The 72,089-nt window shown below is 43.8% G+C and overlaps 1 long non-coding RNA gene across 2 annotated transcripts; it reads right to left on the bottom strand.

The window, feature by feature from the left end:
* Positions 1-38,633: 38,633 nt before the first annotated feature.
* LOC140906337 (uncharacterized) lies at positions 38,634-65,498 on the bottom strand. Of its 2 annotated transcripts, none has more exons than XR_012157072.1 (3): positions 65,412-65,498; positions 48,260-48,320; positions 38,634-38,755 (listed from the first exon to the last, which is right to left on the bottom strand). It is a non-coding gene; the product is annotated as an uncharacterized lncRNA (long non-coding RNA). The 2 variants fall into 2 exon arrangements; XR_012157073.1 differs by lacking the exon at positions 65,412-65,498 and adding an exon at positions 65,227-65,304.
* Between the last annotated feature and the right edge of the window lie 6,591 nt (positions 65,499-72,089).

Genomic DNA, 72,089 nt, shown 5'->3' with positions numbered 1-72,089 from the left:
ACCAATCCAGTTGCCCTCTCCTCCACAGCAAGCCCATGGTCCTCCCTTTGGTGTCTCCTGGCAACCTGCCCTCCCTCTGTTCTTTCTTCAGCATCCAGGGGATTTGCAAACTTTGCAGTTGTGTGAACATCCTCCCTTCTATTTAAATAACATTGTGAACCTGCCCCCTAAGCTACGTCTGCACAAGTCCGGGATCTGATAAGAAGGTTTCATATAGCTCTTGTAAAGAGAGAGTAGCAAACTGCAGAAAAAGGAGACAGAACGGTGTTTTCATAATGTGCACTGCTGCTTCTGCTGTTCATTCAATAAAGGAGAGAGACATTGTCCTGACTGCTGCTCTAGCACCTACTGTGCCAAACACCAACTCCAAGGATAGACTGGATGCTGGGCAGCTTACATGGAGCATAGATATTTGAACAAGTGTTGTCCACAAGTCCCTCTTGAGCTGCCAGTACAGTGGCAACGATTGTCTTTTTGTTCTGTTTTACAGCACTCAGCTCAGTCGGGTCCTGATCCATGACAGGTGCTTCTATGTTCTTTGATAATGCAAATAATAAATAGGAATAATTCTGGGTTGGTAGGCCTAAGAAAGGTGTTTTGAAGGTGTGTTAGGATATAGATATTCAGGCCTGTCTGTAAAGGCCTGTACTTTAAGAATTTAGGTGTATTCTTATCACTTGGCTAGTTCCAGAGGTATAAAAGAAAGAATCAAAACCACTGTCTGCCAGTGTAAGGGCCTTCTCTTACTGTGACAATTTGTGGCCCTGTGCTTAGGCTCAGGCCTTTGGCTAAGCAGCAGAGGCAGCCATAAGCTAGGAAGCGAACAGTCACCTCCTCACATTCCAAACTAGTCACATTGGTGCTATTGGGCTGTTAGGCACTATCAGGACAGGATTGTATTCCTGTCACCTCCAGAGAGGGGGAGGTGCCTAGAAAATGTAAAAGGAAACTTAGTTTGATAGCATCCTGTCTGGCAAGAACTCACTTATCAATAGCTGGGATGTGAAATCCTCACTTCTGTGTTGTCTTGTCATTGTAGTTCCCACTTTGCTATTGTTTGTCTGTATAATCTCTGTCTGGTTCTGTGATTGTTATAATTAATTTTGCTGGGTGTAAACTAATTAAGGTGGTGGGATATAATTGGTTACATAATCATGTTACAATATGTTAGGATTGGTTAGTTAAATTTCAGGAAAATGATTGGTTAAGGTATAGCTAAGCAGAACTCAAGTTTTACTATATAATCTGTAGTCAATGAGGAAGTGACTGGGTGTGGGTGGGCATGTGGGTGGGGGAGATGGGAACAGGGAATGGGGGTAAGAAAATTGAAATCATGTTTTGCTAAAGGGGGAAATGGGAACAGGGAATGGGAGTAAGGAAGTTGGAATCATGTTTGGCTAAGGGTAGGAATGGGAACAGGGACACAGGTGTAAGGCTCTGTGGTGTCAGAGCTGGGAAGGAGGATACTAAGGAAGGAAACTGGAATCATGCTTGCTGGAAGTTCACCCCAATAAACATCGAATTGTTTGCACCTTTGGACTTCGGGTATTGTTGCTCTCTGTTCATGCGAGAAGGACCAGGGAAGTAAGTGGGTGAAGGAATAAGCCCTCTAACAAGGTGGCCTTCTGTTCTCTTGGGGCTTGTCTTCACTGGAGTTTTTCCCTTGAGCTAATTGATTGCCAGATCACTAGACATTGTTAACACCATTGAAAGACTAGTGTGGACACCTCCCAATCATTTGTTCCAGGCTACAACCTTTTACCCTAGGCTGATCCCTTGACTAAAGAACAAATGTTTGGGGAGTATTTACAGTAGATCTTACAGATGGAGACAACCCTTAAGTGCACTGCTGCTGATGTCAACAGGCCACTCCTCTCCATGACACTGGCTGGTGTACCAATGACTGGTCTGAGCCCACCTATGATACATACATACAACTGTGTCCTGATCCCGGTCCTCAGCTGTGACTCCTATACCATGCTGCAGAATGAGGAAAACTCCAGACTTCTGCCAGACTTTGCTGTACATCTGAATTAACTTTACATGAGGAGTAATTTACAGACTCCATTCCTTCTCCCCTGCAGAGTGCTGGTGGTTTCTTAATGTAAATTATTAACTTAACTCTCAGTTAATTTGTCCTTAAAATCTACCTATGCCCACAGCAATACTAAAAATTCAGATTAGCAGCTGAATTCTCGGTGGTGAAGCCAAATCAAATCTCAGGGGGTTTACCCATCATTAATTTGAATGCAAATGTACCAAATGATCTGTTTTAGTACAGTTTCCTGTCCTACTGGTGCTTACATTTGAACTTTGTGTGCACTGAAAATGTTTTGTCTGCTGCTAATCTACACTTCTGTGTAGTTGATATTGGCACATAATGAAGTGTATAACAGAACAATATCACCTTGTTTCTAAGCATTGATTATTTTTCCATATGTCTTGACAAAGGCAATACAAGTCATGTAAATGGATTGGCTAGTACATTTCCAGGTGCAAATACATTTTCCTTTTGGTGAAGAATCACAAAATCACAGAATATCAGGGTTGGAAGGGACTTCAGGAGGTCATCCAGTCCAAACTCCTGCTCAAAGCAGGACCAATCTCCAATTTTTGCCCCAGATCCCTAAATGGCCCCCTCAAGGATTGAACTCACAATCCTGGGTTTAGCAAGCCAATGCTCAAACCACTGAAGAGAGAAACAATGGAACCTATAAATAGAACTGGGCAAAATGTTTCAGATGAAACTTTTTTTTGGCAGATTTGCATTTGCAAATTGTTTTGGTTGAAACAAAAGAAGGAAACATTTTGGAAGTGGTGAAAGGAAATATTTGAAAAATTGAAATTGAAGTCACAGTAGATTCACAAGGCCCCAAAGCCTTGTGGATCAGGTACTCAGTTGGGATGTGGGAGACTCAAGTTCATAGTCCATACTCTGTACCCAGGTCTTTTTTCACCAATTGGCTATGCAAAGGTGGGTCTCTAATTCTTTCCGATTGAAGCTGTTCCACTTCATATAAAATACTTAAATATTCACTGGAGCAAGGACTAGAACCTAACAGACCCCCTCCCAGGGGAGTGCATTTACCTTTCTCCACCGCCTTGTACAATCATTTACACCAGTGCATAGTGAGTGTAAAATGCTTCCATCTTGCTCTGGTAGCACTTGCATTCCCTCCCAGTCTTTCCTGCTCCTTCTTATCTTTGCTGCCCTAGTAACTTTGAAACCCAGCTTAATGCTAATGCATTAGCTGAGTTACAGAGTTCTTTGATAAAGTAGAATCAATACACTACGGAATTATCTAATTCTGTTCTATTTACTAGTCCCTGCTCAATGCTGTAATGAGTTCCTGCACAAATTAAAGGAGAATTAATTGTGTGACATGTAGGACCAGGTGTTGTGGATTTTACAGATACGTTTTGCTGATGAAATCCAATAAATGTGTTTAGTTTTTCTTTGTTTTCTATAACAGTTTCCCAAGTTTCCTCACAGAGAGGCACTTGCTAATGTGATTTCATGCATAATAATCAGATCAGGGTAAGATTGCATAACAAGAAAGAACTTGTATCCTCTCTAGGTAATAGTTAAGTCCATCAGGAAATCAGTCTGCTTTCAAATAGGGTATATTTAAAAAATTATGATGCACCGATATCTTATATTCCCTAGGTTTGCAGGAAAGAAAGTGGTTAATGAAGTGTTGACCCACACCCTAAAAAAACAGTGATGCAGTTGCCAGCATATAGTATGTAACGGAGACATTGATACAATACTAGCCTAATTCCTAATGGTCTTGTTGGTAATGGTTATTTATGGGACAGTGGATCTCTCTGTTTCCACAGCGCACATAGTTTGAATCAGAAGCAGCCCTGTAGAGTCCTAAAGGGGAAAGGGGCATTGTTTTTACGTTTTCAGATCAGCCACATGAGTCCTCTTTTTCTAGGTCAGAGAGCAAATTAGAGGAGCACTGTTAATGTCACAGTGGCTAAGCTTGTGTCGGCGTTTCAATATTTTGTGGGGGAGATATCTCTCAGGATCACCTGCGCTCTGTCCCCCCCTGCCCAATTAATGAACTGACAATTCTTTCAAAGAGCCTACACACAGTGCTTCTCGCTGGATCTGGAGGGCAGGTTGCAGCTTTTGTGGGAGTTTATTATTTTTTATTTGTATTATTGTAACAACAGGGTCCCGTCAGTGCTACTCTGATTTTCTTTCAGATGGGCTCAGGCTAGAACTTCCAGAGGGCATGGTCGAGTCTCTAAAGGAGTGGCTCCCAATCCTTTCAGACTACCTTACCCCTTTCAGGAGTCTGATTTGTCTTGCCTACCCCCCAAGTTTCACCTCACGTAAAAAACTTCTCACTTACAAAATCAGACAAAAAATATAAAAGTCTCACAGCACAATATTACTGAAAAATTGCAGACTTTCTCATTTTTACCATATAATTATAAAATACATCAGCTGGAATATAAATATTATACTTACATTTCAGTGTACAGTATAAACAAGTCACTGTCTGTATGAAATGTTAGTTTGTACTGCCTTTGCTAGTGCTTTTTATGTAGCCTGTTGTAAAACTAGGCAAATATCGAGATGAGTTGATGTACCCCCTGGAAGACCTCTGCGTACCCCCAGGGGTACATGTACCCCTGGTTAAGACCCACTTAAGAGCTTCTACCTCTTTCTGGCTTGGCAAAAGAGAGCCTGAAAGTGGCTCCCAATTTCAGATCCCACTCACTGACACAGCAGCATGTTGCACTGTGATGACTTCAATATTAAACTGGTGTCCAGATCGCAAAAAACCCTGTCACCACTGCAGTTTGGTTTGACAGCAGGCTCATCAAGGAAATGAAGGATTTAATGGGCATGGAGACTAACTTGCCCTCTCAAAGCCTGATCCAAACATCCATAAGACAAGGAGAGTCTTTCAACTCAGTTCAACAGATTTTGCATCAGACCCTAAGTCCCTTTAGAGAAAGGGATGAGGCGAATTCATGGCGGGGGCGGGGGCTAAGGGGAAGCTTGCACTGGGAAATGTATCTGTTCTGCAGACAGACAGAGAATTTCAGTTTGAAGGACTCCAGCATCAATATGAAACTCAGTTTTTACTGAAAAATAAATAAATTAAAAAGCAAAAAATAAATCTTAAATAAATCTTAAATAAGATAAAAGAGCATAACTTTCCACAGGCATTTCTAGTCTGAAAGACAGAAAATAGTTTCGGTGGATGCTGAGTTGAAAGAGTTCACGAGCAAATATGCCAGTTGGCAGTTATTTGGCTTGAATGATGCCATCCCAGAGGAGAACATCAGCTCATAAAACTTTCATTCTGGAGGCTCTTGGATTCCTGTTAATTAATTGCAAAGGAGGCATTTTTTAAACTAGAGGTGTGCCAAGTAAGATATGATAGTTCCTGAAACACTTGCAGTTGCCAAGTCGCTGATATTATTGCTGTCTTCTTACAAGGACTAGTTCCAATCTGTCAGAGCAGCTGCAGAATGGTGATGATTCCTAATACAGGTGTACCACAGAAAATACTGGAGGGGAAGGGACTGTCAGAGGGAGCACAAGACAGCAACTCCACTGAACATAAAAGTTTGCAACATTATTTACTGGTGCAGTGATTCGCTTCTCTAGAATGTGGAGGAATGAAACCTAGTACCCCGAGAAAGCTACATCTGGACAAGAATGCAGCTGCTGGTCTGTTCACTGACACTGTGAACGCATCCCTCCATTTCGCTGCTCTGAGTTAAAGCATCGTCTCCCAATGGTCACATTCTGATTTTCAAAGCTGTGAATGGTATTGGCTCTAGCTACTGGAGGTGCTCGTCTCTCCTTCCATGATGATGACCTCATACAACAACTTTGTTTTCTGTGTTGTTTTGTCTATATAGACTGTAAGCTTTTGGGGTCAGGGTGAGCCAAACACAATGGACCCTGACCTCAGTGGGGCCTATAGGTGCTTCTCTAATACTAAATAATAATGGGAGAAACAGGGCTGTTGCCAAATGGGAGACGACTCAGAACCATAGACTGAGCCAGACGCTACTCCAAACTACAGAACCCCTTGCCAAATGTAATGAGAATGACCGGCATCCTCTTCGCATTCAAAACTAAATGTGGAATTAGCACATCTGATTTTGGTTTTCAGCAGTAACCCTGTCAAACACATTAGCAGCCTCACACGTTATATTTATTTACAAAAAAAAAAAAAAAAAAAAAAAAGAAAATCCCACCGATAACTTTAGGTTTGCTCCTGTCGGCAGAGCTGCAAGAGACAGAGATTTTGGGAAGATATTGAAGATGCACAGATACCACAGTGATGGACAACCTTATAAAAACCTAGCTCAATGGACAGTAATTGATGTAGTAGCCAATGTGGAATTATATAGTATGGTACAGTGAATTTATTGGAACACAGCGTCATTTTCAATATGCATTCCCAACAAGAAAAAATGGAACAAACGATGATCTAAATAAGATGTATTTTGTCAAGATTAAGGGGAAAAAAGCAAAGTGGAATCTCATTGTTTATAGCTGTGAGCCCCACAGAGCCATAGATGGAGGTCATCACTTTGAATTTTTAAATCAAAGTTGTTCCTTAAAGAAAGCAGAGGAATAATAGGTGGCAGAAATCTTATTCAGCTATTAATGGTGCCATTCTGTTTGCAAGATGTAGGAAAAAGAAGATAATGATTATCACAAAGTATGAGAAAAATGGGGAAAAAATAAACTAGAATTTCAAAGCCCTGAAAGCACTGGGGAGGCAGTTTTTCATACACCTTTTTCCACGTCTGACTAATACATCATAGCAGAGAGACCTCAGTAGAGCCACAGTTTAAAGACATTGATGAGAGCTAACAGAAGTACAGTTTTCTTTCAAAAGTGACCACACATTTTGATTTAGTGTTCAGGCTGATACAATTCAAAAGTACAAAAATTACAGCCCTTATTCAGGGAAGTGCTTACACAAGTGCTTGACTTCAATGGGATTTAAACCCAGGTTTAAAATTAAGCATGTACTAAAATTAAGCACATTCCTCACTAGAGATGCTGCCTGAATTGGGGCCTAAATTAAAGTAAGTGGGCCACATTCATTCCAGGCTCAGCACCATTGAAGCCCAAAAGGCTCTAACTTACAGTTTTACTGTTATCAGCTAAATTTTATTGAACTCATGTTTTGAATGTTCTTATTTTCAAGGGCTGTTCCTACTCCTATGGAAGCTAGACTCCAATTCATATCCATAGAAGGACAAAGCCCAGTATGAATCCCGGTATATATGAAATTGGAGTCACAATCTGATTGCAATGGGTGGACCTTGGCAAGACTAGGATGCTGGGTTGTGTCTGAAAAAGCAACAAAGAACTTTGTTTCATTAGAAAGTTATGCTGAGTTAGAACATGAGCTTGAGAAATCGTCTTTACCAACACGATATTGCCCATGATGTTGCAGTAAGTGTGGACAGGGACAAGTCATGCCAGCTCATATACTCTACTGGGACTAGGTTTTACTTGTGACCAGCTGACATGATATTGAACATGACTTCTCCCTGTACACACTGACTGCACAGTCATAGTCAGAGTCCTGTTAGTGAACACGACATCTCAAGGTCATGTTTTGACTCAAGGTTATTTTATAGTGAGGAAAAGCCTTCAATGTTCAGACACTTTTCCAACTTTTCCAGGACCATATATGAGGAGACGGGAAACAAGACCCCCCCAGCAGCAGCCTGAGAGCTCTTCACAAAAAGACATGTATGAGAAGGCAGATGAAGAGTCTTGAAGAGCAACCCTTGACTGCATATAGCCAGTACTCTAAGGAAGCTTCCAGAAGCTAGGACTGGACAACAGGGGATGCATCGATCACTTGATAAATTGCCCTGTTCTTTTTATTCCCTCTGATGTATCTGGCACTAACCACTGTCAGAAAACAGGTTACTGAGCTAGATGGACCATTCGTCTGCTCCAGTACGGCCATTCGATGTTCTTAAAGCTTTTCTGAATCCCTTAAAGATAGAAATAATTGTTTATTCTTTGTATTCCAATAGTGCTTAGAGGCTGTAACTGAGCAGTAGGCCTTCCCCAAAGTGCTTACAATCTAGACTGACAATGGGTGCAAGGAAGGGATACAATATGCAAGCAGAATGAGTAGTGGCAAATGCCATGAGAATGACACCTGCTTCACTGACCATTTCAGAACATTAGCAAGGGTCCAACCTCATGGTTATTTCTAGGAATGGGTAAGAATTCAGGTAGAGTCAATCATAGAATCATAGAATCATAGAATATCAGGGTTGGAAGGGACCCCAGAAGGTCATCTAGTCCAACCCCCTGCTCAAAGCAGGACCAATTCCCAGTTAAATCATCCCAGCCAGGGCTTTGTCAAGCCTGACCTTAAAAACCTCTAAGGAAGGAGATTCTACCACCTCCCTAGGTAACGCATTCCAGTGTTTCACCACCCTCTTAGTGAAAAAGTTTTTCCTAATATCCAATCTAAACCTCCCCCACTGCAACTTGAGACCATTACTCCTCGTTCCTCGAGTCCTGGATTTTTTTTCCGGCACCGTTTTGTACACCACTACATTTATACAAAAAGAAAAGGAGTATTTGTGGCACCTTAGAGACTAACCAATTTATTTGAGCATGAGCTTTCGTGAGCTACAGCTCACTTCATCGGATGCATACCGTGGAAACTGCAGCAGACTTTATATATACACAGAGAATATGAAACAATACCTCCTCCCACCCCACTGTCCTGCTGGTAATAGCTTATCTAAAGTGATCATCAGGTTGGGCCATTTCCAGCACAAATCCAGGTTTTCTCACCCTCCACCCCCCCACACAAATTCACTCTCCTGCTGGTGATAGCCCATCCAAAGTGACAACTCTTTACACAATGTGCATGATAATCAAGTTGGGCCATTTCCTGCACAAATCCAGGTTCTCTCACCCCCTCACCCCCCTCCCAAAAACCACACACACAAACTCACTATCCAGCTGGTAATAGCTCATCCAAAGTGACCATTCTCCCTACAATGTGCATGATAATCAAGGTGGGCCATTTCCAGCACAAATCCAGGTTTTCTCACATCCCCCCCACCCCCATACACACACAAAGTCACTCTCCTGCTGGTAATAGCTCATCCAAACTGACCACTCTCCAAGTTTAAATCCAAGTTAAACCAGAACATTGGGGGGGGGGTAGGAAAAAACAAGAGGAAATAGGCTACCTTGCATAATGACTTAGCCACTCCCAGTCTCTATTTAAGCCTAAATTAATAGTATCCAATTTGCAAATGAATTCCAATTCAGCAGTTTCTCGCTGGAGTCTGGATTTGAAGTTTTTTTGTTTTAAGATAGCGACCTTCATGTCTGTGATTGCGTGACCAGAGAGATTGAAGTGTTCTCCGACTGGTTTATGAATGTTATAATTCTTGACATCTGATTTGTGTCCATTTATTCTTTTACGTAGAGACTGTCCAGTTTGACCAATGTACATGGCAGAGGGGCATTGCTGGCACATGATGGCATATATCACATTGGTGGATGTGCAGGTGAACGAGCCTCTGATAGTGTGGCTGATGTTATTAGGCCCTGTGATGGTGTCCCCTGAATAGATATGTGGGCACAATTGGCAACGGGCTTTGTTGCAAGGATAAGTTCCTGGGTTAGTGGTTCTGTTGTGTGGTATGTGGTTGTTGGTCTATCACCAGCAGGAGAGTGAATTTGTGTGGGGGGGTGGAGGGTGAGAAAACCTGGATTTGTGCTGGAAATGGCCCAACCTGATGATCACTTTAGATAAGCTATTACCAGCAGGACAGTGGGGTGGGAGGAGGTATTGTTTCATATTCTCTGTGTATATATAAAGTCTGCTGCAGTTTCCACGGTATGCATCCGATGAAGTGAGCCGTAGCTCACGAAAGCTCATACTCAAATAAATTGGTTAGTCTCTAAGGTGCCACAAGTCCTCCTTTTCTTTTTGCGAATACAGACTAACACGGCTGTTACTCTGAAACCTACATTTATACAAAATCTCAAATATAAACACCACTGATGTGTCATCAGGCTCAGTGACAAAATGAAGCAAAACTGTGTAGAATAGCTTCTATTGTTGGGTAACGGGGTGGAAAGTAGCTGGAGAGTTCAAATGCTCATCAGAAAAGCGAGGGGGGTAGGTAGTTGATTGATATTTTAATTGAGTTCTCTGAACCAGAAGGAAAAATAAGAGGAATGTATGTGCTATTTTCTCTAGTCACTGGGCTCTATCATCTAGTCCAGGGGTCGGCAACCTTCAGCACGCGGCCCATCAGGGTAATCTGCTGGGGGGCCCAAAACATTTTGTTTACATTGTCTGTCCGCAGACATGGCCCCCTCCAGCTCCCAGTGGCCGCGGTTCGCCAATCCCAGGCACTGGGAGCTGCGGGGGGCCACGCTTGCGGATGGTCAACATAAACAAAATGTCTCGCGGCCCGCCAGTGGATTACCCTGATGGGCTGTGTGCTGAAGGTTGACGACTCCTGGTTTAGTCCATGCATAACCCACATAAGGTGTAAGGAAAGTAAAATAGCCAAGTTACACTCAGTGTCATTTTAGGGTTCATTTCTATGGTACATTCAATACATGTGGGATTTTCCAAATACACAAGATTAGTCTAAGAAGAGATGGGCAAATGCCTTCAGGATCCTATTCACTGAGACTACTTTTTAATGGTGGAATCATAGAATCGTAGGACTGAAAGGGACCTTGAGAGGTTTTCTAATCCAATCCCCTGTACTCAAGGAAGGACTAAGTGTTATCTAGACCATCCCTGGCAGGTGTTTCTCTAAGCTGCTCTTTAAAATCTCCAATGATGGAGATTCCACGACCTCCCTAGGTGATTTTTTCCAGTGCTTAATGACCCTGATAGTTAGGATATTTTTCCTAATGTCCAACCTAATCCACCCTTGCTGAAATTTAAGCCCATTGCTTCTTGTCCTATCCTCAGAGTGTTACCCGGGGTTCTTTCAACCCAAAGCTCTTGGTAACTTTTACTCTGTGCGAGGGGAGACATGACCGTCCCACTGATAGATGGCTGGCACAAACAGGACAACACAAGAGTGCTTTCACTTAAAGCTAAACTTTACTTAGTCTCAAGCACTTACACACGTCCGCAAGAGGTTCATAAAACACCCCCAACCCTTGATAATTACCAAAGCTGAGTGTGGCTCTTGAGTGACACAGCAGTAGCCCGTCTGCCGCTGGGAAACACAAGATGCATCCAGAGGGAGAGTCCAGTCCTGAAGAGTCCCACTACCTCAATTTTTTCCCCCTTATTTATACATTAGTAATACGACATGTCCTTTAAAGAAAACTTGTTAAGCAAACAGTTCCAATGGGCAAGCAAGAGGCTCCTTCTGATTATCGATTAACCAGGTGTGGGTTTTTCCAGAGTTTGCAGCCTTGAGGCCCCAATAGACATTCCTGGAGCACATCCTGCTCTTCTAAGATGCATGTATCAGCAACTTCAACACAATTCTTATCAGGAAGGATGTGGGGTCAAGCTGCCCTTTCTGTGGCACCCAAAACACCTCCTCCCCTCCTGCCGTGCTTAAGCTAAGCCTGCTGACTTGGTTAATTTACAGTCTGCTGACTCGGCTGCTTTTAGCAATAAGCTATAGTGGTTTCAGGCACTTTACTGGTTTGCCAAAGTCTCCCTGTACAAGAGGTTAACGAGAACAATTTTTCTCCCTCTTCCTTGTAACAACCTTTTATGTATTTGAAAACTGTTATCATGTTCCCCCCTCAGTCTTCTATTCTCCAGACTAAACAAACCCAATTTTTTCAATTTTCCCTCCTAGGTTATGTTTTCTAGATCTTTAGTCACTTTTGTTGCTCTTCTCTGGACTTTCTCCAATTTGTCCACATCTTGCCTGAAATGTGGTACCCAGAACTAGACACAATACTCCGGCTGAGGCCTAATCAGTGCAGAGTAGAACAGAATAATTACTTCTCGTGTCTTGCTTACAACACTCCTGCTAATACATCCCAGAATGATATTTGCTTTTTTTGCAACAAGTGTTACACTGTTGATTCATATTTAGCTTGATAATAACAGAATCACTAAATATGCTATTTTATGAACCCATTACAAACTCAGAAGTGAAACTGAATTGGACACAAGCAAGCTCCTATCTTCTATTTCTGCTTTGGATGGAAACCTTGAGATCCCAAATCAGTAGACTGGGAACCATCTCTGAGTCTCCCAGACTTTTTCTGAATTTACCAAGCAATCCCAGCTACTTCTCCTTTCTGCTTCAATAGCTGGTTATCCCCTGGAGTTTCCCCAGCCTTCTTTAGTGATCTCCAGCTCTCCCCCATGTTCCGTTGTCTTATGTGTTATTTCTATCTATTCTATGTTTGGGTTTTATACTGTCTCCCATCTTTATAGTATCTGGACACCTTTCACATAAAATCATTAGAGCATCCCAGAGCAGGGGAGGGAAAACTTTTTGGCCCGAGGGCCACATCTCGCTATGGACATTGTATGGAGGGCTGGCTGGAGCAGGGAATTGGGGCACACAGGGGGGTTGAGGGCTCCGGCTGGGGGTGCAGCCTCTGGGGTAGGGCTGGGGATGAAGGGTTTGGGGTGCAGGAGGGTGCTCCGGGCTGGGATCAAAGGGTTTGGAGGGTGATCAGGTCTGGGGCAGGAGGCTGGAGTGAGAGTGGGGGGCTCAGGGGTGCAGGATCCGGGCAGCGCTTACCTGGAGCAGCTCCTGGAAACAGCGGCCTGTCCCCCTCCGGAGCCGGGGCCACACCGCTCTGTGCGCTGCCCTGTCTGCAGGCACCATCCCCGCAGCTCCTACTGGATGTGATTCCCTGCCAATGGGAGCTTCAGAGCTGGTGCTTGGGGAGGGAGCAGTGTGCAGATCCCCCTGGCTGCTCCTGCTTCCGGGAGCCGCACGGAGCTGCTGCATGCATGGAGTGGAGCAAGGCAAGCCCTCAACCCTGCTCCCTGGCTGGAGCACCGGAGCGAGGAAAGCTCCCAGCCATGCTCCCTGGCGGGAGCTTGTGAGCCAGATTAAAAGGTGAGATGAGCTGGATGCAGCCTATGGGTCATAGTTTGCCCACCCTTGCCCTAGAGGATATAATCGATTCTCTGGCACTTCTCTCTTTTTGAAGTTAAAATGCTGCCAGGCATGTGGTGAGGGTGTTTGTTTTTGGTGGGTGTTGATAGGGAGTTGGGGATACAAGAGGGTGTTCATATTGTGAATGTCACTTATGGTGGAAAGTCTTTCTTAAAGAGGAAGGTTTTACAATGTTTCCTCAAGATACTCAAACTGTGGGCTTGCCTGATCTCCCCTGGATGATTGTTCCATAGCTGGATTCCCTCAACAGAGAATGCTTTTGCAAAAAGAAAAGGAGTACTTGTGGCACCTTAGAGACTAACAAATTTATTCGAGTATAAGTGTTCGTGAGCTACAGTTCACTTCATTGGATGCGTTAGATGAAGTGAGCTGTAGCTCATGAAAGCTTATGCTCAAATAAATTTTTAGTCTCTCAGGTGTCACAAGTCCTCCTTTTCTTTTTGCAAATACAGACTAACACAGCTGCTACTCTGAAACCAGAGAATGCTTTGTCATCAACTCAAACATGGTTTGTCCTGGGCTGTGTAAACTGTATTTTTTGTCAAGGAGCGCAACTACCATGGAGGTTCATATATTGAACTTTAGTCTTTGATGTAGCTGGGGTTTGAACCATTAATTGCTTTGAAAATTAGGACCAAGAACTTAAACTTGCATCAGAAGATGACTGGGAGCCAGTGGAGGGACTTGAGCGTGGGCCTGGTGTACCCGCAGCAGTCTGAGCCCGGGAGAAGGCAGGCAGCTGTATTGTGTACCAGCTGGAGCCTGTCCGTTGTCTTCACATTCAGCTTCAGATGCAGTGAGTTCCAGCAACCCAGCCTGGACGTGACAAATGCATGGATTACTGGGGCCAGTAATTTCTCTGCCTCTTTCAGTCCCTTTTACCTTATCTGATGGACTTTGCTTCATTCAGAACGGTCATTGTTGGTGTTCACCCCAAAATCAGATGTGGTCTTTGTAATGTTAAAAAGTCCAAGGTTCATGGCTGCCTTGCAGGGTGGGAATCATGTAGCACATGTAGCCTGGACCACAATAAACAATGGCTTGTGGTACTGCAGCGCTTTAAGAGATTGCATGAAGTACCTTACATATGCCACTAATATAGCAGTGTTCCCTCATCTCAGTTCTGAGCCTACTTGTAACATTCCTGTCAGTGAAGTTACACGAGGGATGGTTTGGACCCCAATGTCTCCTCTTGGGGAGATGTTTATATTTTAGAGCGATAATAACGGCTGCCTCCTAAATCCCACTTATATTCACTCTCTTTCGACAGGAGTGAAACTGGCTTAGGCTTTTATTTTCATTCCTGTTCAACTTTAGCATTTCCCCTTAGATTACTCCTGCCATCGCGGTCTCTCTTGCTGTGGTTTTGACAGCATGCCACTGCTGGCACAATGGGGACCACACTGGGCTGAGTTTCCTCAAAGCAATGTCCTGCTGGGTAACAGGTCCTTCTGCAGTGGGGAGTTGGCAGAGTACAGCTGGAGGGAGACAATATGTTCCTCTCTGTCTTCTTCGATTCTTTCCATCTCAGGGCTCTGAAGGGCACCCCTCTTCACCACACATGTCAAAACCTCTGTTTCTGAAATCTGAAGCAGATAAGCTGTGGCAAGGTTCAAATTCACAGGCCCTGAGAGCAATAGCATGCATTAACTTGGATCCTAAGGACCTGCATTAAAAACACTCTTGATCGTTCCCTTTTAGGATTTTTGCTTCAGATTAGATTAGAAAGAAACATAGGTATTTCAGACTGCCTCTTTTCTGTGTTTATACAGCAGCCTGCTGAAACAGGTCTCTATCCTGATTGGGGCCTTTGGGATCTGCAATAATATATTTACTACTACTAGTAACAATAATAATAAATAATAATAATTAATCGACACTAGCATCTTTTTGTATATAGGTTACATGTGTGTTGGTTGTAATATGTGAGAATCTCACATCAGTCACATGTCCACTTGGGTAAATTAGTAATGCCATTCGAATCAGTGGAGTTATACTCATGTCAAAATGACGTAAATAGGATGAGTATCAGGGCCATGCTATTTATCTAGTATTTGAATAGTTATAATAGGGTATTGTCATTGTGAGGGACAATATGATTTATGTGAATAGAGTCCTTGATTTTTATACATGGAATCACACAATATTTAAAAGAGAGAGGGTCATTTATCAGCTAAGGATACACAAAGGTTTCAAGAGTAGAAGTGACTCCGTTTCTTAGTGGGGGAGAAGAAGAGCGTTCCAGATAGATACCATGTGGGTGGGCATGGTATAGGAATCTGAACAGAATAGACCAGGCAGCATGATACTGGGGAATTTGAGGGGAACTGCAGGGAAGAGGTAGGAGCGGGGAAGTGGGTGGGTGGGGAATAAACGGAGGTGAAGGGAGGACAGTTTTGAATTAGACTCCAAAATGGTTCTGAAAACAGTGACAGTGATGGCGATGCGGGTGGTGTGCTCCTTTTCCTGTGTGGTCAGAGTCCTGGTGGTCTCAAGACTCTGGGCTGCTGGACGTTTAAAGAGGGGGGCCAGATTGAAGACCCTGTTCTGCTCTCTTTGTGCTGATTGCATGACTCAAAAGACCTGAAACATTGCTCATATCACCTGCTAGGGATATCCTTGAGAGACCCCAGCAGGCACAGAGCTGTCAGAGCCTACAATTTCTATGCTTCCCTCCCTTCAGCCCCAGGCACAGGGTGAGTATTGAGGGTAGGGGAAGTGGCTAGAGCATATCATGTTCCAACAATTCCTAGCTAGCGTATGATTCCTAGGGGATGATATACTAGCCAGCTGGTGCACTTTATAGCAGACCTCAGGATACTCCGTCCTTGCCAGGGGCTGGAGAGAAAATCATGGAGCCATGACTGGCTCTCTGAATACCTCTGTCTTTGCTGCATCCAGCAGAAACTTAATACAGTGGAGAATCTGGCCCCCAAGGTTTAACTTTACCATAAAGTAGAGCAATACAAGGTCAGAGTCATAGACTGTAAGGCCAGGGGGACCACCATGATCATCTAGTCTGACCTCCTGCACAGTGCAGACCACAGAATCTTTCCCACTCACTCTTGTAATAGTCCCCTAACCTCTGGCTGAGCTACTGAAGTCCTCAAATCATGATTTAAAGACTTCAAGTGACAAAGAATCCACCATTTACACTAGTTTAAACCTGCAGATGATTGAATAATTTATCTAGGGAGCAAAGAAAAGATCTGAGGTGAGGATTGTAACAGCAGAGGCAGAGGCCAGTGGAAGAAGAAGATACTTCATTCAGAAATCAAATTTTAGTTGTGGATGGTTGCAACAGCGGACATACTGATGTAGCCAGAGCCAACACAGGCAGATAGATATGTAAGAAAAAGAGCAGAAAGTGAGTGGACAAAAATGTAGAGCTGTGTATCATCCACCCCAGGTAAGATAGCAATGAGACATTCCAGGTGAGGAACACACATTAACACACCTTGTTATCTGTATGGAAAGAGAGGGATCTATGACTGGAGATATGGCCAACCATTCTGAGAAGGGTAATCTCAGAGTGAACGTTGGTCAAGTGGGAGAAGCAGTCAGAGGGGTGAGAGAAGGGGGACGGGAAAAGCTAAGATGACTTTCACCAGCTCAGGATCTGGCACTAAATACTGAGAGAGGACTTTAGTGAGCTGGCATCAGCACGCATAGCATGGAATCTCGTATGGACACTGGACTAATGAAGGACAATACTGTAAGGGGATAATTTGAATTATCATTATTTATGCCTTAATGTGCACAGTGCTTCACAGAGCACTTAAAAAGTTTAAAATGGACTGAGAGAGTATTTGAGTGGTACCTGGAGACCTTGTTTGGCCCATGGAGAGCAAGAGGCTGTGCCCAGTATCAGACCCCACAGGGAAGAGGAGCAAAGGCAAGAATAGAAGAAGGAGACAAAAGGATGAGTTAGAAATAGAGGATACAGAGGCTCATGTGCAGTAAGATGAGGGAGGAAATGAGGGCTGAGATGCATGGAAGAGCAGCATTGTGCAGAGACTTTATAGTGAGGACATAGTGCTTGAACATAATGTGGAGGGAAAGAGGAACCAACCAGGAAAGGGATTGGAGGAGGACGTGACATGATCTGAGCGGTGGGATATATCAGAAGCTGATTTGAGCAGTGTGTTAATATACTAGGCACAGTCCTATCCATTGCAGTGCCACATCATGGATTAAGCTCTTCAAGGCAGAAGCCCAATCTTCCTATACACTTCTATGGCCCTGTGCACTGCCATAGTATAGATAATCACAGTGTCACCCCTCTGCTGAGCTGCAGTCGTTTTTTAGGGCCTTGCAGCTCAGTTTCCTATTTGTATCAGGAATCGGTGATGTGGAATCAGATATTTCCTTTTTGTAATCTGCTTCTTTACAAAGTGTACTCAGTCCCTGTCCCAGAGACAACTCCTATTTGCAGAAACCTCTGCCCTGCCTTCAGAAGTCTCTGTCTCTCTCCAGGGTCACACACAAGTCTCACCGCTTAACAGACTCTGTACCCCACTTTCCCCCTTAGACCCTGCACCCTGGGAAATCCTTAATCAAAGGCTGGTCACTAAGACCACCTGGCCTGGCCCAGTGAGCCTGAGTATCTATCCTGCTTTAGAGCAGCTGCTCTGCTACACAAAGGAACTGAGGGCTTTACCTGCCAGAGAAAGGTGAGGACTGTAACCCACACAATACCCTTAATGACTCTGTGGGATCCCTCACTGCCTGGCTTCTTCAGCTCTTGCTACGGGGAGTTTCATCCCAAGAGCATATACATCAATGACCCCCTAATACGCAAGTCATAATAAAATTAGCACCCCTGTTTTCCTTTAGATGTACTCTGAAATTATGCCTAAACCGCTTACTGAGGTTAATGGGATCTTCATGCATGCATCCAACCTCATGTTTAAGAGAGTTGACTCTTAAAAGGGCCACAAGAAATTAATATTAAGCCCTGAATGGTTTTTTTTTTGTATTATTTTGGCTGCTCCCCATTAGAGCATGCCTGCGTGCAGATGACAGTGTATAAATATAAATTGTTCTGCTCTGACACCTTCCAACACTCCAACTGCCAGTAATCCATCCAAAATATAGGGGTGTGCATGCACTTCCCCTCCTACACACACACGCGCGAAGGAGCACTTCACTTTAGGTCAGCCTATCTGAAAGTGCTTTTTAGCTCCCGATGGAACACTTTCCTTGAGAGCAAGCAAGCTTATACAATGAGACCAAACCATTCTGCTATTAAAAATGGGACATGCTTTTTAATTAGATATCCATGGAGACTGCTTTTTTTTTAACATGAAATTTATTTGTTCAGTGCCCTTGAATGCTAATGCAAAGGGTGCTTTACGAGTGTGTATATTAATTGTAACTGAAGGGAAGAAGAAGAAGATGGCCCTTTGCTTCCTCCACAGATGGCTGCTTTTCACTAGCCACCTAGATCTACTCTATTGTTGCTTTAGATACCATGTTATCCATGTCCCACTCTGAACTGCTACTATCCAGTTCTGACTATTCAAACACCTCACAAAAGAATGAAATCATGTGAAAGCACAGAAACCACGAAAGGAATTATTCCTATATCCCTCTGCTTCCTTTCAGCATCTTTCTTTCCCTTCAGCTGGCTTTTGTCTCCAGTTTCTAAGGCCAGTTGAAAAGTAGACATTTTGTGCTGCAAACGTGTTGTTTATTTTCTCTCCTCAGAACATGGAGAGCTTGATGTATTGCTTTATATAAACGCTACAGATTAAAGCTGCTCTTAATATTTATGGAGTTTTTAAACACGATGCTAATACAGCGCTGCTGTCCTTAAAGATATAACAAAACACAACCCTCTAGGGAAAAGCTATGAAATAAATTTTTTTGAGATAACACATTTCTTCACTTTGCATAAATTTAACACCATGCTCTCTGTACAATATGTGATCTTTCCGCTATCTCCCCAAAGACACAAATAGCTCTGGTGAGATGTCATGAAAGACAAGCAACAAAAGCTAAGGAAGACACCACATTAAGGATCCTGAATTGTATTTAGGGGTTGTTTGGGGGGGAGGAGTGGCCTACTTAAAGTTACAGAGCCTTCCAATGTTGTGATGCAAAGTTGGGTCTGCAAAAACTATTAGAATATGTATTAACCATATTCAGACATGAAATCTTAGCAGTCAACATGCAACGAGCAATATTCCTGACGGCTTTGAGGTGCCTGTAAAGCAAATGAATAGGACTGTGCAGTCACCTCCGTTCAGAAAGAGGGTTGTAGTGTACATCATTCTGTAATACCAGGCTTTGAGCTAATTACTTGTACTGACGGGCTCACTGGGAATGAGATATTACAATGCAAGTAGTATGTCTTGATGCAACAGGTGGCTGCACAATGACGCCTGGAGCAGTTGCTGTGCCAGAAATAGCCTCTTGGAAATTATGCCGCTTTGGGAACTTCACACCTTTCTTTCCTTTTCTAAACTCTTTGTAATGTTATAAACCACCATCCACGGCTGGGAATTTGTTAATATATTGCATCCAAATAAAAATGCAAGCCTCATGATAGGGGAAATGCTGGATAAAAGAATACATTTACATCGATCAAATATATTCTGTAGGTTATCTTACTAAATGGCAGCATCTTAACATGCATCTCTTCCCCTCTCTCCCTGCAATTTCCCTCTATCTTCCCTTGCTGACTTGGCAATCTGACAGCCCCTCAGGCTCTGCTGCTGGAGACCTGGCAGTTGAATTTAAGGTCATCTTGAACAAAGTAAACAGGGGTCTAAAGAACTGTAGTCTCATGTAACTACAGTATTACAATTAAGTTGGACCCCAGTCCTGCTACACTGAAGTTCCTGGGCTCTCTGTAGGTGCTATATATTGAAGGATCAGGATCTTGGATAAGATATGTGTAAATGAATCAGGCTTGACATATTGTTAGACTATTGCAGTGGAAGATGCATCATTTGACAGGCAACAAAGCCATGGAGTGGACCTGATTTTGGTGTCTCTAGCTCCTTGACCTTCATGCGGTTAAATTCAAGCAAACATTGTTATTATTAACATTACTGTTGATTTGCTAGACTTGTACTAATCCAGGAGTAGAAGTCTGTAAATTATGGCATTTATTTTCACTAGATTTGCTAAAAGATTTAGTATTCATCTTGTGACCTCAACGCTGAGAGGTTTTAGTGATCTCCTTACCGGTAATATCAAATGAAACTATGTGCCAACCAAACACAACCTAGATGCCCAATTTCAGTTGGTTTAACTAATTAATTGCTTAAAATGAAGCTTAGTACAGTGAATATGCCCATTCTTTGGATGGGAACCTCCACTAACATTCATATAAAAGAAAACCTGCTGGTCTACAAAGGAAATGCATGCAGTAATTATCCACTGTGTGGCGATTGTCAGTGTTCAGTATAAAAGGCTTTCCCAAGGTCCTAAAATCTTCCTTGCCCCAGACATCCATGTTAACTGGGGTGAAGAACTTAATTTCCAAATTCCCTGAGCAGCCACAGACCTCGTCCTTCTGCAGGAGAAAAATAGCCCTCTGCAGGAGAACAATAGCATATTGTATCCTCTTGGCTGGAAATGAGAAGAGAGTTTCTAATCAGTAGAGGAACGAGATTTTACAACAGCCTTCCAATAGAAGCAGTGGGGAACAAACAACCTACATAGTTTTAATATGGCTTGCGATAACAGGGGTGTCATAAATATAAAGGGAAGGGTAACCACCTTTCTGTATACAGTGCTACAAAATCGCTCCTGGCCAGAGGCAAAACCTTTTCATCTGTAAAGGGTTAAGAAGCTAAGGTAACCTACCTGGCACCTGAGCCAAAATGACCAATGAGAGGACAAGATACTTTAAAATCTGGAGGGGGGGAAACAAAGGGTCTGTCTGTCTGCGTGATGCTTTTGCCAGGAACAGATCAGGAATGCAGCCTTACAAGTCCTGTTAAATTACTAAGTAATCTTACTAGAAATGCATTAGATTTCCTTTTGTTTAATGGCTGGTAAAATAAGCTGTGCTGGATGGAATGTATATTCCTGGTTTTGTGTCTTTTTGTAACTTAAGGTTTTGCCTAGAGGGATTCTCTATGTTTTGAATCTGATTACCCTGTAAGGTATTTACCATCCTGATTTTACAGAGGTGATTCTTTTACCTATTCTTTCATTAAAATTCTTCTTTTAAGAACCTGATTGATTTTTCATTGTTCTTAAGATCCAAGGGTTTGGGTCTGTGTTCACCTGTACAGATTGGTGAAGATTCTTATCAAGCCTTCCCCAGGAAAGGAGGTGTAGGACTTGGGGGGATATTTTGGGGGAAGACGTCTCCAAGTGGTCTCTTTCCCTATTCTTTGTTTAAAACGCTTGGTGGTGGCAGCATACGGTTCAAGGCCAAGGCAAAGTTTGTACCTTGGGGAAGTTTTTAACCTAAGCTGGTAAGAATAAGCTTAGGGGTCTTTCATGCAGGTCCCCACATCTGTACCCTAGAATTCAGAGTGGGGAGGGAACCTTGACAAGGCGACTTCAAGTCTTATAGTCCATGTGTATTACACAACTGTTTGCTATAATACTCAAACAATAGAGAGAAGACTGAAGGTATCTCTATGGAGGGATATATTCAACTAAAACTGTCATAGCTGTGGTTTGGCTAAAATTCACAAAAATACAATAAAAAGTCTCAGCTAAAAAACCTCAAAGGGTTTGGGCCATGTACAGTTACTATATGTTACTGAGGAAAATAACTTAGTTAATTTTTAAAAAGGATTAGCAAAAAAGCCCATTGAACTCAACAGAAAAACTCCCACTGGCTTAAACTGGTGTTGGATCAGGTCCTAAGTGAATAAAATACATGCAGTGCCTAAATTAATGCAGTTAGACTAGGATAAAAATGTTATTGGCTACAAATCTTCATTGTTCAGGCAAGAAACTTTTCACTAGCTGGGGTCAAGAAAAAATTCCCTCTTGTAGGTTAGTATTCCACAGTTATGTGCATTAGGGGAATCTGAGTCCATGAGGCCGGATGCGTTGCATCCGAGAGTGCTAAAGGAGTTGGCGGATGTGATTCAAGAGCTATTGGCCATTATCTTTGAAAACTCATGGCGATCAGGGGAAGTCCCGGACGACTGGAAAAAGGCTAATGTAGTGCCCATCTTTAAAAAAGGGAAGAAGGAGGATCCTGGGAACTACAGGCCAGTCAGTCTCACCTCAATTCCTGGAAAAATCATGGAGCAGGTCCTCAAGGAATCAATTCTGAAGCACTTAGAGGAGAGGAAAGTGATCAGGAACAAGTCAGCATGGATTCACCAAGGGCAAGTCATGCCTGACTAATCTAATTGCCTTCTATGACGAGATAACTGGTTCTGTAGATGAAGGGAAAGCAGTGGACATGTTGTTCCTTGACTTTAGCAAAGCTTTTGACACTGTCTCCCACAGTATTCTTGCCAGCAAGTTAAAAAAGTATGGGCTGGACAAATGGACTATAAAGTGGATAGAAAGCTGGCTAGATTGTGGGGCTCAACGGGTAGTGATCAATGGCTCCATGTCTAGTTGGCAGCCGGTATCAAGTGGAGTGCCCCAAGGGTCGGTCTTGGGGCCGGTTTTGTTCAATATCTTCATTAATGATCTGGAGGATGGTGTGGATTGCACCTCAGCAAGTTTGCAGGTGACACTAAACTGGGAGGAGAGGTAGATACGCTGGAGGGTAGGGATAGGCTACAGGGGGACCTAGACAAATTGGAGGATTGGGCCAAAAGAAATCTGATGAGGTTCAACAAGGACAAATGCAGAGTCCTGCACTTAGGACGGAAGAATCCAATGCACCGCTACAGACTAGGGACCGAATGGCTCGGCAGCAGTTCTGCAGAAAAGGACCTAGGGGTTACAGTGGACGAGAAGCTGGATATGAGTCAACAGTGTGCCCTTGTTGCCAAGAAGGCCAATGGTATTTTGGGATGTATAAGTAAAGGCATTGCCAACAGATCAAGGGACGTGATCGTTCCCCTCTATTCGACATTGGTGAGGCCTCATCTGTATTACTGTGTCCAGTTTTGGGCCCCACACTACAAGAAGGATGTGGAAAAATTGGAAAGAGTCCAGCAGAGGGCAACAAAAATGATTAGGGGACTGGAACACATGAGTTATGAGGAGAGGCTGAGGGAACTGGGGATGTTTAGTCTATGGAAGAGAAGAATGAGGGGGGATTTGATAGCTGCTTTCAACTACCTGAAAGGGGGTTCCAAAGAGGATGGCTCTAGACTGTTCTCAGTGGTAGCAGATGACAGAACAAGGAGTAATGGTCTCAAGTTGTAGTGGGGGAGATTTAGGTTGGATATTAGGAAAAACTTTTTCACTAGGAGGGTGGTGAAACACTGGACTGCGTTACCTAGGGAGGTGGTGGAATCTCCTTCCTTAGAAGTTTTTAAGGTCAGGCTTGACAAAGCCCTGGCTGGGATGATTTAATTGGGGATGGGTCCTGCTTTGAGCAGGGGGTTGGACTAGATGACCTCCTGAGGTCCCTTCCAACCCTGATATTCTATGGTTCTATGATTCTTTGAAAAATCCAGCACTGACCACTTCCGCAGATAGGATGCTAGAGTGTGTTATGAATCTACATTTTAATACTTATAATGTTAAATACATTAGCATTAGAGTGCAAGTTCTGATGGACTTTCTAAGCTATGACACCACTTAATTCACCCCATTAAAATGTCTCCATTCTTAGAAAAATATACAGTAGCCTGTCTTAATATTTATAGTATGATCCACTAGATGACCGATTACATGAGATTCACAACAGACGCTGTCTCTAGAAATCCTCAGTAAGAGAACTGTGCTGGAGAGGGCTATTGCTCTCCTACAGAGGGACAATATCTGTGGCTGCTCAGGGAATCTGGAAAGTAAATTCTTCACCCCAGTTAACATGGATGTCTGAGGGAAGGAAGATTTTAGGACCCTGGGAAAGCCTTGTTATACCGAACACTGACGATCACATACAATGGATAATTGCTGCATGCGTTTCCTTTGTAGACCAGCAGGTTTTCTTTTATATTAGCCTAGCCAATTTTACTATATACTAATATGAGAACATGTATCTCAATGACTCTAACAAGATTTGTGCACTGTGCTTTTCAGAGAATAAACCACTTAACTTAAGTGTAACTTAAGATGTAGATACACCAAAATGGCTCCAATAGATGGCTCTTCTGCTCACAGTAGCCATTCAGGAAACTCTGGTTTCGCTCAGGGTCCCAAGACACTTGTCGCAGAAGGTGAACAGCGTCTAGGAGAGCTATAGAGCCAGTTCGCTCATCCCTGGGGTAGAGCGGCTAGTGTTTGACAACACACAAAATGGCAATTCCTCCATCTGATTATGAAGCTGTGTTAATGGAGATCCAAACAGAGCCCAGATGATTAGCCAGATAACGGTTCTAAGGTTGAGCCACAAAAAGCAAGCACATATGGATGTGTGGCACCCACAGGGCTCTGACAAGGGCATGTGTGGAAGGACCTTACCTTTTGACAAGCAAAAATCCCCCTTGTGCAGTGCAAGTGTAACCCACACACCTCCTGGTTGTGGTGTTCTGTCCCATCTAGTGGCACCGAGACCACTTAGAGAGAAGGTTAAATGAATTTGCTCTACAGCCTTAGCTAACAGCCAATTGGCTTTTAGCTTATGTAGTAGAGCAGTGGTTCCCAAACTTGTTCTGCCGCTTGTGCAGGGAAAGCCCCTGGCAGGCCGGGCCGGTTTGTTTACCTTCCGCGTCCACACGTTCAGCCGATCACGGCTCCCACTGGCCGCAGTTCGCTGCTCCAGGCCAATGGGAGCTGCTGGAAGCGGTGGCCAGTACGTCCCTCGGCCCACGCCGCTTCCCGCAGCCCCCATTGGCTGGGCACAGTGAACTGCGGCCAGTGGGAGCCGCGATCGGCCGAACCTGCGGATGCGGCAGATAAACAAACCAGCCCGGCCCGCCAGGGGCTTTCCCTGCACAAGCGGCGGAACAAGTTTGGGAACCACTGTGTCAGAGGCTCATGCACTGAGGTCCCAGGTTTGATCCCAATGACCAGTGTCTGTCCGCGTTACAAGTGGGGGCTCATCTGGGATTTTAACTGGAAAGTCTCTGAAGCTCAGGTCGCGCTTCCTCAGCTAGGGGAAATATATAACCCACACACCTTCTGGGTGTGGTGTTCTGTCCCATCTAGTGGCATCGAGACCACTTAGAGAGAGAGAGATAAAATGAGTCTGCTAACAGCCAGTTGGCTTTTAGCTTATGTGGTAGTGGCTCATGCACTAGCTCCAGAGGTCCCAGGTTTGATCCTGCCTGTCGACGACCGGGCCTTGTCGGTGTTACACAAGCTTTGGAAATTCTGCTGTTAGAAAATCTGACACAAGTCAATTTTCATTCACCAACACAATGATTCCGTCTGTGTCATGTGGTTGGAGGGACAAAAGGTCAGAGTTTAAATGCAGCTTTTTTTTTGGCTTCACTTTGCCTCACTCTGAACATCACTGCGGTGATTGGCTGTGCAGAGTCTGAGAAAGGAAAGGAGAGGAGGCAGCAGAGGGTCTGTCTTTTTGTGGGAGGCTGGGGAGGTTAATGGTAAACATCTTTCTTGCCTGGCTCTTTGGAAAGAGTGGTGGAACGAGTACCTTGGAGAGAGAGTTGGGGTCATTGGCCTGGCACGGGGGGAGGGGTAGATATTACCATATTTGAGGTAGAAGCGAAACTCAAACAGCTTAATGGGACTAAATCGGGGGGCCCAGATAATCTTCATCCAAGAATATTAAAAGAATTGGCACATGAAATTGCAAGCCCATTAGCAAGAATTTTTAATGAATCTGTAAACTCAGGGGTTGTACCGTATAACTGGAGAATTGCTAACATAGTTCCTATTTTTAAGAAAGGGAAAAAAAGTGATCCGGGTAACTATAGGCCTGTTAGTTTGACATCTGTAGTATGCAAGGTCTTGGAAAAAATTTTGAAGGAGAAGGTAGTTAAGGACATTGAAGTCAATGGTAAATGGGACAAAATACAACATGGTTTTACAAAAGGTAGATCGTGCCAAACCAACCTGATCTCCTTCTTTGAGAAAGTAACAGATTTTTTAGACAAAGGAAAAGCAGTGGATCTAATTTACCTAGATTTTAGTAAGGCATTTGATACTGTGCTACATGGGGAATTATTAGTTAAATTGGATAAGATGGGGATCAATAGGAAAATTGAAAGGTGGATAAGGAATTGGTTAAAGGGGAGACTACAGCGGGTCCTACTGAAAGGTGAACTGTCAGGCTGGAAGGAGGTTACCAGTGGAGTTCCTCAAGGATCGGTTTTGGAACCAATCTTATTTAATCTTTTTATTACTGACCTTGGCACAAAAAGTGGGAGTGTGCTAATAAAGTTTGTGGATGATACAAAGCTGGGAGGTATTGCCAATTTAGAAAAGGACAGGGATACCCTACAGGAGGATCTGGATGACCTTGTAAACTGGAGTAATAGTAATAGGATGAAATTTAATAGTGAGAAGTGTAAGGTCATGCATTTAGGGATTAATAACAAGAATTTTAGTTATAAGCTAGGGACGCATCAATTAGAAGTAATGGAGGAGGAAAAGAACCTTGGAGTATTGGTTGATCATAGGATGACTATGAGCCGCCAATGTGATATGGCTGTGAAAAAAGCTAATGCAGTCTTGGGATGCATCAGGAGAGGTATTTCCAGTAGGGATAAGGAGGTTTTAGTACCGTTATACAAGGCTCTGGTGAGACCTCACCTGAAATACTGTGTGCAGTTCTGGTCTCCCATGTTTAAGAAGGATGAATTCAAACTGGAACAGGTACAGAGAAGGGCTACTAGGATGATCTGAGGAATGGAAAACTTGTCTTATGAAAGGAGACTCAGGGAGCTTGGCTTGTTTAGCCTAACTAAAAGAAGGTTGAGCGGAGATATGATTGTTCTCTATAAATATATCAGAGGGATAAATACCGGAGAGGGAGAGGAATTATTTAAGTGCAGTACCAATGTGGACACAAGAACAAATGGATATAAACTGGCCACTAGGAAATTTAGACTAGAAATTAGACGAAGGTTTTTAACCATCAGAGGAGTGAAGTTTTGGAATAGCCTTCCAAGGGAAGCAGTGGGGGCAAAAGATCTATCTGGCTTTAAGATTAAACTCGATAAGTTTATGGAGGAGATGGTATGATGGGATAACATGGTTTTGGTAATTAAATATTCATGGTAAATAGGCCCAATGGCCTGTGATTGGCTATTAAATGGGGTGAGATCCGAGTTACCCAGGAAAGAATTTTCTGTAGTATCTGGCTGATGAATCTTGCCCATATGCTCAGGGTTTAGCTGATCGCCATATTTGGGGTCGGGAAGGAATTTTCCTCCAGGGCAGATTGGAAGAGGCCCTGGAGGTTTTTCGCCTTCCTCTGTAGCATGGGGCATGGGTCACTTGCTGGAGGATTCTCTGCTCCTTGAAGTCTTTAAACTACGATTTGAGGACTTCAATAGCACAGATATAGGTGTGAGGTTTTTTTTGCAGGAGTTGTGGGTGAAATTCTGTGGCCTGTGTTGTGCAGGAGGTCAGACTAGATGATCATAATGGTCCCTTCTGACCTAAGTATCTATGAATCAAATTATAAGAGATGCAGAGGAGTGGCTGAAGGCCAGGCTAGGCATAAGCAGACTAAGCAATTGCTTAGGGCCCTGAGAAGCTCAAGGGCGCCACCCTATTCACTTTTTTAATATGTGTTTTGTGGGGGGGGGGATATCCCTTCTTAGGATTGCCAGTGGATTAGCACCACCTCTGGAGGAGGAAGAGGTACAGCTTGCAATGTCCTAAGGCTTTCAGTAGAGCCCACAATATTGACTGGAGAGCTCCTGCAGTCCTCTGGAGTTGATTTTACACAGCCCCTTGGCCTTAGGAAACAGCAACTGCTATTTACCAACAAGCTGAATTATAATAAAATATTTACATGGCAATCATACAGCACAGTTCATTGCACACAATGAAGGGCAGAACTGAGTATGGGGACAAGTCTGCGTACCAGAAATTAAGTACCAGCTTGTCCCAGGGCTGACTAATGAGAGCCTGTGTTCTGATTTGTTTACCAAGGCAAGATGGATAAAGTAGCTTTTTACTGGATCAACAAATACTGTAAAAGACATAAAAGGTCAAAATGGATAAATATCAAGCCACACAAATCCCATCTTTAGCTAAAGGGAACTTGCTGTTTTTATGACAACTCATCTTACAACAGGATGCTACAAACCCCTCAGAGAGACACTATAGAAATCATATGCTGAAGCACTGTCCACCTTGCTCTTAATAACGTTACAAGTATTCTCTTGTATCATAGCAGTGGTGTTTAACTGTTCTTCATAAATATTTCTGGAGCTGGCTGAATTACACTTCTATCGATTTCTCCATTAAATTTAATCTGATCAATTTTTATAGCATCAGTTGAGGAATGAAATCATTTCAGTTTGATGCAGCACTTGCATTTCCTCTGTGGATTTTTGAGGTGTTTCTTAAAAATATATTTTCATTTCATGGGAGAGACATTGATTTGACAACTTGCTTTACGGAATTAGAGTCACTTTCATGTAAGGCACCAGCACTGGGGAATCTGTGTACTGCCTTCATGCTATTTGAATTTTCTGTTCACATTGCAGTCCACAGAGCAATTTGTCATTACCTCTGCTAATGATTATGTGAGCCTGCACCCAGGTGAGTAGCTGGTAAGCAAATGCTGAATTCTGGCAAGCCAACAAAGAACATGGTTTTAACATTTGTCAAAAAAGAGTGACTCAAGTTTCTAAATACTGCATGCTCGGGCAACATATTATTGTGGATTTCAGTGTTTTCTTTCTACAGAAAACCACACATGCCTAGAATCTGCTGCACAATCTTAAACTTATGCTATGATCTGAGCCACTGTTAAAGTCAGCATAAGGGGTTGAATATCCCCACCTTTTGAACAGGATATTGACGTTCAATCTCCCCTGGAAAAATGAAAAGGTTTTGTGCGAAACATTATGGTAGAAAAGCCGAAAATGTGGGAATGAGATAAGAAAAAAAGGAAAATGTGCTGAGCCATGTTACACTCTTACTTCCACACAGTGTATTAAACTAGTAACTAAAGCGTTAATGAAGTCCATGTGAGCTGCTGTGATCCTATTTGCTGCACCTGCAGAGGAACTATAAAAAGTGAGACATTGTTGCAATACATGTTCTAGTCAGATGTGTGATTCAATTAGTTGGGCTGCCCATAGCCATTTGAGAGACTGTTAATAGCTTCCAAGGTGCATGGGTGCTATCTACACTGAAACGAAACCATGCCTTGGGGACTATTTAGAACACATTTTCCGAAATGTTACCAAACTGTTGAACAGTCAGGTTTTATCATCAGTGACAAATCCCATTCATTAAACCTCAACTATGCTGAGACTCAAAATCATGTTTTAATGGATCGAGCAATGCAGTGATGTCCTACAGTGTACACTCGCTTTTCCATCTCCCTCTCTTTGGAATCTCTCTTGTGTTTAATAAGGAAATCCAAATGATTCTTCCGGTTTCTTATACAGTGATGATTTTTACCTGATCTCCAACTCCTGGAGCTCCTCCAGTCTGAGGTTCTAGGGGGTAATACCAAAGGGACTACAACTAAGATGGCTCCCAAAGCCCCCTGACCTCATTCCCAGCACAGCTGGAGTCGGGGGGTGTTGGGTGGACTGGCGGCAGAAGAAACTAGAAACCCCTAGGGAGGCTTCCACATGGGGTGAACTTGGCAAGCAGTTGACTGGACCATTCATAGAATCATAGAATATCAGGGTTGGAAGGGATCTCAGGAGGTCATCTAGTCCAACCCCCTGCTCAAAGCAGGACCCATCCCCAATTAAATCATCCCAGCCAGGGCTTTGTCAAGCCTGACCTTAAAAACTTCTAAGGAAGGAGATTCCACCACCTCCCTAGGTAACGCAGTCCAGTGTTCACCACCCTCCTAGTGAAAAAGTTTTTCCTAATATCCAACCTAAATCTCCCCCACTGCAACTTGAGACCATTACTCCTTGTTCTGTCATCTGTTGCCACTGAGAACAGTCTAGAGCCATCCTCTTGGAACCCCCTTTCAGGTAGTTGAAAGCAGCTATCAAATCCCCCCTCATTCTTCTCTTCCATAGACTAAACATCCCCAGTTCCCTCAGCCTCTCCTCATAACTCATGTATTCCAGTCCCCTAATCATTTTTGTTGCCCTCCGCAGGACTCTTTTCAATTTTTCCACATCCTTCTTGTAGTGTGGGGCCCAAAACTGGACACAGTACTCCAGATGAGGCCTCACCAGTGTCGAATAGAGAGGAACGATCACGTCCCTTGATCTGCTGGCAGTGCCTTTACTTATACATCCCAAAATACCATTGGCCTTCTTGGCAACAAGGGCTCACTGTTGACTCATATCCAGCTTCTCGTCCACTGTAACCTCTAGGTCCTTTTCTGCAGAACTGCTGCCGAGCCATTCGGTCCCTAGTCTGTAGCGGTGCATTGGATTCTTCCGTCCTAAGTGCAGGACTCTGCACTTGTCCTTGTTGAACCTCATCAGATTTCTTTTGGCCCAATCCTCCAATTTGTCTAGGTCCCCCTGTAGCCTATCCCTACCCTCCAGCGTATCTACCTCTCCTCCCAGTTTAGTGTCACCTGCAAACTTGCTGAGGTGCAATCCACATCATCCTCCAGATCATTAATGAAGATATTGAACAAAACCGGCCCCAGGACCGACCCTTGGGGCACTCCACTTGATACCAACTGCCAACTAGACATAGAGCCATTGATCACTACCTGTTGGGCCCCACAATCTAGCAGCTTTCTATCCACCTTATAGTCCATTCGTCCAGCCCATACTTTTTTAACTTGCTGGCAAGAATACTGTGGGAGACAGTGTTAAAAGCTTTGCTAAAGTCAAGGAACAACATGTCCACTGCTTTCCCTTCATCCACAGAGCCAGTTATCTCATCATAGAAGGCAATTAGATTAGTCAGGCATGACTTGCCCTTGATGAATCCATGCTGACTGTTCCTGATCACTTTCCTCTCCTCTAAGTGCTTCAGAATTGATTCCTTGAGGACCTGCTCCATGATTTTTCCAGGGATTGAGGTGAGGCTGACTGGCCTATAGTTCCCAGGATCCTCCTTCTTCCCTTTTTAAAGACGGGCAACGACAAGCCAGGGCTACACAGCCCTCTTCTCTCCCCCACTTTCCCACCTCCAGCAAGTTAACTGGGGAAGGGGCGGCCTGACTTTATCAAAGGGAAAAGAGAGAGTTTAGGTTGGGAAGCTGGAAGAGTGACAGCCTGGCTCAGGGGAATCCCTGCTGAATTCCCCTTCCCCGGAAGGGAGTTTGGACTGCTGGGACTCTGACTACAGGGATCAGGGTGACAGCTTCTGCACCGCAGTGCCCATCATCCACAGAAAGAGAGGCAGAACCAGCTACCAAGAGGCAGCTGAGACCCCAGGAGGATTCCAGGTCAGGGGAACCAGTGAGCTGGGTTGGAGTCAGGAGAGGACCCTGCCCCACCCTGAGGAGAAGAACAAGTAAGGTGACTTTTGTTTAAGCCAGCCCATGTCACCGCAACATTTCATCTCAGGACATGCAATCTCAGTGGTACCACCTGTCTTGAGAAGATATTGGGGTGGGAAGAGTTTGTGAGCATTGGGAGGTGGGGAGAATGGTTGATATACCAGTGTTTATTACTTATTAGTTAACCTTAACTGCTTCCTTAAATTCTCCAGATCCTGTTTTCTTGTTCCCACTGAAGTCACCTCCTTTGTAATGCTGTTATTATTGGTGTGCCATTCCTTTGCTGGGGCTTGTTTTATTTATCATAGGTCCCCTGTGTACTTGGCTTTTACACTCCTTGCCAGCTAGTAGTATTAACATTGATCTCTCAAGGGACAGTGCCCATTTATCTGGCAGAATAAGCAGAGGAACAAGGCATCAAACAAAAGAACCCATGCGAGGAGAGGGGAGAAGCTTCTACAAATATTGATGATCCCAAGCACATGGGAGAGAAAAGGGAGGATGTTTAAGCCATGCCTGCAGGGAGGGGCTATGTTAAAATTTCCTAACTCAACACAAAAACATAAGGATGACCATACTGGGACAGGCCAATGGTCCACCTAGCCCAGTCTCCTGTCTTCTGACAGTGGCCAGAAGCTTCAAAAGGAATGAATAGAACAGGGCCATTATCAGGTGATCCATCCCCTGTGATCCACTCCCAGCTTCTGGCAATCAGAGGTTTAAGGCTACTCCAAGCATGAGGCAGTGTTCCTGACCATTTTGGCTAATAACCACTGATGCATAGATTTTAGGCCAGAAGGAACCATTGTGGTCAACTAGTCTGACCTCCCGCATAGCAAAGGGCACAGAATTACAGCCAATGATTCCTGAACCGAGCCTGTAACTTCTGATAGAACTCGAGCACACTGTTTAGAAAGACGCCCAGTCTTAAGGAAAAGACTTCAAGTGAATTTGTATTAGGCAAAGCAATAGACCATAATAAACTATGTAGTCAAAATTCATGAGTCAGACCCCCCACCACAATCTTGATATTGTGTCTTTTTATCTGCCTTTTGTTTTTTGGAACTCCCCCTGCCCATCCTTGGGAGAGGGAAGGATGTCACAATTTGTGTTGCCCATTCTGCCAGATTTATTGGGTAAGGTGGCCGTTGCTACAGGACCTCTCACCCCCACATCTGCCTGTCCTTTGCCCAGCAATTACTCCTATCTCCTAATCTGCCCTCCCCATCACTTTCGCCCCCTGCTGCCACCCCATCACTTCTGCTCTCATCCCCCTCTTCCCCTTCCCAGGCCAGGGGATGGTCAGTTCCAAGGGCTCTTCACCCCCCTCTGCCTCTTACCAGGCTAGAGGGGCAGTTCCAGGAGCTCTTCACCCCGCTGTTCCCCTCCCAGGCTGGCCAGGTACTGCAGGGAGGAGTGGAGGCAGTGGCTCATGAGGAAAAGGGGTGGAACGGCACTGAGCTGCTGGGCACTTTAGCTCCGCCTCTCCCCCACAAGAACCGTGAGCAGAGGGGAGAGACTCTGCTGGCTTCCAGCACGTCTGACCTTCGCGAAGGACCTGGAGCGTCTCACGTCATCCTCAGAGGAGCTCAAGTACCTGTGAAGTCCCGTCACTCATGCTGAAATCACTGGAGTTGGCAATACTGAATATGTAAATGTTATACAGAATACCCAAGTGCCTTTTGGATTGAAGGGGCCAAATTAATTGTCAGCATCAGCAGCACCACTCTATTGCTATCAACGGAGTTATACCTACACATGGGAGTGATGGATGTGATGTTTTTACAAGCAATGCTATTAGTGAAGACATTTCATTTCCATTAATCCCTGGGCAGGCATTAGTGAACCATCTCAGAGAAAGTAAGAACTGATCCAAAACTCAGACTGAATACTTGAGGCTTAACTTTTTTTTTTTTAAATCACATTTCGTACCTTTGCACTTCCTGGTTCTGTTGAGGAGTAGAAATGGATACAATGAAATACTGCCTCGCAAAGAGGACTGTCCTTCTTCAATTTGCAGCCTGATCATGTGCAGGAAATATATGCAATCTTGCAGGATTTTCCAATTCTGAACAGGGTCAGACCCAATTTTCATTCTCCTGGGTTTCAGATAGGTGCTTTTGAAACTTTTCCCTAGATCACTAAGGGATTTAGGAACCTAAACAGAGGCTAAATCCCAGTTTTAAAAGTGACTTGGGCACATTGAAGGAGCCTATTATCCAATCAAAGAGACTCCTAAGCGCCACAGTCACTACTGAAAGCAGGACTTAGGAGCCTAAATCAGTTATATGTTTTTGAAAATATTACCCTCTTAACTTTTGGGTGCTGTAAGCAGGTGGAATTCTACCCCGCTCTGAACAGAGGATATCCACATCAAAGACATCTTCTGCCTTGGCTAGGTCTGCATTGTTAACACAAACAACAAAACATAAGCATCAGCTGAAGCTTTTCCCCCCAGCTTGGTTGTTCTTAGCGTTTCTGTGCAGGCCCCACTTTGCTTTGATTCAGAGACATTCTCACTGTGACACCCCATTCCACCCTCAATCTTCTAGATGAGAGATAATTGGATCCAGCTGGTCTAGCCTTGTAGGGTGTGTCTACACTGCAATTAAAAACCTGCAGCTGGCCCAGGCCAGCTGACTCGGGCTTGCACAAAGGGGTGGTTTAATTGCAGTGTAGACATTCAGGCTTGGGCTGGAGCCTGGGCTTTAGGACTTTGTGAGGTAGGAGGATCCCAGAGCTCAGGCTGCAGAGCAAGCCAGAACACCTCTGCTGCAGTTAAACAGCTCCTTAGCTCAAGCCCAGTGAGCCCAAGTCAGCCGACATAGGCCAGCCCTGGGTTTTTAATTGCAGAGTAGCCCTACCCACGGTGACTCAACACATCCCTCAGCACCTCTATGAAGGGTTGAAGCAGCTGACATCAGGATGACTGAGCTGAAGAGCCCTGCATCCCAACACATGCTCTTAGAATATGCCACTCGGTTACATCCAAAGTGGACCGTCATGTGTTTGGAAGTCCGTACATTGCTAGTTCTGGGACTTATTTCCTGACAACAAAGCCATTAGTTTTACCTTGGTGCTCTTATTTTAAGAATGTCTTTTATAAGAATGATGGGTCCGTAACTTTAGTGTAAACCAGGAGGAACTTCAGCGATGACAGTAGGGATACATCTGTATAACAACACTAATTGATATCAGAACCAGGCCTATATATGTAGTTTGCGTTCAAATGATGAAGTAGGCAACTCAGACACTGATGTATTGGAGTAAGAGATCGATATGTATGTATCTGCTCCACTTGAGTAGCCTTTATGGCTTTTTATTGGCAGGGGATGCCTTCAAAAGAAATATCTTTTGGCTAGGCTTTCATTACCACAAGCTATCTTATAGTTAAAATATTCAGCGGTCAAATAGATCATCCCTCAAGTAAGTAATTAGAACAGTAGTACCAGAGAGAAGTATTTGGAGGTTAGAGGGGATAAGAAATTGAACAGGAGCCAATAATGCAGTGCTGTCACAAAAAGGCAAAAGCTTTTTTGGGTTGTATTCATGAGAGTGCATTATATTAAACAAGTGCAGTAAATATTTCACCATATACGGCGTTGGTAAGGTCTCGGTTGCAGTATTACATTATGTGGTTGACTGCATTTAGTTAGGGGCATGGCTGGACAAATTCATCCCTAGTGTAGCTTCACTGATTTATTATTATTTTTATTGCACTGGTATCTAGGAACCCCTGTCATGGGCCAGGACCCCATTATGTTGGGAACTGTACAAACACAGATCAAAAATGCAGTCCCTGCTCCAAGGATCTAAGGAATCTAAGGAATGTCCACACTACCTTGGTGCCTCATAGCTTTGGACCAGGGACTGTATGCTCAGTCTAGGTTTGTTAGAGGCTAGCAGCCGAAGGGTGTGCCCACTCTTTGAGCTGCGGGGTGGTGGGGGGAGAGGGGTGGTTCCCAACTCAAGGAGACATACTCATGCTAGCTCTTATTGAGCTAGTGTGCTAAATATAAAGTGTAGCCGCCGCAGATGGCCAGGCTAGCTACCACAGGTATGTGCCTATGGTTTCTGATGGACACACACTCAGGGCAACTAGACCCTCTCACAACTCACACCACCATAGCTACACCCTATATTTAGTACACTAGCTAAGCTGGGAATCACACCCGCAGCACCAAGAGCAGACATTCCCTAAGCATAAGACAAGAGACAATTGGTGGATACAGACAGGAGAGCACAAGGAAACAAGATAATACTCATCAGCATGATGGGCCGGGGTCTCAGCCCACCAACTGCTTAATTTTTATCAAACTTTTTGTAGGTATCCTGGCATAGGAGTGTTTTAAGGAGGGATCTGAAGGACGACAATGAGGTGGCTCTGTGGATGTTGATAGGGAGGGACAGCATAAGAGAAAGCATGAAGGTGCTAGTTTGAAAGTGTAACAAGTGGGCAGTGGATGCTGGCAGCATTGTCAGAGCGGAGGCAGGAGTGGCCATCTCGGTAATCACTGAGGGTATGGCCGGGCCACAAAAGTGATGACAAGTAGCTTATGCTTGATGTGACAGAGAAGAGGGTGCCAGTGAGGGTGATTTGTAGAGTGGGGTGATGTGGTCAAAACAAGGGGCTAGGAATATGATCTTAGCAATAGTGTTTTGAATGGATATAAGTGATATAATTTGAATAGAATTCATCTGAATGGAATAAAAACCAGGATGAATTTGGGCCAATGCCATAGTCTTTACCTTTAGAACAGCCCATTGGGGAGGGTATGGGTGCTTCCTTTGCCTCTGATGCCTTTCTCCTGCAGCAGAAGTCACTGTAGAATCAATCTGAAGAGGGCTGTGTTCCTCCATGTACAGGGACAGGGATACCATTCATTCTACCCCTTTCTGGGGTTAGCAGTAGTTGAAATGAAAGAAGCAAAATTGAGCAGTCCCACAGCCCTCAAACAGTCTGGGTTAATCCTGCACCCCTTGCAAGGCAAACAAGTCAATAGGCTCTGTGCCTGGGATGGGTTTCTAACCACGTCAGACTAAGTGGGCCCAGGCCGAGCTTCCTGGGCTCTAAGGAAAAGAAAAACAAAGTAAAGGAGGGCCCAAGTGGCAGAGGATCTTCAGAAGCTTTCCTAGCCAGCAGCCCCTGCTCTGCGGGTTCAAGGAGCTCTAAGATCTAGCTCTGCTTCCCTCTGAGTGCCACCCTCAGTGTGCTTGGATCCCTCCTTTCAAGGAGCTACCATTCTCCAGCTGCAATAGGCCTCACAGGTGTGCTGGAGTTGAGCTGACGGTGCCCAGATGAATCCCCTCGTGACTGCATTGGGAATCTGTCCCACTCCAGCCAAGTTTTTTGAAGAAGAAAAACTGTCTTGATGTTAAGGCCTTAGATAGGGACCCTGGAGATCTGGATTCACTTCCTCTATCGCAGATTTCTTGTGTGACCTTGGGCAAGTCACTTAATCTCTAGGTGCCTCAATGCCTCACATGTACAGGAATATTAACACTTCCTTTCTCCCACCCTTTGTTTAGACTGTAATCTAGTCATGCCAACAATGGCTTCTCTCTACTATGCATTTGTACCATGCCTAGCACAATGGGCCCAGATCTCATTTGGGACCTCTAGGTACTCCTGTAATATTAATAATCATATTTTTAAATACAGAGAAATTTGAGACAGTTCAGCAGGGAGCAACAGAAGATATCAGAAGTTTAGAAAAGAGGAAATAACCATCATCACGGCAGACCTGCACCTACCGCTATCATGGATCCCCACAACTGATTATGCGTGAAAGGACCATTACAACTGTAACCAGGCTGATCCTGGCCTCCATTTGCACCTGGGTGCTCCCAAACCGATTTACTCCTTCTTCATATAAAATCAGTGGAAGGGCAGGAGCCCCAGCAAACTCTTCCTGCTGTTGCTCTGAGTGGTAAGGCTGGCACTTGTTTGGGAAAGCATTTTTTTTTCATAAAGAATTTTATGTATCTATTTTTTAATGTTGTACACAGTGCTTGGGACAAGGGACGTTTGATGGCCTTTACCCCTGATCCTGGAGACCGTTTGTGGGCAGAGGTTCCCCACAGAGAGTATGTCTGCACTGCAATCCAAGCAAGGTGTGATTGCAGCTCGGGTAGAGGTGCCTGCACTAGCATGGATAAAAACTGTGGCATAGATATTGCAGTGCATGGTCTAGGAGCAGCATGGGGCAGTTACCGTGTTGTTCTTTTGGCTGGAACATTGATAACATGCACGCCAAAAATGCCAGTGAGGGAAAATTGAGAGAATTAGACGTGTTTAAAGATAAAAGTTTGTGCTTTTTGACCTCCCCTTTCTCTTGTCCGTGTCAACGTACGTTGTTTAGTTCAGAGAAAACAAATTGCTGCTCATCTACATTTAAACACAAGAAAGCACCCTATCTTTGGCATATCACCGAGTTTTGAGCACTTGATTCCTATTAGAGATTACATACAGGTTTATTGACAGGTTTGAGCAAAGCATTCCCTTTGCAAAACACACAGCATCTAGTCAAATCAGGACTTTGGTTGCTAGCCTGTACCCTGAAGCAGAGTACAACACTGAAATAGTATTGGGAAATGAAATACCAATCCATAAAAAAATTCAATCCAGCCATGATGTAAAGATACATTAAAAGTCCCTTGTTATAGCACCCACACTTCAGGCTAAAAAAAGAAGAAGCAAACAGTACTGGAAAAGGGCAAGGGTTTTTTTTCCAGATGAAAATGACATTACAGCTAGGAAATAGAGGACAGAGTTATGCCATGGTAACTGGCATTTTTTATAACAAACAAATCAATATGTCTGCAATTGTGTTTCTAAAAACTGAGTGCAGGAAGACACTATAGTAGCAACAGGGAGGACAAATGAAATTATCTTTATAGCATAACTTCTTTTTATTAATATGATGAAAGCACAATTGTGTTGAGAAATGAAATTCCAGTGAAGATTCTAAATTAATCTTCTCACTTGTGTCTGAATGACAATAGACAAGGATGTATATTCGAGTCAGGAGAGAACAACCTTTCAACAAAAGGGACCTGGAAAAAAATAATATAATATCTGTTATAAAAGATTAATGAGTATTTTTACACATTTCAGTTGTAAATACATCCCAATGTTGTTTCAAAGGAAATCTTCGTAAAACATATTACCACACGGGGGGCAGAGCGGCTGTGGTTACGGTTTGTATGTTGTAAACCCCAATTTGAGACCTAGGGATTACTTTGTTACTTTGTTTACTTTGGAAATCTAATCACCTGATCAGATGATTAATCAGACATCACTGTTCCCTCTCCGAGTTCATTTTTGTTTATCGATCATAACGTGGGTTGTTTTCTTCTTCCTCTGTAGTTTGATGCTCCCTAGTTTTCACTTAAAATGATCAGATTAGACTTGAAATGTTTACTGTGCACAAGCTAATTCCAGTCACCCGAAACTTCATGTAGCACATATTCTGGCTAAATCTGATTCAAATGGACAATTGACTTTTGATTTATGCTTACTTCGAGGGACAATGTAATGGCCCCCAATGTATAATTAGACTAAGCATAATGAACTCCATATGCAGAAGGAAGAGAAACCTCCTGGCCAGTCTGCCACTTAACATTACACAAACTAACAGAGTATGGAAGAAACTGTCACAGAAGCAGGAGCTGAAATCAAAAGGCAGAGAGTTAAAGAGCCCACTCTATATATGACCTTGAGACATCTCCTGTGAATGTCAGGGAGTCTGCCTATATTGTCAGACTAATACACATTGCGGGGCTTCCTCTCACTCAAGAAAACTGCTTTTGAAATATTGCTCTTCAATTGCAAGACTCCATAGGATCTATAACATTTTTAGGTAAATAGGCAAGAATTGCCGGATATATTCACAGAAGATGTCCAGCTGTTGGTGCTGCACAGATTCGAGACCTCTTTGGATGGTCTGTGGCTTCTGCCCTCTCCACTCATCAAGGATTCCAAAGACCTCTAGGTCATAATAAAACTGATAACACCTTCTCTATCCTCATCTGTCTTGATCTTTTAGCTGCTTTATATCCTGTCAATCACACATGTTCTAAGCACGTTAGGGTTTGTCGACATGGACATTTGATGCATGGCAACCTGGGGTGTAAATCTATCCCATGTTAGCCTACCACACAGTATGCCCTGGTCTACACTACAAAATTACTTCGGTATAACTGCATTGCTCAGGGATGTGAATAATCCACACTCCTGAGTGATACAGTTATACTGACCCAGTGTAGACAGCACTACATCAGGAGAGAGCATGCAACCGATCTGCAACTGCTAGCAACAAATATCTCCAACAACCGGAGATGGGACACTAGATGGGGAGGGCTCTGAGTTATTACAGAGAATTCTTTCCCAGGTGTCTGACTGGTGGGCCTTGCTCACCGTACCACCTAACTGATCACCATATTTGGGGTCAGGAAGGAATTTCCCCCTGGCTCTTATTGACAGAGACCCTGGGGAGGGGGTGTTTGTCTTCCTCTGCAGCATGGGTCACTGGCAGGTTTAAACTAGTGTAAATGGTGGATTCTCTGTAACTTGACGTTTTTAACTCACGATTTGAGGCCTCCAATAACTCGGCCAGAGGTTAGGGGTCTATTACAGGAGTGGGTGGGTGAGGTTTTGTGGCCTGCAAGGTTCAGGAGGTCAGACTAGATGTCCATGATGGTCCTGTCTGACCTTAAAGTCTATGAAAGCAGGACTAGGAACAGGGCTGGAGTGAGAACAAGGCTGGAACAGGCTAAGGCTTGGGGAGTCTGTTGTCACAGTCAGGCAGCAGGGAGTTCCAAGCCCTGGAGTGACATTAAGCAGACTGAGCTGCTGCTCCCTCTGTGGGGCTTATTTAACTGCCCTGGGAGTCACCAGACCAGTTTCTGGCTTGCAGATTGGCTAGAGCCCGGTCAGGACTTACTCATCACTTACTCACCTCTCAAGGGCACCCCCCAGTGTCTTTGGACCTAGATTGTCAGGGTGCGATTGATGGAATTCATGAAGGAGGTCGAATGAATGAAAAGTTACTGGCTGTTTCTCATGAACAGTCAGCTAGGCCATACCCCTTCCCAGTCCACGAGTTATATTAATTGTCCTCAGAATAGCTTAGAGTCCAGGATCTCCCTAACCATGTATTCTTCCTGCCCCGGACCCAAGATGGAGGAGTGGAGGTGGTTGTGTGCATCCACAATGGGATGGAGGCCTTGTCAGAGTGACTGACGGGCATGGTGTAGAGCAGAGCAGGCATGGTGTGCATCCAACATGAGTGAAAAGATATAAACAAATTCACCAAAGTCATTGAAAATCGGGTCTCCCTGCTCCATGAGTTGCAATACCCAGTCCAGTGCTTCACCTGTCAATAAGCTGATGATGACCCCTACCTTGGTCTGGTTGTTCAGGTACATTGCTGGGCACAACAGGAATGACAAGCAACATTGATTGAGAAACTCCCGACACTTCTGACAGTTCCCATCAAATCTCTCTGGTAGGGGGATTTTTGGGCCTAGATATTGGGCTGTCATGGATGATTGTGGAAGGTTGCCCGGGACCACTGGGATCTGTGAGAATGGGAAGGCATTTTCCCATTGTAGCTAGGCCACTTGTTTCTGGAGACCTCAAACTAGTTCCGCCATGTTAGTGTGGGGGTGTCTGGAGATTTCATTTCAAATGTAGAGGGCACTTGCGAGCTTATGAAATTCATCTTGACCACTGAACCTGACCAGTGGTCAGTCTACTCCAACTGTTAGAAACTGTGATGGGGATGGTAAGAGCCGTGGCAGTCGGGCCTAGTAGTACCCACTCCTTCTGTGATTTCCTACAGCAAATTGCCAATGGATACCAGCGGCCGGGAAAGACATCTCAGATGTATGTATATCACAAATTTTATACAGCTATACAATTGTAAAATTAATGGTCTCAAAGCCTTCTAGCTGTGTGCACAACTGGTATACGTTAATGGGTGATCTTCCTGGTTCTGTTGCCCTCTTTCCCTGTCCTATTATATGATTGTTACACTCACTTGTTGCATCCTCCTTAAATTAGACTGTAATCACATTGGGTCAGGGACTGCCCTTTTGCTCTACATTTGTCGACAGTGCCAAAACAAGCCCCCCGCTCACTGATGCTGACTGGAGTAGCTAGCACTACTGTAAGACAAATATAGAATGATGGAAAATGTTCTGTAAGTGATGCTTCTGCTTTTCCCAGTCTGACACTATTTGGCAAAGCCATGTAGACCTGGATCCTGAAAGATGTTGAGATTCACATAAGAGGTGCTGATCATATCAGCCACATTCAACTTCAGCAGAAGTTCAGGGCACTTTACAGAAATTGCTTAGCACCACACAATTAGGTCCAAAATCTTTGTGTAAGGATGAGAACCGAGAGGAAACTGAACATTTCCATCCATTTCAGTGCATTAGCTGACCATGCTGTTTTGCTGACATGAGATCAATTTTGTTTTTTATTTATATGTGTAAGCAAAGTCAGGATGCGCTCCACCCTGACATCTGGTGGTAAGGTGGTGGCAAGTTGTGGAAAAGAACTTCAGGGGCCTAAGAATGAGGCCATAGCTGCCCAAATGGTCACTTTGGCTGCTGTGGGATCCCCAGTGTCTCTGTTATTGGGGCAGGAAGAATAAATTGTTATTACCCTGATTATGGGAATCAAGGACAGTGGAACTGTACTTGGCCTTTTGTTATGATGGAGGGACTCACCATCAACTAAGTAGCACTCGCTAGGCAAGGGACACGGGTTCCAAAACTCTGTGAATTGAGGGAGGCTGGGGATAGGTATTAATACTTGGTGGCATGGGCCCCTGGTGAGGGCCTTACATGCTAATTGCACTGCCTCCTCTCTCCACTGTGGAACATCAGAGCTAATTTTGATTCTATTAGGAGTCTAGTTACAGGCTGCGGAGCTGAATTCACTTTGGTCTAAGGGTGCACCAGCACTGAGGCTCCTCTACTACAAGCTGAAATCACAAAAGAGCTGAACTGACTAAGAGCTGAAATCACTGAGCGTTGTGTTAAGTCGTGGGGGAGCCTGAAGCTATATGGTGGAGCAGTTTGCGGGATGGTGAGCAGAGCGGAGTGGCTGGTGGAGCAGAGCAGTTTGTCGGATGCCTAGAGCAGCTCATGGGGCGGCTGGCAGAGCGGAGCCCCATGGAGAGGTGGGGCCATCAGCTTTGGACCATGTAAGGTGCCCCTAAACCCCCCTTCCCCCCCATCTCCACCCAGGTTGGGAGGTAAAACTCTGCAGATAAACTTTTGAACTCTGGGGCTGCCCTGACCAAGGACAAAGACTTTTGAATTGTTGGACTTTTGGGACTTTTGGTAATTTTGGGTTGCTGGACTCAAGAACCAAAGGGAAAGGACATGCCCCAATTTGTTTGGGGTGGGTTTTGCTCATGGGTTGTGTTATGAATCTTGGTGGTGGTGTTTCCCCAACATAATGCCACATTGTTTCTCTCTGTTATTAAAAGGCTTTTTGCTACACTCAGACTCTGTGCTTGCGAGAGGGGAAGTATTGCCTCTTGGAGGCACCCAGCGGGGGTGGGATATATTTGTCCCAGGTCACTGGGGGCTCGAGCCGGTTTGCATTGTGTTATTAGAATGGAACCCCTAGATACTGAACTCGGCCCTTGTTGCTGCCAACTCGGACAGGCAGAAGGGTTATATATGACAGACACCAAGTCCCTTTTCTCTAACTAAGTAGTGCCAGTTTGTCAGCCTGTATGAAAGCAATGTGCCCCTTTACCAGAGCCTGGAAGTCTATTTTCTAGCATGCAATAGCTAGAAATCTCACTAGAGGCTTTAAAATGGATCAGTGTGCAAAGGAAGGAGTGTATGTAAATTTTAATTTAGGACAGCATATTGTTTTATATACTGTAATTGCACCACTTCAGAGTAATTTTGGTGTTTTATGTAGTGTTTAAAGTTATACAGCAGAAACTTCTACAGGCGAAAGAACTCATAAAAATGACAGTAATACCAAGCACTATAGACAACTGCAATTTTTTAAACTTAAAATTTAGTTCTGTGAGATCACGTTCACAAGTTTAAGGAAAATTTAATCAAGACAATGGGAAAAATGAAAATGAGAGAAATTAGAGAAACAATGAAAAGAGAAAACTATGTTCCTTAACTGCAATGTAAAATTTTACTAATGGTTTCCCCTTCAAACTGGGAAATGTAATAACCAGCAGATTATTCAGTAGGTATAAAGATAGCTATGTGCAGCTGACATCTCATACATGCTCAATTTAGTATGTACTAGATAGAAAATACCAGACAGATTTTAGAAAAGTGGACAATCATAACTCACTGGCCAATATGTGAGAAATGCTCCTCTTTCTGCCCAATCCACGGAGTATGAATTTGTTACAGCCCCCCAAAAGAATTGATTGAATCCCTGGTATTAGTCAGGATGACAACCATCACATGAATCCTGGGAAAACCCCCTTTCTGTGATGACTACCATCTTGACTAACACCAAGGAGGTGCTAGAGCTAAGACAGAGCTCTATAGCTTGAGCTAAAGAATTAAGCTCTCAAGCTGTGAACCCACTATAACTCACAGAAAAGGGTTACAGTGGATAAGCTAATATGATTCAACAGTGTAATACTATTGTAAAAAAATGAACATCCTTCTGGGATGTATTAGCAGGAGTATTGTAAGCAAGACACCAGAACTAATTCTTCCACTCTGCTCACCACCAATAAGGCTTCAGCTGGAGTATTGTGCACCACACTTTGATAAATATGTGGACAAATTGGGAAAAGTCCAGAGGAGAGCAACAAAAATTATTAAAGGTCTAGAAAACATGTCTTCCAAATTAAAAAAAAGAAGCTTTGTTTAGTTTGGAGAAGAGACGACTGAGAGGGGACTTGATAACAGACTGAAAGTACATAAAAGATTATTACAAAAAAGGAGGGTGATAAATTCTTCTCCTTAACAACTGAGGACAGGACAAGAAGTAATGGGCTAAAATTGCAGCAAGAGAGATTAGGTTAGACATTAGGAAAAAACTCCCTAATTGTAAGGGTAGTTAAGCCCTGGAACAAATTTTCTAGGGAGGTTGTGGGATCTGTGTCACTGGAAGTTTTTAAGAACAGGTTAGACAGACACCAGTCAGGGATGGTCTAGACCAGAGGTTCCAAAACTTTTCTTATTGCATACCTCCTTCCAGGTCTACCAGCTATCTGCATACCCCTAACATTCTCATCACTGATACTATGTTCTGAGCTCAGTTAGACAGCACAGTTGCTGGGCAACTGAGCTTGCACTGTATGGTGATTGAAGGTGAGGGCTCTGTACATCAGTGTCTCTGTGTTCTCATTGGTACATCTTGAAGTAAATTAACTACCATATTTTACATAACAAATTCCCACACAGTTTTAAAGCTTTGTCTGAGTAGCCTTGTGATGGGACGTCCTCTCCACACTAGTCCCTAAAGGATTAATAGAACCCTAGGGAGGCTGCACAACAGGCAGCCAACTGGAGAGGACCCTAGGGAGGCTGTGTGGGAGATAGCCAATTGGAGAGGGCTACGAGGAGCAACCAATCAGGGCTGGGCAGGCCCATATAAGAAGAGCCACAGGGCAAAGCAGGTCAGTCACTGTCTGGAGTTCAGGGATGGAGGACTAGGACTAGGCCTGCCTGCCTTGCAAACAGAGAGCAGCTAGCACCTCGAACAGAGCAGTTCTGGGCAGAATCAGGGGAGCAAGAGTGAGCTCCTGGCTGACTGCTGGCATGCTGGGGCCCTGAGACAAAGGTGGAGAAGGTGCTGGGGCTGCAGGGAAGTGGCCCAGGAATGTAGACTGTGGGGTTGGAGGGGATGCAGCATGCAACTGCCTTCTACAAGGTCCCTGGATTGGGACCCGGAATAGTGGGCGGGCCTGGGTCCCTCCCCACCCTCACTTGGAAGTGGCTGGACAGTGGACTATGGTTTCCTTGGAAGGGAGGAGAACAGAGTGTGACACAGCGGGAGGGTTGGGTCCTGAAGAGGATGCTGTGTTCTTTGGGACAACATGCTTCCTGGAGCAGGTGTGATGGTGGCAAGATGTTACCAGACAAGGGTGAACTGGCGAACTAAGCTAATTCCCAGGACAGCCAGAAGGAGGTGCCACAGTGGTGATTTGAACCCTGTCACAAGCCTATTATGAAAGTGCAATAAAATAAATCCATCATTACACAATTTCTCTCACATTTCCCCCTTCCCCACGAGATGTCTCATGTATCCTCAGGGTTACGCATACAACATTTTGCGAATGCATAGTCTAGATAATACTTAGTCCTGATTCAGTGTAGGGGACTGGATTGGTCTGTTACAGTTCACAGTATCATAGAAATGTAGGACAGTGGAAGTGCGCTCTGAATTGATCTGACTGTGTGCAGAGTGGCAGGCTCTGAAGCATGGAGAACAGGAGTGTTAAAGGCTGGAAGGTGGCAGATCATTGAGTAGAAAAGGAGGACAAGACCTTCAAGTAGAGTCACTTTCCTGTCTTTCAAAGTAGTGTAGGCTTCCAGGCTTTCTGGCAGTTCTAAAAAAAAGGGCCAGTAACATATAGCAGCCCCACTTAAGAGAATGAGCACTTTGCTGTAACTCAAGAGAAAGGAGAGAGAGTAGGACTTAGGTGTTTTAGTGGCATTTTGCTTTTGCTTATGTTCCTATGTTTTGCCATCTTACCCTCCATCTCCAGGGTTTATTTTATGGTTGCTTATGATGTTACAAGCCATTTATTTATGTGCTATTCCCCTAGCTTCAATAGTATTACGGTCACCTTTGTTTACACACAGTGCTCCCTGGGTCAACTTCATCCCTGGTGAAACTTCACTGAAAGTCAATGGCTTCACATCAGAAAATAATTTGTTCCACAGTGTTTTAACCAAAACTGTGTGTTATACTGTGTAAACATGTGACTCACCGGCTGGTGCACCCCTGATGGCTGGGCATAGCATAGCAGGCTTTCCTCTAGCACTCCCTGCTGACAGCCCATCCAGTTCTGCAGTGGTCTGCTGCTTCTTGCAATTCGACCCTTTGGCCAGGTCACATACAAAGTCCCACACTGAGGGAGTCAAGACCTAATTGAGAACCTCGGCTCCCTCCTAGACCTCTTTCTACCAAGACTTGTCTTGGGCTTTTTGCTTCAGTCTTTTCCCAGGCTCCCAGTGTCTCAAAGCCACTCCTACTAAGCCTCCTCCACTGGCACATTGCAGAGCTTCTGAGTGCTTTCTGCCACTCAGCTGGTTCTGCAGGAGACTTTTCTCTGCTCCCCTTATAGGGCAGTCCCTTACTCAGCAACAGTCTTCCTGCTTCCCGAAGGCCCCTCCACCAGCGTGCACAATCCTGGGAGGTCTCAATTGCTGCCACTCCCTCCCAACCGCCTTGGGCTCCCCGTTGCAGACATACTTTTCTTCTGGGAAATGCCATCTGCCATAGAGCAACCCAGCTTCAGGTAGCCTTCTCTCACTGCATGAGAGCCAGAGACCTGCTGTCATTCTTGGTCAGAACTTAAATGCAGTGGGGTCTGTCCTTTGAACTCCCTCCCTCCAGGTTTGACACTTGTTGTGACAATTGGTCTATAACTTTTGCCTGCTTAGGAATTTACCATGGAAAATAGGTCAAGTTATTTTCAGTAAAGAATGTTATTAAACAGGTGCAAAAGAACCAGACAGAGAAACTGGATTAGTTTAAACCCAAAAGACCCACACTGATATAATTCAGGGAGTGCTGAAATAATGCTTGCTAAAAACGGATGGCATGGAGCAGGAAGTTAATGAACCAAAGGGGATGTGTTGGATATTAGGCTTCATTGATGGACAAAATGATGAGGGGATGGCCTATCCCAGCCACCATTCCCTTTGTGGGTCCTTAAAGAAAGTGACTTTAGAGGAGGGGGGAATACAAAAAGAGCATACAGAAGAGGAAGAACAGATGGAGGCTACTAGAGCAAGCTTCATCATTCTGGCTGCCGCTTCCACCCTCTCCTGGGACACCGATCCTTGTTCATTCTAATCCGGAGGGATGTCCTGACCAGGCCAGGCTAGAGAAAGGGACCCAGATGACATCATCACCTCTACCAGCTTTAGCTGAACCCCAAACATCATCTGAGATAAAATGGGATCAGGCTTTAACAAAAACAGCAGCAGCAGCAGTTCCAGCCCATCTCAACTAACTTTTTATTTTTCCTCAGAAGGACAGTTATTAACCTCTTTGATACCATTAAGAGACTGTCAAACCAGGGAATCTTTCTTTTAAAAAACAGTCTTGAGCTAAAGGGAAAGGAAACAAGGGGTGCTGTTAAAATGAAAGCCTTGCTTAATACATTTCAAATGTTAGAGCTGTTTTTCCTTCTTTTCTTTATTGTCAATTAAAAAGGTTAAAATTATATTTAATGGCGAGTTAGCCATGGTACTAAGCAGGCTGAGTTCTCCGTATACCAAACCCTGACCCTTGCTTTACATAGTTTAATGTTGGGCAGTGATTGGGTTATGTTAAAACCTTTATTCCATCTAAATTAATACACCACCTACCACATGTGTAGCAGGTTAGGGCTCCTCCATGCTCAGTGTGGGCTAGTTACACTCCATCACACTGTAAGAGAGAACAGGAGAGAAAGATTATAAGGCTTTTAGTAAATATACCATAGGTTTTGTCCTTTACAATGAACTGTTTTAGGACTTTTGTTTGTTGCTATGGTATCTTTTGGTGACTTTATTTATATCTTCTCTAGGTAGGGTTCACAGTCAGCAGATTTTCTCAGTTTTTTCCCCCCAACTGTTGTATTTAAGATGTTTCCTAAATTGAGATTAGCCTGAGACAAAGTTCAGATCCAGATTTAAACTTCTCCAAAGTCTGGGAGAATTCAGAGCTGAGGGTTGGGTTTGTTTTTTTTTCAGCACCTTATGGGAATTCAGATCTAGATCCAAATTTAATCAAAGTTCAGGATGTGTTTGAATCAGGCCCATCTGTTCTTAAGTTTGGATATATTTCTCATTACTGAATCTTTAAAAATATGCAAAGAGTGAAGCATCAGCCCTTCTGACTTACCGACAAGAATCAGTAAAGGAGTGTTTCCTTTAGGTATCTTGCCCGCATATTACATAAACATGTGAAGTGCTGAATTTAAATTGCCGTGATTAACTGCATCTCTTCATAACTTCAGCATTTGATTTAAAATTAAAATACATTAAAAGTATATTAAGGTGGCATAGTAAAACACTCAGGAAAAGACATAAATGTGCACATGAAGCCCCAATGTATGTCCATTATAATAGCATTTTTAATCACAGGATCACATGCTATTTTGCAAATAGCACAAAGTATTGTTTGCCCAGAGCATCACATAAGGAAGAGAGGGTATCCCTTTATGGAAAAGGCTGCAGGGCCCACACAGGTGGACTCAGATCTGCAGGAAGCACAGCTATTCATGTGGAAGATCAATGCCTCTGACCAGCCCTGATCCTTGGCAGTGAACCATGACTCCTAGCAGCAAAACCATTCTGCAACTATATTCCCAGGGACCCTCCCTGACTAAGTCTGCTCCCTTGGGACTGTGAATGAGAGTTTAAAATTTAATTTGTGAAGCACAAAGCTATTTTCTGACAAAACTCCACAGGATAGGGTGGAGGGACAACATGCATCATGATTATTCCCCTCTATTCTGCACTGGTGAGGCCACATCTGGAGTACTGTGTCCAGCTTTGGGCCCCCCACTACAGAAAGGATGTGGACTAATTGGAGAGAGTCCAGCAGAGGGTAACAACAATGATTAGGGGGCTGGGGCACATGACTTATGAGGAGAGGCTGAGGGAACTGGGCTTATTTAGTCTGCAGAAGAGAAGAGTGAGGGGGGATTTGATAGCAGCCTTCAACTACCTGAAGGGAGGTTCCAAAGAGGATAGAGCTAGGCTGTTCTCAGTGGTGGCAGATGACAGCACAAGGAGTAATGGTCTCAAGTTGCAGTGGGGGAGGTGTTGGTTGGATATTAGGGAAATACTATTTCACTAGGAGGGTAGTGAAGCACTGGAATGCGTTACCTAGGGAGGTGGTGGAATCGCCATCCTTAGAGGTTTTTAAGGCCCGGCTTGACAAAGCCCTGGCTGGGATGATTTAGTTGGGGTTGGTTCTGCTTTGAGCAGGGGATTGGACTAGATGACCTCCTGAGGTCTCTTCCATCCCTGATCTTCTATGATTCTATGATGCATCTCCACCAGCCCATCCACTCTACAAACTGGTCCAGAGAGAACTTCACTAGCAGAATATGGAGCTCAGCTGAAGCCCATTTATGTCAGTGGAAGGCCTCATCCATGTCCATGGCCTTTGGGACAGGTCCATGGTGAGGGTGATAAGAGTCTCCATCAGGTTCCTAGGTACTTCAGCAGGCTGCACTGCGTGACTGTCCTCAAAATCTGAAGCTCACCATAATCCACTCCAGATCTTCCTCATTGACTAACTATTGCCAGATTTCCCTCTATCTTTTTGCAACCTGTTCTCTGGGTCCTTGGTCTCCAGTCACTAACACAGCCACCTTCAGGTTCACATTATAAATCTCCTTTCTCCTCTGCGCAGACCATGACCAGTTCCAGGTCTGTGGTACTATTATTGCATATATGAGACTCTTTAGTCTGATATCCTTGCTGCCCCATGTTGGTTTTCATTTCTGATCCTTGTCCAGCAAATTCTATACCACAACAATGAATTTAAAGTGTGTAACAAAGATGTTCTAACTGCTAATTTTTGACCTTTTCATGGCAATAAGAAAACAAGACAAGTTCTGGTATTCTGAGATGTTCACAGGAGCCATGATAAAATCTCTGCTAGCTGGCTCAACTGCTCCCTTGATCTTGCTTATTTGCTGTAATACTATTCCCTTGTCTTCAGCGTTGTTGGTTGCCTTCCCAAGAATTTAATACTGAAACTGCAATCAATCCGGACTTGCCATGTTCTGAATTCTACATCTGTAGCTGGCACCACATGCCTTTTAATATGTTGGTTCCTCATCCTGGGCCCACTGATAATTTGACTATTTTCTTTATGAATATTATCTTGCTTTTTGTTAAACAGATGTGAAAATCACACTGACTGTGGAGCAATTGGATTACACAACAGTTTGATTATTACCCAATGAAAATTGACGGCAACATAAATATTTTGTAATTATGTATGCAGCATAATGCCATCTGGGTTCTGCTCTTCTTTCCAATTTTTAAAACAAACAGAAAAAGCAATAACACTTAACTCAGTAACAAAATATTATGCATGTCAACAAAAACTTTAATAAAGTACATTTGTATTGTCCTCTGGGCATGTTAAGGTATACAGTCCAATCCTGCAACCATTTAGTCCAATGTGTACTCCTTATTCACACAAATAATTCATTTACTGTATTAGAGGGCTTTCCCTTCACTCTCCCACTTCCCTGGTTCTTGTTACGCAGACAGCAAGCAGCAAAAGACCAGAAGTCCAAAGTGCAGGCAATGCGATATTTATTGGGGTTAATTTCCCACAAGCATGATTCCAATTTTCCAACCCACTTCCTGTTTGACCCCAGTTTATATAGTCATATTCTTAGCTATACCTTAACCAATCATTTGACATGGTCTCCCACAGTATTCTTGCCAACAAGTTAAAGAAGTATGGGCTGGATGAATGGACTGTAAGGTGTATAGAAAGCTGGATAGATTGTCGGGCTCAACGGGTAGTGATCACTGGCTCCATGTCTAGTTGGCAGCTGATATCAAGCAGAGTGCCCCAAGGGTTGGTCCTGGGGCCGGTTTTGTTTAATATCTTCATAAATGATCTGGAGGATTGCGTGGATTGCACCCTCAGCAAGTTTGCAGATGACACTAAACTGGGAGGAGAGGTAGATACACTGGAGGATAGGGATAAGCTACAGGGGGACCTAGACAAATTAGAGGATTGGGCCAAAAGAAATCTGATGAGGTTCAACAAGGACAAGTGCAGAGTCCTGCAATTAGGATGGAAGAATCCCATACACCGCTACAGACTAGGGACTGAGTGGCTAGGGAGCAGTTCTGCAGGAAAGGACCTAGGGGTTACAGTGGACCAGAAGCTGGATATGAGTCAACAGTGTGCCCTTGTTGCCAAGAAGGCCAATGGCATTTTGGGATGTACAAGTAGGGGCACTGCCAGCAGATGGAGGGACGTGATCATTCCCCTCCATTCGACATTGGTGAGGCCTCATCTAGAGTACTGTGTCCAGTTTTGGGCCCCACACTACAAGAAGGATGTGGAAAAATTGGAAAGCGTCCAGCAGAGGGCAACAAAAATGATTAGGGGACTGGAACACATGACTTATGAGGAGGGGTTGAGGGAACTGGGATTGTTTAATCTGCGGAAGAGAAGTACGAGGGGTTTTTGATAGCTGCTTTCAACTACCTGAAAGGGGGTTTGAAAGAGGATGGATCTAGACTGTTCTCAGTGGTAGCAGATGACAGAATGAGCAGTAATGGTCTCAAGTTGCAGTGGGGGAGGTTTAGGTTGGATATTAGGAAAAACTTTTTCACGAGGAGGGTGGTGAAGCACTGGAATGCATTACCTAGGGAGGTGGTGGAATCTCCTTCCTTTGAAGTTTTTAAGGTCAGGCTTGAGAAAGCCCTGGCTGGGATGATTTAGTTGGGGATTGGTCCTGCTTTGAGCAGGGGGTTGGACTAGATGACCTCCTGAGGTCCCTTCCAACCCTGATATTCTATGATTCTATGATTTTACTTAAATTTAAACTAACCAGTCCTAACATATTGTAACATAGTTCTCTAACCAATTATATCCCACTACCCTAATTAACTTACATCTAGCAAAATACCTTTGCAAACGATTTCACCAGAATGGCTAAGTAATCTTTTAGCAATGTTGTGTTACAAATCAAATAGCTATCTTGCTTTACAAAGACCTCTCCTGGAGTTGTTCAGATGGCAGAGAATGTTCTGATTGGTACATAGAATCTGAGATGTTTGTTGCGGGACTCAGGAGCAATATAAAATTTCAGAACTATGGCTCTAAAACTGCAAAGGAATCTTCCTGCATTCCATTCATATTTGCATAGATTAACTTGAAACACTTCTTCCCCCAAAAACCTGGTAGAGTTGAATGCTGAAAGTTTCCTTCTACTTCCCCCTCCAGGTTTCTTCCTTTAATATGGATTTTGTTTCCTTTGGATTTTAGATATGCTACAAAGCCAACTAGTTGCATGCTGACTTCAAGCTTCTTTCTGCTTCTTCACACCCTGTTTTATCTCTTGCCATACCAGACTCTTTCTAACTTTTTTTACTGGTTTAGCAACTATTACTTTCCATCAATGAACTTGCTAGTTACTTGACACTCTTCAGTAGTGTTTTGTCGTTGCATTTTATAGCACTCTCCTGTATCCTCTTCCCTTCCAACCCCACCTCTCTCCACCCCTCCAATCTCTTTAAGGAGAGATTGGTTAGGTTTGTTCATTATTGTCTTAAACACACTGCATTTATTGTTTACGTCCAATCAAGATAATCACAAACTGCAAAGTAAATTAAGCAGTACAGAGTATGTTAAATATAGATGAAAGAAGTAGTAAAGGTACAACCAGATCTTGCTTGAGATTATTATATAGCATGGCCAAACAAATCTTGACAACAAATGAAATTTGTTTTTCTATATTGCTCCTTATTGTCATCACTTCAGAAAAACAATCCTGTCTCACAAAGTTTTCAGAATAACAGAAACTAAAGTTGTCATAAATATAAAGGGAAGGGTAACCACCTTTCTGTCCACAGTGCTATAAAATCCCTCCTGGCCAGAGGCAAAACCCTTTTACCTGTAAAGGGTTAAGAAGCTAAGATAACCTCGCTGGCACCTGACCAAAATGACCAATGAGGAGACAAGATACTTTCAAAGCTGGATTGGGCGGGCGGGGGGATAAAGGGTCTGTCTGTCTGTGGGATGCTTTTGCTGGGAACAGATCAGGAATGCAGCTCAGAACTCCTGTAAAAAGTTAGTAAGTAATCTAGCTAGAAATGTGTTAGATTTCTTTTGTTTAATAGCTGGTAAAATATCTGTGCTGAATGGAATGTATATTTCTGTTTTTGTGTCTCTTTGTAACTTAAGGTTTTGCCTAGAGGGAGTCTCTATGTTTTGAATCTGATTACCCTGTAAGGTATTTACCATCCTGATTTTACAGAGGTGATTCTTTTACCTTTTCTTTAATTAAAAGTCTTCTTTTAAGAACCTGACTGATTTTTCATTGTTCTTAAGATCCAAGGGTTTGGGTCTGTGTTCACCTGTATAAATTGGTGAGAATTTTTATCAAGCCTTCCCCAGGAAAGGGGGTGTAGGGCTTGGGGGCAAGACATCTCCAAGTGGGCTCTTTCCCTGTTCTTTGTTTAACACGCTTGGTGGTGGCAGCATAGGGTTCAAGGACAAAGCAAAGTTTGTAGCTTGGGGAAGTTTTTAACCGAAGCTGGTAAGAATAAGCTTAGGGGGTCTTTCATGCAGGTCCCCACATCTGTACCCTAGAGTTCAGAGTGGGGAAGGAACCTTGACAAAAGTAAAGTCAATGTCAGTTGTTTTTGAACAACACTGAGAATGTAATGGCCACTAAGGGCATTTTCATGTTAATTTTGAAGAGTTATTTAATTTTAATAGTTCAGAATTGAATTAATCTGAGTTGGCTAAGCAAAATGAAGTGGCAGGGACATCATTTACTGATTACAAACTGTTAAAGTCCACTGACCAGTTTAAGATCATTACTGTGTATCACATTTATTAATCCAGTGGAAAACAAAAAGGCTAAATACTCACTTAACAATTGTTTAATGGAATAAGAGCATTTGTACATCAACTGTATGTTTAGTGTAGAGAATGATTTCTGGGGCAATGATAAGAAATAACAAATGTTTATGGTAAATCTGTCATTTTTGTAAAAAACGTTTATTTCTGAAAATAAATACTGAATCATCACTGCTAAGATTGGGTGAGATCTGATCCTTTCTGAAGAATCTTCTCAAAACCTAAAGAGAATAATCTGAAGTTTAAAATTAAAAAAAAAATCTGAGGAGTTGAGTGATGCTGATCAAGAGGCTAATGATAATCTAAACTTCACAAGTCTCCAGTTAATGAGCCTCTTCTAACTTTGCTAAGGTTGGTAATTATCCTGAGAAATTACCCAGTGCTTGAAAGGGCAGTCAGTTTTACCATCTACAGGCAACTATTATAAGTTTAGGCAGCCTTCCATAAGCAATGTGTCAGGGGGCCACGTGGGGTCAAGTGCCCACCCTGTCCCCCCAGATTTCTGCTTGTCCTGCCGGGAGTGGGAGAGGGGCTCTGTCCTTTTCCTGCCACGCCTGCCTCTTGGCACACTCAGCCCCTGTCACTGGCAGCTGGGCCCAGGCAGGGAGCAGAAGGGTCAGGACCAGCTGCTTCTCCCCCTGGCCACTCAGAGTCACTGCTCTGTGCAGCGCGGCAGCTGCTTGCATGAGCCTGGCTGGGGCAGTGGCCCACCCAACCCCCTCTGCTCCCTTCCCAGGCCCGGCTGCCGGGGACAGGGGCGGAGCAAGTCGTAAACGTGCCAGGGGGGAGGGAAAACTCCAGCTCGCTCGGCCCCAGTCCCCGGCAGCCAGGCCTGAGCAGGGAGTAGAGGGGGTGGGGTGGGCTGCCACCCCAGCCAAGGTGTCTCTCAGGCAGCAGTGATGCAGAGAGGTCGGCTTTAGCCGGTATGAGAAGCGCTTCCTCCCGCTCCCCACCCAGGCCTGGCTGCCAGGGACAGCAGCCAAACATGCCATGGCAGAGGCACAATGGGAGAAGGACAGAGGCCCCTCCCCACAGAACTCGGGTGGGGAGAATGCGGCGGCCCCGTGCTGGGCGCAGGGTGGGGAGTAGGATGGCCAGGTGCCTGGTTTTCAACTGGAAAGTCCCAACGTCTGGTTCCTGCCAGTGGGGGAAGTGGGCAGGCGCAGGGTCATCAGCTGCTCCAGTCCCTACTCAGTCCCTACTCCAGTCCCTACTCCTACCTTCCTCAGGTGGCTGCAGCTTCCAGCCCTGGTTCCACAGACAAGTCCCTCCTGACTGGGGCTGGGGGTGGGTGGGAAGGGAAAAGCAGCGAGTGTCCAGTTTTTAAATATTACCAAGTTGGCAACCCCAGCGGGGAGGCGGCCAAGCAGGGGAGAAACATGGGGCAGTCACGTTTGTGCCCCCCGGTATCAGGAGGCAGGAATCCTCTATGCAGCCTTCATTATAAGATTGTGTGCATATGCAGAAAATGCAGCTTCTTACTTTTCTTTTTTCTGCACATTAGGATTGTTCCTAGCTATGTACCCCTGACTGGCTGATTTTTTGTTCTGCTTTGCTTTAGTTGGTTTGAGTTTCTTAATTATTCCCCTATGAAATTCTGGGTCTGCTTGAAGTCATAATGTATCTCACTGAAGTTGAGATGTTAAAGCACGTGATTAGCCATATGACAACTTCCCACTCTTTCTCTTTCTATAAAAGTTCTGGGGACAGAGCCTGACAAAGTATATACAAAAATAAAATTGCTTCTCAATATTTTGTCCTTGATTTGTTCTCCCCATATGAAATGACAGCAAGCAGCAGAATAACTAATATTAGAGAGGAAGCTAGAAGGGGAGCATTTACTTATAGGAATTAAAATGATACAGCATAGAGCCTTTGCAATCTGTACTTTAAAGAACCAGATGCCCCATTATAGTAATCCCCTTTATTTAAAGGATCTCACGTACATTTTTTTTTCTATCATACTCTTGTTAATAACGTCTATACTGCTGTCCAACTGGAAAGGCCAAACTTTTATGACAAAGACTGTTAGAAATCTTAGTTTAGAAACTTAATATCTGGTGTGATTTTATTTAAGGAATAAATGCTTATATGAGTGCTATCACTACATTGTCAAACTTGACTAAAATTGCCCAAAATATATTATAATTTATTTGAAAAAAAATAATGAATTTACTAATAAAATCATCAAATATTTGCCTATTTTCCAATTTATAGAGCTGGGTGAAGATACAAATTTCACAATATTTTTCCAAATAACTTATTTGTTATTGTCCCATCCTGTTCCCCCTCTCCCCCACCGGCACTCACCCCCACCCCCACACTCACTCTATGGGGACCCTCTTGGCAGGTCGCCACTGTCTGTCAGAAAAGTGGCATTACAGGCTTCTCAGTTTCTTACAGTTTCTTTTCCTCTGCAGTCCCGACCACAAGGAAAACCCTCTGTGGGGCTCACTGGTATAAGGCAAGGGAGAATATAGGTTAGGATTAAGAGGGGACTCCAGAGGCAGGAAAATGTGCATTGTGGGACTGACCCCAGCTCCAAGAAGAATCTGGGGTATGATTAATGCAGGCTGAGAGTGTATTAACTTTTCCAGGGCTCCTCTCTATGGCTGGGCACCCCACTGTGAGAGATTCAGGAATCTGAGGCAGTGCCATTCTAATAATAGGCTGCCCAGGAGCAGGGGAGGAGGAATAAGGAACCCCAGAAGCAAGGCTAATTGTGCAGAGGGTGTGTGCCCTTACTCATACAGAATTTCCAAGGTCCATGGATTTGGAGAGGACATGTAACTGTTTTCATTCCTCGGGGGAGCCCAGAACCCCAGACCCATGACAGAACAAGGGCAGATATACTCCATGATAGGATCTTTTAGGACTTCCGTCCCCTGGGTATTTTTGCAAAAAGGGTAGTTATAAGGGAAATTTTCTCTCTCTAGTGAATTAGTGTTGTTCTGCGATCAAAGAACATGGTGACACATTGGAATCACTTTGGTATTTTAGGGACAGATTCTATTCTGTTACATCAATGTAAATCTGGAGTAATTCCATCATTTTCAGTGGATTTAATCCAGATTTGAATCAGTGTTACAGAAAAGAATTTGGGACTTAAAAATAATTACCAAGGAATTTCCAGGCATATTACTTTTTGAATATTATTTCCCATGTGTTTCTCAGTCATTTTGTGCTTCACAGCCTTGTGTTATTGAAAAATAAAAACTGAAGGGCATTTTCTCCCTTCCACTGCATGTTTAAACCTTTTCTTAAAAAATTTTTCATAAAAAATTTCAAAAAAAAATTTCATAGCCTGTTTCTATTTACATTTAGTTCTGATCCTTTTCAATACTGTCCCTGTTCACTGTCTATGCAAAAGGAAATCCAGATCCTGTATTATAAACAGGGCTTGTACAAAGCCTTTGCACTGAATATTTCAATGTTTTTCTTTTCTGTTCCTTTTAATCCTCTTGTTCTTCAAAGCATCCAAGTCCAGATTTTTTTCTCCTTTATATTTTGTGGTGGCCGCCAACTTGGTCCCTTTAGTGGAACAATCCATTTAATTTTAAGTAAATTTACTTTAGACCAGTGGGCTTGCTGTTCCTGTCAGCATACTGAGCCTGATATTACTTCACTGACTGTAGAAGGAGTGCTGAGAACTTAATGGGCATGTATGGACTGTAGCACAATTTACAGCACTGGCAGTTCCTAGCATTTGTGCTGGAGCACAAGTTATCAATCATTTCCAGGAGCACTTGCCAACAAGGTGAAACGGCCAGATGTCTTATTTTAGTAACTGTCTCATTCTTTTTGAACAAAAGAATAGTCTTCCTCCAGGACACATGCTTCTCTTCCAAAAGGTGTCAGCTCCAATTACAGAGACCTATATAAGAAAATGTATTGGCTCCCACTAGACTCCATTAGTTCAAATGTCCCATCTCCACTAGATCCAAACAATATGATTTTCTTGGGGGGGTGGACCTTTGATTAAGGATAGCTTGAACTTCCTAACTGATCTTATTACAGCCTTATGAACGAATAGAGCAATTTTGATTCAGACACATAGTCTAGTGGATGAAAAAGCCATCCTCTCTGCCCCATAAACCTCGTAATCTGTACCAAATTTTATTCTGACATGCATTCAAAAGCAGCAGCTATTGTCAGCAATGGATGCAGTTTGCACAGCTGAAAGAGGAGTCTAGCCTTTAGCCTAACTTGAATCTGTTCACATTTACTTTTGACTTGAGAAGTGATGCAAAAAACATCGGCTATATCTGTAGATGAGACTGTATGGTGAACTAAATAAATGTTCCCGTCTATATTTACTGGCTGACCTGTTGCCATCACATGAATGTGGGAAACGGTAGCAAGGAAGGGAGAAAAGTGGGCTTGAAAAAATCAAGATATTCCACATGAAAATTTTGTCTTAAGTTTCCAATTTAGGCCCAGCTCTAGTCATATGATGCTGCATCGCTAGTTTCCCCACATATTCCGACCAAGATATGGTGTGTGGGGGAATTAATATCACAATATTAGGCTACTACTATTATGATATAACCGTAGTGCTGAGGGGCCCCACGTAGACTGGGATTCCAGTGTGCTAGATGCTGTACATATACCTAGTAAGAGACAGACCTGACCCCAAAGAGCTTACATTAATAAGCAAAATAGAAAAAGGAAATTATACTTCTATTCTGCAACCCTATCTGCAGAAGGGGGATAAGGAACAGAGAAGATTAAATGATTTGGTCAGGTTCACATGGGAATTCTGTGGTAGGACCAAGAATGTAATCCAGATCTGCACAAGACTTATTCCTCTTGTTCACACCCTTCTTTTATAAAACATTTGAGTTCTCTTTGTGTTCCTGACTTACAACAGAATGATCACTGTGTGGATAACTGTGTCCTCTTTGCTGTTGTGGATAATTTGAAAGGAACATCCATGTTTGGCATTTGGTTTGTAACTGTGTTTCCAGTTTATTGGAGAGGGTGTGTGGGGAGGAAAATTGCACATCTCCTCATCTCAATACATTAATGGTTCTAGATTTTTTGCTGGAAAATCTCACATGGTTCCAGAATTAATGATGCTCAAAGTGAGCACAAACAGTCTGGATCAGAGTGATGTAATTTTAAGGTGAGATGTCTTGTGATTCACCAGAGCTGTAATAAACTGTTCAGCAACACTGAAAAGTTGGGAACCTCCCTTTCCCAACTGTACATTAACATTAGTTCCTAGTTGTCAAGGTTCCTTCCCCACTCTGAACTCTAGGGTACAGATGTGGGGACTTGCATGTAGTTTATTCTTACCAGCTTCAGTTAAAAACTTCCCCAAGGTACAAACTTTGCCTTGTCCTTGAACCCTATGCTGCCACCACCAAGCATGTGAAACAAAGAACAGGGAAAGAGCCCACTTAGAGACGTGTTCCCCCCAAAATACCCCCCAAGCCTTACACCCCCTTTCCTGGGGAAGGCTTGATAAAAATCCTCACCAGTTTGCATAGGTGAACACAGACCCAAACCCTTGGATCTTAAGAACAATGAAAAAGCAATCAGGAGCTTAAAAGAAGACTTTTAATTAAAGAAAAAGTAAAAGAATTACCTCTGTAAAATCAGGATGGTAAATACTTTACAGGGTAATCAGATTCAAAACATAGGGAATCCCTCTAGACAAAACCTTAAGTTACAAAGAGACACAAAAACAGGAATATACATTCCATTCAGCACAGCTATTTTACCAGCCATTAAACAAAAGAAAATCTAACACATTTCTAGCTAGATTTACTTATTAACAAGTTCTAATACTCCTTTCCTGATCTGTTCCCAGCAAAAGCATCACACAGACAGACAGACCCTTTGTCCCCCCCCCCCCCCCTTTGAAAGTATCTTGTCTCCTTATTGGTCATTTTGGTCAGGTGCCAGCAAGGTTCTCTTAGCATCTTAACCCTTTACAGGTGAAACGGTTTTGCCTCTGGTTAGAAGGGATTTTATAGTTCTGTATACAGAAAGGTGGTTACCTTTCCCTTTATATTTATGACACTAGTCTTGGTGGTTGTGGAGCTATAATGACTTAGAATGGGCCCTAGCATGAGACAAAAATAAGATTCTCTTAGCAAACAGGACTGGAGGCTTACAGCACACCAACCATCGTGGGCCAGGACACTCTGCATCTGAAACATTACACATGGGAACAATGCTCTAAATAGGGCTTGTCTACATGGGAAAGTTATTCAAGAATAAGTAGGGTGTGAATTTAAAATCTATCTATTCCCAAATAACTCCCTGTGCAGTACCCGACTTGTACCATATATTGCTTTGATTGCCTTGGTACTGCACAATATTTTGATGAAAAAAATGGAATGCTATAAAATTAACTGTTGTTTGCAGTGTCATAGCCATGTTGGTCCCAGGGTATGAGAGAGATAAGGTAGGTGAGATAATATCTCTTATGGTGGAAGAGACAGGCTTCAGGACAAAGAGCTTTATGAAGCTTGAAAATTTGTCTTTTCCAACAACAGAAGTTGGTCCAATAAAATATATTGCCTCACAAACCTTGTGTCTCTCATAAAATTAATGTGGAACACACATTCAGTGGATTAACAACTGACTGATAGGTTTCACAATGTAACTGTAAATGGGGAATCATCCTCTAGAAGGAGTGTTTCCAATGGAGTCCCCCAGGGATCATTTCTTCCCCTATGCTATGTAATGTTTTATCAAAGACCTGAACAAAAACATTAAATTATCACTCATAAAATTTGCAGAGGAAATTGGGGGAGTGATCACTGATAGCATTCTGGATCGCTTGGTAAACTCTGTGCAAGCAAACATGATTTTAATATGGCAAAGTATAAATGTATACATCTGGGAACAAAGAATGTAGGTCATACTTACATGATGGGGGACTCTATCATGGGCAGCAGTGACTGAAGATATTTGGGAGCTGTGGTGGGTGGGAAATAGGAATGGCTAGATTTTTTGTTTTATTGGTTGCATTGCTTTTTGATACACCAGTAGTTTTTTGTTTTTTCTGGATGCTGTTTTTCAGATAACCTACTGAATGGACAGTAAGCAATTTATTACATATTGCTGTGTTAGGATTTAGTGTTGGTACTTAGACATTGGACAAGATTGTTTGAATTACATTTGCTTTAGATCGGATGCAGTGTCACTGACCCAAATTATGACTACTGCTAACAGGGAATTTGTTTACCCAATTTGTAGTTACTGTATAATTTTTTTTTAAACCACTTTAGGGTTTTTTTTGCCTTCATGTTTGCTACCACTTGTTTGTTTGAATTTTTAATATTTGCCAAACTTGTATTAATTTAGTAATTTAAGGCATTTTAAGGCAGTGCACTTACTTCACATACTCATGTCGGGGTCACCAGTGTGGTAAGATGTTTATAGATGCATGTGTGTGCTGCCCCAGCTGTGTGTAGACAGTTGGCACGGCAGACCTTGAGCGAACTGCCCAATGACCACAAGATCTGTTAAAGGATGAAGGCACCCAGCCAGGTTTATTGCCGATGAAGTACAGTACTAGTATCCCGCAGACTCTACTGGACCACTAATACATGAATGCCCGTAACAATGGACCAGCTCAGTGAACGGCGGGATTTTATGTTCCACCCTAAGCTAGACAAAGATATTCCCTCTGAGATACATCTTTATATCCTGATACAAACAAGTTAGTACTGCCCTCCTGACATAGTTACTGTCCCCTGATGTGGCTAGTTATTACCCATTACCTGGTACATGTTGGTTTGATTCAAACATTTTTTATTACGTACTGTTATCCTGACCTTATCTTTTAGGAGGGGTCAGTGTGTTCTGTTATCATTGGGGAATGTTTTTGTATCATCCTTAATATCGGGATATTTTGGTACCACTTAATATCGGGATGTGTCTGCGTGAGTACTTTGTGACTAGCACTTCTTAGGAATGTGTATTTCTGCAATGTCAGTCCTGTTCTTGCCAGATTCTGTGAGCAGGTCCTGCTTCATATCAGGCTTCTGATACAAGGGCTTATGTTTCAGGTTTTCTTCATACTACAAGGGGTGCATATTACACAGGGAGGGTAATTCGCCATTGGAACAAATTTACCAAGGGTTCTGGTGGATTCTCCATTACTGACAATTTTTTAAGATCAGATTTTTTTTCTAAAAACTCTGCTCCAGAAATTATTTCGGGGAAGTTCTCTGCCCTGTGTTATACCAGAGGTCTGCCTAGATGATCACAGTGGTCCTTTTTGGCCTTGAAATCTGTGTATGGACAAACTTATTCCAGAATAAGAATGTCCACATGGGGAGCTACTGAAGAATAGAAATACTGAGAAAATAACATCCAATGAATTGATTAAATTACATGTACATGACAAAGTCTGGCCATCATTAGTAGATCTATAGGTGGACTACACACACACATATATAAAATGAGCAAGGACCTCAGGATTAACCCACACAATATTTTGTTAATGTTATGTTTTCTTTATTTTAATTTACACTGTACATGCTGGCCAGTGAGTCTTGACCAGCTATAACATGTAATGAACCTCATTATGGGATGTTTGTGCACCATGCCAGTAACTGTGTTAGCAAATTAGCAAATCAGTTTGTCAGGGTTCCCTCTCCACTCTGGGGTACAGATGTGGGGACCCGCATGAAAGACCGCTAAGTTTATTTCTACCAGCTTAGGTTAAAAACTTCCCCAAGGCAAAAATCCTTCCCTGTCCTTGGATGAGTACTGCTGCCACCACCAAGCGAGTTAGACAAAGATTCAGGAAAAGGACCACTTGGAGTTCCTGTTTCCCCAAAATATTCCCCCAAACCCCTTCACCCCCTTTCCTGGGGAGGCTTGAGAATAATCTACCAACCAGATAGGTAAACAAGGTGAACACAGACCAGACCCTTGGGTTTTTAGAACACTAAAAACCAATCAGATTCTTAAAAAAACAGAACTTTCTTATAAAGAAAAAAAAAGTAAAAGAAACACCCTGTGTAATTTTACAGGGTAATAAGATTTAAAACATAGAGGATTCCCCTCTAGGAAAAACTTCAAAGTTACAAAAAACAGGGATTAACCTTCCTGTTAGCACAGGGAAAATTCCCAAGCTAAAACAAAAGATAATCTAACGCATTTCCTTCCTATTACTTACAATTTGTAACCTTAGATGCTTAGTTCAGGTATGGCTTTAGGAGATGTATTTTCCCTGCCCTGGTTCCTCGCTGACCCAGAGAGAACACAAAGAAACACAACACAAAAACCTTCCCCCACAGATTTGAAGGTATCTTCTCCCCTCATTGGTACTTTTGGTCAGGTGCCAATCAGGTTATCTGAGCTTCTTAACTCTTTACAGATAAAGGAGGAATTTTATGTTACCCTTAGCTGTATGTTTATGACCCAGTTCAGGAAGTATAGCATTCCATTGTTACTGGGCAGAACTTCATCCACAGTTATTTCTGTGTGTCACTTCTGTTGTATATAATTTCCTTAAATGTCTTAACTCAAATGTAATTTAAAACATTATGGCACCATATTTTATTTTATTTTGTTAAAAATCACTTAGTACTATAAGGATTGTTATATCAGGATTGTTGTAATTTGGAATTAGATCTCTCTTGTATGAACACACAGTCACAAGGGAGACAGGAGGTCTGCAAATGTAACAAAGACCTTATAAATTCAGGCTGAAAATAGAAAGAACAGTTCTTGACAATATTTTGAGCAGGAGGCCTTTTTCAAGCACAACTGGTGAAGGGAAAGAGAGAAGGTCAAGAGACAAAGCAAAGGTACAGGGAAGGAAGCTGAAAAGTGAAGGTACTGCACGGCCGTGCAAGTGGTGAAGGAATCTGCAGACTCTGCACATTCTTCACTGTGGGCTCTGCAGGGAAGTTGCAACTTTTCAGCTCTTTCCACTGTATTTGGAGAAAAGAACAAATGGATCTCAGAATGTTTCAGTGCTTGGAGACAGGTGGATTTGAGTCCTGAAAACCGTATCACTGATCTCTTATCCTAAGGTCCCAATTCACTCTGGTACTTAAGCACACGCTTAAGCACAGGAGCAGTCCCATTGAACTCAATGGAATTACTCACCTGCTTAAATTTAGACACGTCTAAGTACCTTACCAAAATGGGGCCATAACTGGGAGTTTGTGCGTGGCTGCGGTGGCCGTGGTAGGCTCTTTGATAGCTAGATAGAGGTGTGTATGTGTGTGTGTAGTGATGAGCTGCCAAAATCTTAACAACGGGTTCCCTCCTCACACCACGAGGGGATCGTTGCCCACCCCGCCCCCCAGGACTCCTGCCCCATCCAACCCCCCTGTGTTCCTTGATGCCCCTCCAGCCCCATCCACCCCCCCTCCCCTGTCCCCTGACTGCCCCCAGAACCTGGGCAGGAGGGTCTCGTGGGCCACCGTAGTGGGTGCCCACCCCACCTCTAAGAGCCAGAGGCACCTGCCGGGGGACGAGGTGGGGAGACCCAGCGGTGCTTACCTGGGGGAGCTCCCAGGAAGCATCCAGCAGGTCCCTCTGGCTCCTAGGGGTGGGGGTGCGTAGCTAGGGGGAAGCAGGGGGAGCGGCCGCTCCCCCACTGATCACATCAAAAGTGGCGCCTTAGGCGCCGACTCCATGGGTGCTCCGGGGCTGGAGCACCCATGGGGAAAATTTGGTGGGTGCAGAGCCCCCACCAGCAGCTCCCCGCCTCACGCCCGGCCCCAAATCACCTCACCTCCGCTCCGCCTCCTCCCCTGAACGCACTGCCCCGCTCTGCTTCTCCGTCCCCCAGCTTCCCACGGATCAGCTGTTCGGCAGGAAGCCAGGGAGGGCTGAGAAGCAGGCGGTGGCTTCCCACTCAGGCCGAGGGTAGCGGAGGTGAGCTGGAGCGGTTCCCCTGCGTGCGCCCCCCCGGGTTACCTGCTGCGGTGTGGGTGGCCCTCCTCGTGCCCCCCGCCCCAGTTCAACTCCGCCTCCCTGGGCCTGAGCGGGAAGCTGCGGCCTGCTTCTCAGCCTGCCCCAGCTTCCCGCATGAACAGCTGATTCGCAGGAAGCTGGGGGGGGCGGAGAAACAGAGCAGGGCGGCACGTTCAGGGGAGGAGGCGGAGGTGGAGGTGAGCCAGGGCCAGGGCGGGGAGCTGCCGGTGGGTGCTCTGCACCCACCAGATTTTCTCCTTGGGTGCTCCAGGGCTGGAGCGCCCACGGAGTCGGCGCCTTAGGCACCCCTTTTGGCCAGTTACATTTAGAAGCCCTTTTAGAACCGCTTGTCCCTTGCAGAACAACGGGTTCTAAAAGGGCTTCTAAATTTAACAACCGGTTCTAGCGAACCGGTGGGAACGGCTCCAGCTCACCACTGTGTGTGTGTAAAAATCAGTGTAGCTCTGTTAATTTCAAGGGAACTATGCTGATTTACATCAGCTGAGGATCTGGCTTGCCGTGTATATATGTGTGACAGGGTGCTGGGCAGGAACTGCTGCCTCAGCCCTTTGTCACACCAGCTCCCATTAAGGGAAGCAAATTAGAGCTGGCTAGAGAAAACCTGAGCATAATTGGAGAATGGGAGACAGCTGCCCCCCCAATTAGCCTGGGGCTATATAAAAGGCTGGGTGGAAGGAAGCTAGGAAGGAGAGCAAGGGAGTGGAAGCAGAGCAATAGCTCTTCCCTCCTGGGGGCAGATACGAGAACCCAAGCTGTGTATGGTGAAAAGGTGATGGGAGCACAACCTGTAAATAAACAGCACCAGTGGCTACTGAATCCCAGGGTCTCAGAGTGACACTGGCAGCACAACAGGGGCAGGAGCTAAGAGGGCCCCGCGACACTGTTACAATATGTTACAGAAATATCTAGTATTTGCAGCCTTATTCTATCAAACAAATCTGTCCTCTTGAATGGAATATCACATTGCAGAGCACGTGATCAGGAAGCTTCTGATATGACAATTCACAGTAGGCTGATAATAGTGGTGTTGGGTTACGCTTTTAAACAAATTCTTCATTAATATTAACAAGGAAATTTACACTTTTAATGAATTATTAATCCTGATATATTTAGATGTATATCTGAATCACTGTAGAAACATTCCATAATTTAAACTCACAAACTTTTATCAAAATAAATAAAAATCTCAAAGAAATAAAGATCTAAAAAAATCTTCCCACCCCCAGAGCAGCCTAAATTTCCTTCTCCTCCTCCAGGCCTAGGAAAATATGAGAGTCTTAAAGCATGCCCTGAAAGTCACCATACATGGGCTATGGTGAGTCAAGACAATAAGTGACTTCCAGAGTCAAGGCTCCTAACCACAGGCAAACTGCTGCCAGACCCATCTTTTTTAGATCAGATCTATTACTTCAGACACCTTGGAGGATTGCAATAGCTGTGTTATCACATGCAAAGGGAGTTGGTTTCCCAAGTAGTCAGGTCCCAAATCATTCATGGTTTTATAAGCTCAAAGCCAACACCTACAGTCTGCCTGCAAATCATCCAAAAGCAGGGACCTGCACAGGAATAAAAATGTGGCCGCTTTTGGGGGGACACTTTGTGTGCCTCCCTGATCCAGAGGAGCTGGTTCTCCCCTACTCCCCTTGTGGCCCAAGGAGCTGTCATCTCCCGCCCTGGCCTGGGGCCAAAGGAGCTCACTCCCCCACCCTGGCTCCGGGTGAGTCCTGTGCCCCTGCTCATGGGTTGGGGGGGGGGAATGCCCCTGCTTGCCCCCCCTTGCGCATGCCCCTGTCCGGAAGGCAGTGTAGACCATAGTTATATTGTGCTCTGAGTGGCAAATGCCATTGAATTAATGATATGCTGCATTCTGAGCTGGCAGCAATTGCTGAATGTAGGGGTAGGCTCACCGAGAACTCTGTTGCAATAATCTTACCTCTAGGTGAAAAATACATGGACAACCTTGGATAAGTTCACATTTGAGAGAAAGGGGCACAGCCATCTTGCCAAGCATGGGTGATAGAAAGTACACTTGGCAACCACTGTTTATATATCTCTAGAATTAGCTGGGGATCCAGCAAGCGCCCTGCATTATGAACCTTAAAAACAAAACAGCAAGCACACCCAACAAATTGGAAGGTCCTTATGTAACTTCCACCAACTCTTCCTGTTTTGCCAATCCCTCCTGTTTTGCCAATCCTATAATATCTATCTTGGTATTATCTGGGTTGAGTTTCACCCAGTGGAAAACCCTGGGGTTCACCCAGACCAATAAGGGGCTATGTCACCACCTGACCAATAACCCTGGGTGCTTCTGTGTTATGCAGCTTTGGCTCAGAACCCTGACACCAGCAGCCTGTTTACAGCACAATGGCCTCACCCTGGCTTCCACCAACCTGGTTACTCCTTCCAGTGTGACACCAACAGTTCTTCCAGTCCCGAGTCTCCCCAGAACCATCCCCTTGCAGTGTCCAGTCCCTCCCATGGGACCATTATAGAAGTTACCAAGTTTACTATCTCCCAAGAGACAGAACACACACCAGCCTGTTTACTTTGGATGAGGATTTTACCCTTCAGTTTGGTCCACTGCATGGAGATGGTTTTGTAATAAGACAAGCATACGTTTATTTACAGAGAACAGAGATTTAAGTAATACAGTTACAAGCAAAACAAAAAAAGACACTTTCTAATTCATAAAACTTAACTTCAGCAAGTATCAATCTCTGTCTAAGCAGGATTCTCACGTATAGTCAGTTTCCAGCTACTGTTGCTGCCTGGGCCAAGTGGCTCCACTTTTCATGAGCTAAAATGGCGCTGATCCCCTATGTCCCCAAGGTGATAAGTCACAAAATGGTTTATTGCCTCTGCTTATATCTTCTCAAAGTTCATTGACCCTGTTTGAAAAGGCAGGAAGGCTTTCCTGGGGATGCAGTCTCCATCCCCAATTGAAAGTGTTAAGTGGCCATCTTCCCCCACTTGCTCACCTGATGGCCTTTTTTTACCTTCTATATAAATGTGTTTTTCATTGTCTTTGATCACACTTGACTTAATTTACATTGAAGACACAGTCAAGCCAGCAAAACAAGACTTCTTTGTCTAGGACAGGCGAGGCTTAGGCATTGCCTGCCAAACACATTTTTGGAATATATTTCCAACACACACCTATAATTCTTTATACATCACCCATACACAGATACTGCAGTGATATTAATGGCCAGTATGTTACCAGTTTACATATGACACCTTACACAACACCTTCTAGGTACAGATTATGAAAACAATGAGTTGGGGCTATGAGTGTGTCAGGTCTCATGAGAGTTATGGTAAGGTGTGCCCTCTGCTAGTTGGCTCCGAGAGGCTCCCAGGATCACAGCTAAGAACCCCTCATCCATGACCCAAATTGTTAGACACTGGATCAGAAGGGACGGAAACATGAAGCTATGTGTCCTTTCCTTTCTGTCATGCAGCATGACTGGAAATCCAAACAAAAGTGAATCAGGATTCCACATGGAGGAGAAGGGCAACATTAAACGTTCCCCTTCTGTGTAGCTCTCTATAGCCTCTCTGTGGCCATAACATGTGACCTCAACTGTATGCAACCACAAGGATCGAGGTAGCCTGAGAAGAGAAGGAGATGGAAGAACCACTCTGCATCATGTTGTTCTTTGAACGCAGTATAACTTGGATCATAAATTATTGCTGTTCTGATTAGTTTCCCTCTATAGCTTTGACATGTCATATGTGGAAATTGCTAATCCAGCAGGTAGAAGATCAGACAATAATAATGATGCTTTGCATACTTCTAGCACTTTCCACCCAAGGATTTCAAAATGCTTTTACAAACATTGATTGTGCATACTATAGCTACTCAGGATGTTGGCGTTCAGTGCATTTACAGAACATCCAGAGAGTGGCATCCTGGTGTATGCTCTTTGCAGATGATGTAGTGCTCATGGGGGAGAGCAAAGAGGAAGTGGGAAAAGATTTAAAGAAATGGAGATGGATACTTAAAAGAAACAGCATGAAGATCAGCAGATATAAAACAGAGTATTTGAGCTATAGATTCAATGAGAGCTTGCATGAAGACAATGGGACTTGGAGACACCATCGGGGGAAGGGCAGTGGGGCAGCCACTACAAAAGGTATAGCAATTCAAGTATCTAGATTCAATAGTACAAAATAGTGGTGAACTCAACAATGAACTTATAAGCAGAACTGGAAAGGTGTGGACTAAATGGAGAGAAGTGAGTGGAGTGATCTGCGATAGGAGAGTGCCTATCAAATTGAAAAATAAGATGGTAAATAGGTCTGCACTTTTGTATGACTTTCAATTCTGGGCACTGAGGAAGAGACAAGAGAAGATCCTGAATACAGTGGAAATGAAAACACTAAGATGGATTTTTGGAGTTACAAGAATGGACCATATTTGGAACAAACAAATGAGAAGAAGTGTGAAGGTGGTACCAATTACAGAAAAGCTGAGGAAATGCAGACTTAGATGGTTTGGGCCCGAGAAAAAAAGTCTGGAAGAATATATAGGAAACAGGGTATTAAACTTAGAAGTGGAGGGTAAGAGAAGGGTTGGAAGACACAAAACTAGATGGATGGATTTCATACAAAAGGATTTGATTAGCTGTGGAGTTTCTGAGGAAATGCTGCAAGATGGACTGGAATGGGGAAGAAGGACTTGAACAGCTGACTCCATCTAGATGGGACTAAGGCTAGAAGAAGTTAACAACAAAGAACAAAAAGTAGAGCTGGTCAGGAAGTTTTTGACAAATTGGTTTTTCATTGGAAAATGCCAGTGCATCAAAACTGAAATGCAAGAACACACCAGTGTCAACTACACTTTCATTGGGAAAGATTTCTCAGCTCCAGGATGGAATTTCTGGTCAAGACAGACTCAGCCCAGAAGAATTCAGTGGTTAGGGCACTCACTAATGACATGGATCTTCCACATCCCAGGTAAGTGTCCTACCAACAGGCTTTTCTAGGGTGGGTCAGTTTCTCTTTCAATCTTGCTTTTCATGAAAACATTCAAAATGTCTTGATTTCATCTGCATGCAGACTGGGAAAATTATTTTTTTTAAGTCCTAAATATTTTCACAGGACAGGAAAACCACTGCACATCTCCAAGCAATTCTGGATGGCAGGAAAATATTCATCACCATTTTATAGACCGAGAAACTGAGGCAGGGGGAATGTCAGTGATTTGACTAAGTTCAAATAGAAAATTAGTGCAGACCGAAGAATAGTGTTTTACCCACAATCATATTCCCCTACCTGAGTCAGCTGTGCTGTCAGCCCTTGAGGGGGATGTAGAGTAGTCAACATCTGAAAGCTTTTCCCCTGTTGTTCCCATAGACTTTCAGTTAGTTGTACCTTTGACCCTTCACTCAACTCCTTTCAAGTGACAGGCCCAGTGCTTGCCCTTCTCTCAGAGTGGAATCCCATGATTCCGCCTACTCTTAGACTGGGTCTCCAGGCTGAAGCACCCCCTTTTACCAACCAGGTGTCCTCAGCAGGTCCAGTTGGGTTTGGCCCCTAATCTACGCTTCCCTTCAGAGGCTGTGAGCAATGGATACCAGATAGCTTCTTCAAATCAGTTTGCATGTGTACATATAATTCCGTAAATAACACACAATATATACCTCATAAAACGTAAATATAAGAGTGAGACGGTTCTCGGAGTACCTAGGACTGAAAGTCACCCCTCCAGCATGAGGGAGTCTTACCTGTACCTGGCTGGGTGTCAGCTCCCTACCACCCCAAACCTTTGAGTCGCTCAAGCACCATCCTCTGGGCTATGCCAGTGCTGGTTTTGCCTTGCAGGTTAACAATAGGTGCACCCCAGTTCCTGAGTCCCTTTGAATTGTTCCCCTGCCATGTCCAACCCCTGACACTAGCTACTCACAGGAACTCCAGATTCTCTGCCCCTAAAAGAGAAGTATGTCGCAGTTCACTACTGTTACTTTAAATCACTACTCCTGTAAACCACACAGCACTCAAGAGCACTTGTAATAAAACAAAAAAAAAATACAGATTTAACTAAAAACAAGAGAATATGATGGAAACAAATGTTTTTTTTATGAGAACATCTTGCTCCTCAAGATGACTCCTTAGTGAAAGGATTCAGAGGCCCTCTCCCTTCTCTATGTTGTTTTGAAAGTCTTTTGTTTCTATTCATAAAGAGGACAAATCCTTGCCTTTTACTTTCAAATGGTTTTGTTTGCAGTTGTTTCTGTTGGTTTTCCATTGAAAGTCTTGGGACTGAGCAAGACTAAATAATCAAGCCTTGCACTGCAACACAGACTAACAGGGCGGGGTGACAATTCCTTCCTACCTGACTGGCCCATCATCAAGACATATTATCCCCCTGGTGAATAATTTTTACTCCACATCCATAAAGCATACTTTCAATATAAATACATTAGTCCCGAAGTGTTTTCTGTGTCTACATCTCACAATGATTATGAATCTTGACAAATTACAAACTTTCTGTAGATACCTTACATGTTACTCTTTATGGACCAATAACCTATAAAACATATGTTTTGTGTGAATTTGCACTGAGGTGAGAATTGTTTGCAAAGAACAAGGGACACTTTGCTTAGCGGCTTCAGTGTCAAAAAGAGTCATACTCAAATAAAAAACTCAAAAGAA

The sequence above is a fragment of the Lepidochelys kempii genome, chromosome 2 (assembly GCF_965140265.1).
Source record: "Lepidochelys kempii isolate rLepKem1 chromosome 2, rLepKem1.hap2, whole genome shotgun sequence".
In the NCBI taxonomy this organism is placed as follows: Eukaryota; Metazoa; Chordata; order Testudines; family Cheloniidae; genus Lepidochelys; species Lepidochelys kempii.
The sequence above is the reverse complement of the archived record's forward strand: the minus strand, read 5'-3'. Positions and strand labels throughout refer to the sequence as shown.